The sequence below is a fragment of the Oncorhynchus kisutch genome, linkage group LG8, assembly GCF_002021735.2.
Source record: "Oncorhynchus kisutch isolate 150728-3 linkage group LG8, Okis_V2, whole genome shotgun sequence".
NCBI classification, from domain to species: domain Eukaryota; kingdom Metazoa; phylum Chordata; class Actinopteri; order Salmoniformes; family Salmonidae; genus Oncorhynchus; species Oncorhynchus kisutch.
Window position 1 is genome coordinate 37,189,399 of NC_034181.2, and position 68,521 is coordinate 37,257,919.

The 68,521-nt window shown below is 44.4% G+C and overlaps 1 protein-coding gene across 2 annotated transcripts; it reads right to left on the reverse strand.

Annotated features, from left to right (window-relative positions):
• Nucleotides 1–1,520: 1,520 nt before the first annotated feature.
• On the reverse strand, nt 1,521–50,400 carry LOC109895752 (neurogenic locus notch homolog protein 1). Of its 2 annotated transcripts, none has more exons than XM_031830258.1 (34): nt 50,150–50,400; nt 46,738–46,819; nt 32,179–32,441; nt 31,609–31,947; nt 24,469–24,591; nt 23,929–24,162; nt 23,501–23,656; nt 22,735–22,920; nt 22,427–22,540; nt 20,465–20,578; nt 20,102–20,335; nt 19,852–19,962; nt 18,911–19,103; nt 18,591–18,736; nt 18,331–18,444; nt 17,280–17,399; nt 16,996–17,148; nt 16,477–16,705; nt 15,980–16,181; nt 15,566–15,719; nt 15,208–15,392; nt 14,645–14,777; nt 12,841–13,098; nt 11,840–11,952; nt 11,103–11,674; nt 10,414–10,845; nt 9,983–10,131; nt 8,674–8,887; nt 8,206–8,296; nt 7,611–7,773; nt 5,981–6,279; nt 5,694–5,841; nt 5,325–5,422; nt 1,521–4,447 (listed from the first exon to the last, which is right to left on the reverse strand). In XM_031830258.1, the coding sequence occupies exons 1-34, from the start codon at nt 50,205–50,207 to the stop codon at nt 3,059–3,061; spliced, it is 7,569 nt and encodes a 2,522-aa protein (XP_031686118.1). In that variant the 5' UTR covers nt 50,208–50,400; the 3' UTR covers nt 1,521–3,058. The 2 variants fall into 2 exon arrangements, with proteins under 2 accessions (XP_031686118.1, XP_031686117.1); XM_031830257.1 differs by having other exon boundaries at nt 7,611–7,776.
• Between the last annotated feature and the right edge of the window lie 18,121 nt (nt 50,401–68,521).

A 68,521-nucleotide genomic window follows, 5' to 3' on the forward strand; every position in this document is an offset into this window, starting at 1 on the left:
TTCGGGGATGGGTAATGTAGTCTTGACTCTTGGTTGACAGTGTTCGGGGATGGGTAATGTAGTCTTGACTCTTGGTTGACAGTGTTCGGGGATGGGTAATGTAGTCTTGACTCTTGGTTGACAGTGTTCGGGGATGGGTAATGTAGTCTTGACTCTTGGTTGACAGTGTTCGGGGATGGGTAATGTATTGATGCTCGAGTGCCAAATCAACATTAATTTGTTTCTATTTGTTTTTGTTACTTTTTTTTAAATATTGATGAGTCTTATTTTTGTATATATTTTTCATATTTATATAGTTTATTTATTTTCGTGGTTCCAAATGTCTGAATAAAAATTATAGTTAGTGCAGAATGGTCCCAAATGTCTCCCTCGTTGCCAGTGTAGAGGAAGATGTGTCCATAGCTTCTCTTCCGGTACTCATCTAGAAGGACATAGCATGATAATAGTCAAAAGTGGGCATGCAGGTTGGACAGAATAAGATAGGCCAGTACAAAGTGTGCGAAATGTCAATTGATGGATGCTGATTGCTCACCTGTGAGTAGGTACCACTGCTCATAGGTGCCATTGCCCATGCTGTTGTAGTGGTCCAGTATTTGGGGAAAGTATTTATCTTTAAATTGGGGTTTTGGGTCAGTGCTGTGCTCAGGATTCTTGACCTAATAAGCATGAGATGTTCGGGGGAACAAACCCGATGTCTTACCTGAAAACGCCTGTACCTGAAAATGTCTGTTCCTGAAAACACCTGTACGTGAAAACGCCCCTTGCGTCTTGGAGTAGAGGGAGAGCAAAACAATAATGCTAATTAAACAGAGTTGGCATCTTGAAAGGCCTGTTGGTGAAAGCCTCAGCAAATAACTGTTTTTATGAAATGTTCATTGTCTGAATCATACAACATAGAGGTCAATTAACAAACCTGAACCCAGGCAACATATTGGACCCTATGCATAGTGGGAGTTGTAGTCCTTTCAATCGACTCAGGTGTGAAGTCCTAAAAGGAACTATCACAAGAGAGACACTACTAAATATTGCCCCACTAAGGTATCCCATTATGGCAGCTACAGCATCCGCCTCATGCGGGAATAAATTACTTTTCAATACCTGACTAATTTGTCCAGACACTGTCAATAGATATCAATGAGATGTGAATGTTGGTGGGAAAAAAAGTATAGTTTCTGAAGACAATGTGAAAATCTCCGTCAATGAATAAAAAACGTAATTCATTAGAGATTACTGTTGAGTGTGAAAACTCTACTAATGACATTAAGTATCAATTTGGAGAGGCACACACACTCTCGCTCACTGTCACTGTCACTGTCACTGTCACTTTCTCTGTATCAGTATTATCAATCGAGTTTGATTGTGCTTGCATGGTTGCTGAGTCCATATCGGTAAACTACAGCAGGCTGGGTTTAGTAGACCAACGTTTCTATATTGAGATGAACTGAAAGACTTGGTATCCTTTACAAGGATTTATTACCTCCAGTCAATTGATTTTCCGAACGCAAAGATCAAAGACGCAATGTCTTTTATCATACGATTTTTTAATATATTTTTTATTTTTTTAAAGTCAGTCAGAGGAAGAAAAATACGTTTTATGCAAATTACAACTTTGCAGGAAGGTAACATTTTATTGCAGATACTACAGCCTAGGATTTGAATGAATAAAATTGAGAACGTATACCATTCAGAGTGTCTCACAAATTATCAGGGAAGGACACACAATAGAAACAGGACACTTCAGTCTTCCTTTTTACATAGAGTAAAAATTCATCCAACATTCGTCCAAATAGTCATCTGTGAATTATTTTGTATCACAGAAACAGTCAATAAATAATCATTTCATAAGTCCTCAATATTTCTGTTATTCTTTATCTGTAAGGGCTTAGAATATCTATATTTATGTTGTTTGCATACATCTTTCAGACCTCTTTTCCTCAGTGATACTGAGTAAAATATATGCTCTGTATGTATATATATATTTTTAATTACTGTGGATCATTGTGAAACCTCTTATCCGAATGGCATGCTTAAGATTTTTGAAACAAAATCCTGCTTATAAGGGAAATGCATATTCATATTTACATTGAAACACCCTCAGGCTCAAACAGTTGGAATGCGATAGGTAAGTTCATTTGCAAATGATCCCTCAGAATAACATCTGAAACATTTTGACAACCCGGCCATTTGTTGAACAACTAAAAGTAACAAGGGACACAGACTTACAGAGACTCGAGCCCAGTCTATTAACTGGCCATCTCAAAGCTTGGGTTATGCTGTACATTACCCCACCCTACTCCCTAACCCCAACACATACACGCTCCACACACATACAAACAATCAAATCAAGAGGCTTAGCACCTAATTTAGCTGATTCTTGGTTTTGGTCAGATGACCTGTTTGAAATGTTAACATGGAAACCAGCTAATGTAGTATATATAATATTCATACATACAGCATCCCTGACCACAGATGGGAAAAATAAGCCTGACTTTTATGAATGTCGACAAATAAATGCAGTTCTTGAATTCGCTAGAGTATTTAACAAAACTCAAAACACATTGAAATAACACTGGATTTAAGAATGTGCTCTATAGAATGACTTAAATCACGGTTTGTTTTTACAAGATTATACCATATTTTTTTTTAAATTCAACTATAAACAAGATTTTGACGAAAGATAATATGAAAATTAAAAAGGCAAAATTTCTACAAAAATAAATACCCAGTGTACGTCGGAATAACTTGGTATACTGCAGACATAAGCACTACATAAAGAAAATAAGCAAAGCTACAGTATGCCTATAAGTTTTACTTTCCCCTGACTATGGCCTGACACCTTGGATCCAACATTTCTGTAAGCACATGAAAACAAAAGTATAAATAAGACAATAAATAAAAACAGAATGAATAAAACATAGGCAATTCTTACTGTTAGTATAAAAGCATTTAAAAAGATCCTTCGGTCAAATCAGTTCATAGCTCTGTCTTTTTGTTCTGTTTTCTCAAGAGTGCCTTTTTATACAAAAATATCAAAATCAGTCCATCTTGTCATAACTCTCTACTTGAACTGGTCACTGATATGTCCGATCTGAGACTGCATGCTGCTGGTTGGTGGACTCGAGATGCCCTCTGACCAGTCGGACATGTTAGAATGCGGGGAGGAGCTAGACCATTGGTCGGGAGACCCGGGGGAGGGGGTTAGAAAGGGGTGGTCCGGGACCTGTAGCTGGTGGTTCGGGGTGTTGTCCATGGGGCCGGAGTAGCTGTGCTGGGAGGGAGGGGTGAGGTACTGGGTGCTGGGCAGGTTCTGGCTCATGATCTGGGTCTCCTGGGGTAGGATGGTGTGGATAGGCATGGAGCCCTGGTTCCCTGTGCCCTGTTGGAGCTCTGAGCCACTCAGCTCGCTGCTGATGAAGTTCTGGCTGATGGAATGGCCACTAGTGCCAGTGTTAGAGTTCTGGTGCTGCAGCTGGATGCTCTGTTGCTGCTGCTGGAGCTGCTGCTGCAGGTTCTGTTGGTGCTGCATCTGCTGCTGCATCTGCTGCTGGGCCTGCTGCAGAAGGTGGGGCTGCGAGGCCAACCGGGTGTTCTGCAGGCCCTGGTAGCTCATCATCTGGGACAGGCTGGTGGTGGGGAGCCCATTGTGGAGAGAGGTCATCATGCCTTGCTGCCCGCCCCCCTGGTGCAGACCGCCCTGCCCACCAACAGGACCAACCCTCATGGGATTGAACTGGCTGGGCTGGCCCATGCTGGCGTGCATCCTGGAGAGCCAATCACACTGGCCATTCATGCCCCCTGTGCTGTTGGAGCCTGACACAGGAAGGTGGGTGAGACGGGGCGGGAGTGGGTCGAACTGCATGTGTGCCAGCTCCTGCTTGTTGGGCATGCCCATGTGGTTGACCCCCATGTGGGGGTCGGACATCCCCTGGAGGTGGTTGAGCGACATGGACGGGGACTGCTGGAAGGGGGACGTCATCATGGGAGGAGACGCCACGTCAGAGATATAACCGTGTGGAGACTCCAGGGAGTCCACCGGGGACAGAACAGCTGAGCTATCCAGCACACTCCCTCCCTTCCCATCCTGGGAGGCTTTCTTCTTGTTCTTCATGTCCTTGCCGTCCTTGCAGCCAATGCCCTTGGCGCTGGGCTTGCGGGCCTTCTTGCCCTGGACCTTCATGCTGCCCAGGTAGCCATTGGGGGAGCAGAGGGGGGGGGACAAGGTCGTGCCCATGGAGCCTCCATGGCCATGGCTGTGCACGGGTGCACTGCGGACAAGGTTGTACTCATCCATGAGACGGACAATGTCGTGGTGCATCCTCTCTTGCGCAATGTCTCGGGGCAGCCGGTCCATGTGATCAGTTATCTCGCGGTTACCAAAGTGCTCCAGCAGGACCTTGGCCGTCTCGTAGCTTCCTTCCCTGGCAGCAAGGAACAGCGGAGTCTCCTCCTGAGGAAGACACACAGTGAGAAACATGTTTACAGTGGGCCACAGACAGACAGCTCTCTCTCTTGCAAAATTGATTGTATCTCAGTAACCATGTTTATAGCCTTAATTTTTATGCGAGTAAAGTCACCATATTTTTAAGAAATCACGACAGCTGTGATGGAAGTTTCGGTACAATTTGATAAACGCTGACAGATAATTTATTTGTTCGTCATGGTGGGATGTTTTTGTGTCGTTAAAAGTAATTATGCGAGAAATGGAGGTGGAAACGCCATAATATCCATCATATAGAAGTAAACACGGAGTCACGGGATGATATGGTTTATGGTCCTCCCACTACGACCCGGGAAAGCCTGCAGTTTATTAGGCTACAGATGAAATAAGTTCAGATGAACTTCACAGGGTGGTGAACGTGCACGGTGATGAGCTTGATGCTCCTTTCCAATAAATATCGAGGATCTTATTTTAGTGACATGATTATTGATGCTTGACTGCCGTTTGACAAATACAAATATTCTCGCTCTAATCCATAATAATGTCGTCATGTAGACTAGCCTACCCACACTGCATCTGTGAGCTGTTGGCTAAGAGCGCATGTGTCAAAACCAGATGAGGCACACTTGCTATTTAACGCAACAGTTTTTGTGACAGAACTTATCGGTAGAGTTGAAAATGCGATGGAAACACACTGAACTTCCGATTTTTATTCGGTCGATGAAAAAGTACTGTACATTTGTGTGCACTACGTCATCACGCAATTGGATGGGAACCTAGCTACTGAGAATAACCTGCATGAATAAAGGTTCAATCAAAAACGCAACGTAGCTTATGGAGGCAGCTTCTTCTATGGTGTCTTATCAGGCAGGAAGAGATGCCTTACCTTGTTGTTCTGCATGTCCTTGTTGGCGCCGTTCTTCAGTAGTACGATAGCTGCTTCCACGTTGTTCACTGCTGCTGCCCAGTGCAGAGCAGATTTGCCTTTGTGAAAGAGAGCGGGAGAGACAAACGTTCAGTTCACATCAAGCCATGCCTGTCTAAACTGACCTAAAGAAACCTGACTATCATTTCTTTCCAAACCCCACATTATTTCAACATTTTGTAAAATAACATTTTTTTATTTTATTCTACCCATTTCTAATAACAAATGTAACGTTTGATGGATCGAAAGTGCTCCACTATAGATCTGGTTGAAAGAGTACGATGAGGCCAAGGAGCCGATAGAGACACAACAGTGACATAAGAGCCCTACCGAAGTCATCGATAGCGTTGACGTCAGCGTGGCAGTTGATGAGCTCCTCCACCATACCCTCCACTGCCAGGCGGGCTGCCAGGATCAGAGGGGTGGTGCCATCGTGCATGCGGGCATCCAGGTCTGTGGCACGATTCCTGATCAAAATCTACAGGAAGACACGAGCTGGTTAACCTTGCATGAGATTATCTATAGAGATACTAAGCAAGAAAGGTCACATTGCCAATCCAATACAGTAGATCTCTTTGCTACTCAAAACCACAAATGAGTCTGCATTTGACCCTAACCTGGAAGACGCCCTGAGCGTCGGCAGCCACAGCAGCATGTAGCGGGGTCTTGCCCATGTTGTCCTGGATGTTGGCATCTGCACTGGCCTCCAGCAGACGTTTGGCAGCGTCGGAGCGGGCGTAGCGGGCAGCGAGATGGAGGGCGGTCTCCCCCGTGCGGTCCGTCTGACTGTGGAGTTTGGCACCCTGGTAGATGAAATCATTGATCACGTTGGCAGAGGCGTCTTCCTCCTCCTCGCTGTTGCCGGTTTCCAGACCTCCACCACTGCAGGAGGCGATCATCAGGGGGGTGAAGCCATCTGGGCAGAGGGAGGGAGAGACCATACTTTAGGACCAGGGGAGTTGACTATACCTCAGCATTGGCAGTCAGTGCACTAGTGCAGGGTCAGCATGAGACAGAGCCCAGTTCCTGGTACAAACGGTAAGAGTCAGTACTTCAAAGCACAAGGAAGATCAAAACAAAGCAACAAACAAATCGAATGTGGATTTGATGCGTTTGCCTGTGTGTATCATCACCGCTCTTTTCGATAACGGATTCTGATCGAGCCCGACGTTGGGGAGCTTGGGGAAACGGGCCAGGCTATGTGAAACCCAGGCAGCTGGAAAACTGAGCATTATCATCTCTGAGGGGAGGCTCAGCCAGTCGACCTGGATGGGTTTCTCCTCTTCAAAAGAATAGCGAGCCCCAGATCTCACAGATTCAATTCGGGCTCATTGATCGGTTAGGGAGAGAAAACGTGTGTGTGCTGTGCTTTAGTTCCAGGAGCATGTTACTGTTGATTTTCTTAAAATACTCTTCAGGGGGCTTGACACTTAATAAAAGGGTGTTCTTGTATTTTGGCCCGTTATTGGTTTTATTAATAAAGCATATGAAGAAATAGGCCTATTAGTGGTCCGATGATGAATGTAAGCAGGAACGGAGTTTTCCCCTGGGCTCAGGGCTTCTAGCCGCATGCTTTGATCTGGATCCCCTTACCCCTGAGGACACAGGGCTTTAGCTACTCCTACACACACACACACACACACAATCTTGCCATTGCTCACTCAGTCAGAGTTGTAAATCAATCAACTAATAACTGAGGCAGAAAAATACCTTAAAATATGACCATAAGTTTAGTTTGACGTCTATACAAAGCAAGATGTTAAGGTAATATAATTCAATTGAATAGGAATACATATTTTGTGAGTAAAACAAATTATTAGAATGATCATATTTACTGTAAATACTTTTTTTCAATATTTGTTTCCACATTTCTCCTGACACTTCTGATGACATAATTATGAAGACCTCTCGTCTCTCCTTTTCTAACTCTACACCTGAAATGTGACCCCCCAAAAAATACTTGGTACATGACCTCTGCACCGTAAATATAAAATAGCGGGGGCAAAATACAACAATTCCATACAACAGTATTACTGAAGTCCTACACACCTGATACACACCGAATTAAATACATACGTTCTATATTCACCAAAAATAATACAATTTCATGAAATGTAATAATCAACTCAATCCTTGTCAGTAGACGTTGAGGTAAAAAACAAAAAAATCTCCCCAAAATCAGTCAAATTCACAGCTAAAATCTGTCTTCATTTCCCTTAACGATGAAACGAGTGGCTGTAAACACACCTGGTCCCCGTACGTTGACGTCCATGCAGTCGTTCTCGATCTCCCCCTGAGGTGGTGTGGGGGCGATGGAGGGGATTCGGAGATCAGCCGCGTCCAGGTGCTGCTGGGTCCACTGGCGGTGGTCCGTCTGGTCGTCCAGGTCCAGCATCGCCTGCTCCTCAAACTGCTGGAACCAGACCGAGGGGTGGACGGACAATCAATTAGCTCACACCGCATCCAAAGCCTTTCATCTCAAACCTAGTTGAAAACTGAGGTTTAATTAACCGACTAGTATATATTCAAATGCTGACATTCTGGACAATAAAACCAAAAACCAACACAAAGGAGACTCTACATTTTCAATATCTTAATATTAAATTAAAGCAAATTCAATTCAATAGCCTCTGTAAATGTATACATCTTGAAACTAAACTGGAATCAAGTGATATTTGAAGGCTATTATCAGTGATGAAGAAGAGAAAATCCCTGACTGAAGATATTTTCTTCATATATTTCTTTAGGTATTTCTTATGAAGTCCATGTTCTACTCTTATTCCTGTCTTTCCCTCCAACAGTAGGTCCCAATGCCAGTATGTGGTGTCCTTAGACTCCTTACCCTAAAGCGCTTGGCGTCTGAAGGCTCCTCTTCTCCCCATTCATTCTGGTTGTTGTCCATCAGTGATATGTCCAAGGAATTTTTCAGTGGCCTGTGGTCAGACAGAAATCCCATTGAAAATCCGGATGCAGCACGTGAGCTAGCCAACTATCCCAGCTGAGCCCTCTTCCTCAGTGGCAGTGCACCAACACCGAAACAAAAGCATTGATTGAGCCCCCCCATCCTGTCTCGTCCCACCACTATCGCCCAGACAAGTCAATTAATGCACCCGTTACCTAAACCTGCTGCAACATTATCATTAATGATCCGAACCGTTCCCCCCTCTTTCTAATCGCCAACTACACCCCTCAGCCCCAAAAACTCTCGTTACCGCTCCACACCCTGCTACGACAAAATCCATGAAAAAACAAACCTGTGACCCATGGTGGGAAAACAATGTGGTGCCGCATGGAAACCCGGGAAACTTACTTCAATCCCACCGAATCCTCCCCGACGGGCTCCCTCCTCTTCTTCTTGTTGGGCTCACTGGTCTTGAAGCCCTCCGGCAACCACAATTGGCCGTGCTCGCGACGACGCTTCCGTGAGGCGACCATCCCCACGCCTGCGAAGGCCAGGAGAGCCAGTCCGGCTAGGACCACGTAGATGGGATAGAGCTCCGACGGAAGCTGGGGGTCAACCTCACCTGGAGGGGAAAGGGACAACATGGTAAGGCGGACAGCAGCGGAGCCTGAGAACCCAGATAGGCAGGCAGGCACGCGTTGGGTTGGTCGCAGGACTGCTAGTCCAGCTCCTCTAGTCTAGTGAAACCCCCTCCTGGAGCCTGGTCCTAGTTGTCCATGGCCAGAGCTATAATGGGAAGGAGGAGCGCCGTTTGTAAAACAAGGCTGGTCCTATTCTGTAATCATCAGAATTGCTAACCACTTCTCATCAAATAGAGCTAGAGATAAAATAAAATATACAACAAAAAAAACACCTCCTCTCCCCTCTCAGCCCAGGGTGCCAGGAGACAACTCTACCATTTCTTCTTTAAGGGGAAAAAAAGGGAGGGATTAATGAACTTCAAATTACTGCACGCGCTTTAAGCTGTAAAGACGAAGGATTTATTAGGATTTTCAAGATAACAAAGACTCCCAACTTCTAGCACACTCCCGATCAATTTTTCCCCTTCGCTTTTTTCCACTAACGATTTTGAAATGATAAACTCTCCCAACCCAAACCCTTAGAGATGCATTAAGTCCTGGTATTACATTCAGCGAGGTGAAGGTTGCAGCAGCCTCACACTGTGGGATGAAGTGTGTGTGTGTGTGTGTGTGTGTGTGTGTGTGTGTGTGTGTGTGTGTGTGTGTGTGTGTGTGTGTGTGTGTGTGTGTGTGTGTGTGTGTGTGTGTGTGTGCGCTAGAATGGTATGTGGATGGGGTAGGGGCGTGGATGAGTTGATTTACGGCAATTAACCATTTTGGAGCCTGAAGCCATTGGATTTAAACACAGACGGCTGCATTGATTGTTTAGTACATGTGATTCAAAAGTACATTTGTTTCATTGTTGAATATCAAATACACAATCAAAGAACACCCCATCATCACAGTGTGGTGTTGGAGGGTTAAGACCTAGGGGAGAAAACCTTCACCGTGTGTGTGTGGTGTCTGTCTGTCTGTGTGTGTGTGTGTGTGTGGGGGGGGGGTGTATGAGTAAGGTGGCGTTAGGGGTACAGTCCCCGGCTGTTTCAGCAGTACTCTTGGCCTGGTGACTGTTAGAATGGAAGGAGATAGAAACTCACTGTGAACCGCCTCTATGATGTAGGGAACGTTGAGGTTCCCACTGGAGGCCAGGGCCCCTAGGAAGGCTGCTACGTCAGTGGCACTCTGGAAGCACTCCGTGGACTGCTGGACGCACTGGCGGTTGTCAATCTCCAGGTACACTATGGAGCTGTGGAGGACAGAGTCATGTGACACACGTTAGACCTGATCTATAAACCTCAGAGAGACGAAAGAACAGCTCAGTGGTTCCTGTTCAGGGAACTAGCAGCAGTTCTTCAAAAGACAGACACCAGTTTTCCAATGGATGATTATACAACACATCGCTACCAAATACGTGGAAGGGCAGTTCACACAGAAACTAGCTCGACTTCCACGTAAATGGGAGGTTCGCATGAAAATTCCATTGAAATCCAGATTTCAAATGACGATTGTTCCCGAACATTTGTCTCACCCTTTGATCTGCATTGGGTCCAGCTCCCTGCGTCTGCGGCTGCTTCCATTGGCTATAGTATACATGCTGTTCTTCATGGAGCTGAGAACGGTGTCAGGGATCTCTGTCCAGCCCACCGAGCGCTTCGTGTTGTGTTTCTTCAGCTCCTGCTCACTGCCGTAGTACGGGTAAATCATCGTCTGTCCCTTAGCGTCCTGCTGGAACACCACATTGGTGTGGATCACGCGGCTCAGCTCGCGCAGGAAGCCAAGCGAATTGTTCCGGAGCTGGTCGGGCATGATGTGGACCACGATGACCAGGCGGCCCACCGCCAGCTTCTCTGGCATGTTGTTGGCACAGTCCAGACCGTCCCACTCACACTCTGCATTGTTGCAGCCCTGGTCACAGTGGCCGTCTGCATAGTGGTCTTTACAGTACTGGTCGTACAGAGGACTGGAGGGACAAGAGGAAATAGTATTATTCAGTATGGCTTTTAATGGGATGTGTATTATAAAAAAAAAAAGCTCAGACTGTTGTTCAGGCCTTGAACTGCTACTCAGACTTGATGCATTATCTACAGCATTAGCTGAATCAGGTGAGTTATAGTAGGTCTGGAGCAGAACCCTGCATAGCCAGCAGGTCTCAAGGTGGATTGGCCTCCCCTTATCGAGTATTGTATTCAGCCCCTGGATGGCAAGCGTCTCACTCACTTGCACTGGCCCTCCAGGTTCTGACAGTCAAAGCCATCGTAGAGACAGCCAGCGTTGTTGCACTGCTCGTCACACTTCCCGTCGTTGAAGTAGCGCCAGCACTGCAGGGACGACGTGCAGTTCTTCCACGGGTCGTTGAAGTTGAGCGAGCAGTCGCCCCCATCCCAGCCACACGCGTGGTTGTTACACAACATATCACAGAACTTGTTCCCCTTCGTTTCCTCACACTGGGGGATCTCACAGCTCACCTCCACCTCCGGCGGGGGGGTGATGTCACGGCCGAACCCGCCCAGGAAGCTGTAGTCCAGGATGTGACATAGCAGGCCGTTGAAGTTGGTGGGGCAGACGCAGTGGTAGTACGGAGCCTCTGAGCTGTACTCACAGGTTCCCCCGTTGTAGCAAAGGTTGGTGTTACAAGGGTTGTCTGTGGGGTATTCACACTCTGGCCCCGTGAACGAGGAGGTACAGAGACACTTTGGGTTCTTGTGTCCGGAGACGCAGGTGCCACCGTTACGACAGTGAAGATTGCCACAGGAGTGGGCATCGTACTCACAGGTGGAGCCAGTGTAGCCCTGTAGAGGGGAAGGAGAGGAAACGTGTCAATGTAGTAATACTATTTATTAAATGCATTACAGCATGTTGAATGAATGAAAACGGTGCAACACATCTGCTGGATGTCTCTTATACGGTGTTTTTGGCAGAACTATGGCCGCAGCCGTGGTTGTGCGGGAACTTACAGGTGGACACTTGCAGATGAAGCCGTGAGGAGTGTTGCTGGCTACGGCACATGTCCCTCCGTTACGACAGGGTTTGCCCTTACAGCCGTCAAACACCGTGTCACAATGCTCTCCTGTAGGGTCACAGAGAGAGATGGTTACATCAAGGACATGAAACGTTCCTTTATCAATAAGCCAATCACAGGTTAACGTTTAATGCCATGGAGCAGGAGTCTCCGACCCTGTTCCTGGAGAGTTACCCTCCTGTAGGTTTTCACTCCAACCCTGTTCCTGGAGAGTTACCCTCCTGTAGGTTTTCACTCCAACCCTGTTCCTGGAGAGTTACCCTCCTGTAGGTTTTCACTCCAACCCTGTTCCTGGAGAGTTACCCTCCTGTAGGTTTTCACTCCAACCCTGTTACCCTCCTGTAGGTTTTCACTCCAACCCTGTTCCTGGAGAGTTACCCTCCTGTAGGTTTTCACTCCAACCCTGTTCCTGGAGAGTTACCCTCCTGTAGGTTTTCACTCCAACCCTGTTACCCTCCTGTAGGTTTTCACTCCAACCCTGTTCCTGGAGAGTTACCCTCCTGTAAGGTTTTCACTCCAACCCTGTTCCTGGAGAGTTACCCTCCTGTAGGTTTTCACTCCAACCCCAGGTGTAACTAAGGCAATTCAGCTTATCAACCAGTTAATTATTGGAATCAGGTCTGCTAGAGTAGGGTTGGAGCGAAAACCTACAGGAAGGTAGCTCTCCAGGAACAGCGTTAGAGAGTCCTGCCATATGGGGTAAATACTTATCATTTGGGACTATATACCACAGAAAAAATGATAAGGTCATTTTTGTTGTTGTTGACATTTCTCATGCAAGTCCAAGGTGATTCGTCTCGAAAAAGACTAGTCTTTGCTTTCCCATACTCAACCCCATGAAATAACTGTAATTAACATGACACTAAACCCAACCCTGCGCTGCAGTCACTCTCCAGCCTGGTCCATCACATTACCCTCCTGCACGTTAAATATTACCTGTATATCCAGTACGGCAATCGCAGCGGTAGTTGTTGGTGAGCTGGACGCAGTTGTGTGTCCCGCGGGGGTCACATGGGTTGGACAGGCACTCGTTGACGTCCCCCTCACAGCGCTCCCCTACGTAGCCGGCGGGACAGATACAGTGGTAACCTCCCACCCTGTCCACACACTTCCCCTTGTTGAAGCACTTGGGCTCGTTGGTGACTTGGTCTGTGAAGGGGTTGCAGTCGTCTATGTTGATCTCACAGTGAACGCCTGAGAGGTAGAGGTCAGGAGGGAGGGAGGGAGGAACAGTCAGCCTAAACACAACCTAAATCCTACGACCTGCAATGGTGCAATACACATTTTAATGTACAGTTTTGTGGTGTTTTCTCTTGTTTGCTCCCTATGTAACCACACTTTTTGGGGGGCAACATTCATTTCAACAGTACTTCAAACGACCAACAAGAAACACACCCTTTATGTCCAGGAGATAAATCAATCCTGCATTTGACGGGGAGGAGAGTTTCAGATATGTGCTGGACACTGTTAAGCCCTAATTAATGAAGTGTGGTGGATTGAGAGAGGTAGGTAGAGCGAGAGAGAGAGACAAAGAGTGGGAGGACGGAGAGGAACAGAGGAGACCAGAGGAGTGAGGGATAGAGAGTAAGAGAGAGTGGGAGTACGGAGAGGAACAGAGGAGGCCAGAGGAGTGAGGGATAGAGAGTAAGAGAGAGTGGGAGTACGGAGAGGAACAGAGGAGGCCAGAGGAGTGAGGGATAGAGAGTAAGAGAGAGTGGGAGTACGGAGAGGAACAGAGGAGACCAGAGGAGTGAGGGATAGAGAGTAAGAGAGAGTGGGAGTACGGAGAGGAACAGAGGAGGCCAGAGGAGTGAGGGATAGAGAGTAAAAGAGAGTGGGAGTACGGAGAGGAACAGAGGAGGCCAGAGGAGTGAGGGATAGAGAGTAAGAGAGAGTGGGAGTACGGAGAGGAACAGAGGAGGCCAGAGGAGTGAGGGATAGAGAGTAAGAGAGAGTGGGAGTACGGAGAGGAACAGAGGAGACCAGAGGAGTGAGGGATAGAGAGTAAGAGAGAGTGGGAGTACGGAGAGGAACAGAGGAGGCCAGAGGAGTGAGGGATAGAGAGTAAGAGAGAGTGGGAGTACGGAGAGGAACAGAGGAGGCCAGAGGAGTGAGGGATAGAGAGTAAGAGAGAGTGGGAGTACGGAGAGGAACAGAGGAGGCCAGAGGAGTGAGGGATAGAGAGTAAGAGAGAGTGGGAGTACGGAGAGGAACAGAGGAGACCAGAGGAGTGAGGGATAGAGAGTAAGAGAGAGTGGGAGTACGGAGAGGAACAGAGGAGGCCAGAGGAGTGAGGGATAGAGAGTAAGAGAGAGTGGGAGTACGGAGAGGAACAGAGGAGACCAGAGGAGTGAGGGATAGAGAGTAAGAGAGAGTGGGAGTACGGAGAGGAACAGAGGAGGCCAGAGGAGTGAGGGATAGAGAGTAAGAGAGAGTGGGAGTACGGAGAGGAACAGAGGAGACCAGAGGAGTGAGGGATAGAGAGTAAGAGAGAGTGGGAGTACGGAGAGGAACAGAGGAGACCAGAGGAGTGAGGGATACAGAGTAAGAGAGAGTGGGAGTACGGAGAGGAACAGAGGAGGCCAGAGGAGTGAGGGATAGAGAGTAAGAGAGAGTGGGAGGGTGGAGAAAAGCAGAGGAGAGGAGAGGGATAGAGAAAGAGGGAGAAGAGACCAGAGGAGAGGATGGAGGGAAGAAGGAGGGAGATGGTGTGTGTGGAGGTGGGTGGCGGGGCTCTGACCTTGGGTTCCCCTGGGACAGGAGCATTTGTAGGTATTGATCAGGTCAATGCAGGTGCCCCCGTTCTGGCACGGCTGGGAGAAACACTCATTGATCTCGTTGGAGCAATTCGTCCCGACGTATCCTGCCATGCACTGAGAGAGGAGAGAAAAAGCCAAACCAAACGACTGACATGAAACAGGGCCGTTTCTGTTTACCTGGCTGTTTTTTTGCCAGTTTTCCACACAGGTCAGCAAATTCTCCTTCCTCAGAGATCTCCACAAATGAGCAGTGTGTTGGTCTGTTAATAAACAGCCTTCACCCGTCTAGGTTTAATAGGGAGAATCACTTAGAAAGGACACCAACACAATTATTTACACGACCCAAAAACGTGACGATCATTTCAAAAAGTGAGAATGTCTGACAATGTTTCAGACCAGGAAACACTTTAAAATAAACATTTCTGGAGGCGTAGAATCCCTGTTCAGCCTAGGTATCGGTTCACATTAGGTCACATTTGTCATGCGTTTCACCCAGGGCCTGAGAAATAAGTGGAGAGTGCTGTGTTCCTCGTGAGCAGCCTACCTTGCAGGAGTACCCTCCTAGGAAGTCAGTGCAGGTGGCTCCGTTCTGACAGGGGTTGGGGGTGCACTCATCCACCTGCTCCTCACAGTAGCTGCCTGTGTAACCCGCCTGGCAGTGGCAGTAGTGGGTGTTCCCCGCGTCCAGACACTGGCCTGAGTTACGACACAGAGCAACTACCTCCACACCTGGAGGCGGGAGGGCAAGAGAGAGGGAGAACATGTAGCCAAGTGTTTATGTTACAGGTGTGAGATTGATACTAACACAACAACAACAAAAACACATCCAACCTCATACATGCAGGCGTTCACGCACACACAACACAACACACACACACCCTCCTTCACACTCCCAGTGTTACCTCTTTGTTTGGCAGCCACCTCGCAGGAGACGCTTGGCACATCGCAGTAGAGCCCTGTCCAGCCGGTCTGGCACTCACAGCTGTAAGTGGTGCCAGTCTGCCAACAGGTGCCCCCGTTCTTACAGGGAGACGAGTCACACCAGCGTACCAGATTCTGTGGAGAAACAGACACACCATAGACACAGATAGTCACTAGGTGAGTAGACAGGTGGAAGTGACTGGAAATGTACACGGTTGTTTCACAGCTACAAACATCATTATAGATGACGTTTGTAGTGCGCGTTAAACGTATTTATACCACCTTTGTTCAGCCAAGTATTTGATTCCTAAAAGCACATTTTATTTAACAATAGCAAAATGGTATATTGCCTACAGCCAGTATAAAGTCAAATTTTTACTGGGCCTACACTGTACCTGGCAGTTGAGTCCAATGTAGCCCTGGGGACAAGTACACTTGTAGGTGCCATAGCTGTCCTGGCAGGTGCCTCCGTTCAGGCAGGGCCTGGAGTCACACTCGTTGATGTCGTGTTGGCAGTAGCTGCCAGTGAAGCCAGGTGGACACAGGCAGGTGTAGGTGTTGATGCCGTCCAGACACGTCCCACCGTTGAAACAAGAGCTGGGGATAAAAGACCGTCAAAACATCAATCAAGCAATACCAGGCGTATCACGTGAAAGACGGATTGAATGTTTTTATTCGGCCAAATTAGTAAAGTGACTTAGTAAGTGTGAACTTCTTGGGCTATAACAGGATAGTCATTTAGTGTTATTACACTTTCCGCCACAGGGGGCAGAAGTGGACAGGAGAAAAAAAAGAGGTAGGTCAAAGCGATATTCATCGTTTGTGACAGAGACGCAACAGGCCATGTGACGAAGATAAGACAGAAAGAAATAGGAGTCCGAGCTCTCTTCACCTCTCAGTGCAGTCAGGTGTGTTGTTCTCACAGTGTATCCCACTGAAGCCAGAGGGACAGGTGCAGGTGTAGCTGTTGACACAGTCTGTACAGTTGGCTCCATTCTTACATGGGTTACTGTCGCACTCATTGATGTCCTCCTCACACTTAGTGCCACGGAAACCAGGCAGGCAGGTGCACACAAAGTTGTCCACTTCGTCCCGGCAGAAACCTCCATTGCTGCAGGGGTCTAAGGACGAGAGCAAGGAGGGTGAAAAGTTAGCTGATAGCTTAGCACACTGGCTGCGGCTCAATAGTCTCCATTAGCTTCCTTTCTTGTATTTTTTTTCTCCCCCCCCACTGATCACAAGGCAGATGTTATAGAGATATTTTAGAGGCCTATCTAGTTTTTTAACTTATCAGTCATAAATAATAGAGCCAAGGAGAGGGAACAACTTTAGAGTATTGAGACATGGCCACTGTCTCATATCCACCTGTTTTCATGAGGAAGTCATGAAGATGAGAGGAAAGGAGACTTACTGGGCTTGCAGTCGTCAATGTTGGTCTCGCAGTTGCGGCCAGCGTAGCCGGCCTTGCAGCCACAGCGGTAGTTGCCTTTGGTGTTCTCGCAGGTGGCCCCATTGAGACAGGGGTTCTTCACACACTCGTTAATGTCCACCTCACAGGTCTGGCCTATAGAGGGTAGGGACACACATACATCACTGAGATTTGCCCATTTTTTAAAATATATTTTGTCTATTTTCATATGTGTATATAAATGCATAAGAATGACACAATCTACTATTAAGATATTGCTCCCACACCTTGCCAGCCCTCTGGACACACACAGGAGAAGTTCTCGTAGTCCTCAGACTCCTGACACACACCTGCGTTCTTGCAGGGTTTGGTGCTGCAGGGTGCCAGCAGGGTCTCACAGTTATCACCTATCACACACACACACACACACACACACACACACACACACACACACACACACACACACACACACACACACACACACACACACACACACACACACACACACACACACACACACACACACAAACTTTTAGATAATGGACATTAACTATGCTCAATATTAAAATTCTCATATTATTATCATGTCTAATACTATTGTTTGTCGGAACCAGAGTATCATGACAAGAAGTAGTGGGTGTCTGGATAGACCGCCCTGCGTAGATAATGCTTTCATTGGAGATTTAAACACTTCATTCAGGAGGATATCAGGAGGCTTCTTGCCCACAGTGTAAAGCTCTGTGAGTGTTCGAGAGCAGAGCTGTTTGGGCCTGCGGAGACAATTCCCTTTCTGTTTTCACGGTACCCGGCGCGGACAGGAAGCAGGCTGACGTTTCCTGCTATTGTCAAGGCATTTGCTGTTCTGTGAGACAGGAAGTCTGCAAACAGGAAATGTGTCAAGCAGCCGGGTCGTTCGTTCCCAACCCCTATTATTTCAGGTCCCAACGCTGTGTGAATTTTTCCAAAAAGACGGGGAATAAATAACAAATGTGCCCAAAGGCAGTCCATCATTATCTGTTTTTTCAAATAATACAACAAGGGAGGAAAGGAAAGGACGTGAGGACTGCTGAAAAATATTGTGTTGTTATCAGGGACACTTGCGAAGTTGTCATGGCGGGCCAACGTCAACACACCAGACACTGGAGTCTTTTAGCCAAGAGGAAGGATTGCTGCTGAACTTTCATCGACAGCTTGGTCTTCCAGAGCATGTTTTTCCTGTATGTCCAATGCCGTAGAGAAGCAACAACGTAGCGCCCCACAGCAAGGGAATAGAAAACAGCACACTTAGGCAGACAGACACTCAGACAAATATTTCACAATAGACAAATATGTTCATACCGGTATAAGGAAGTAGGCAGTTGCACTTGTAGCCAGCGACATCATCGATGCAGGTCCCTTGGTTCAGACAGGGATTGGAGGCACATTCATTGATGTTCGTCTGACAACTTGGACCTGGAATCAAAAGGTCAAGAAGATATGTAGCACATGAGTTGGAGTTTGAGTCAGGGTCAAATAGATAAAAACAGTACAATGTATTGATGGTGGGAGTGCGATCTAGACGACCACACACACAAAGACACACACACACACTAACTCACCCGTGAAGCCCACTCTACATGAGCAGACGTATCCGCTGGTCATATCCTTGCAGGTGCCTCCGTTCATGCAGGGGTTGGACTCGCACTCGTTGTTGTTGATGTCACAGTTCTTGCCACTCCAGCCATTGTCACACAGACAGTTGTAACTAAGGATAAGATGGAAAAGCTCAGTTTTAGAGAAACATACTTTCACTTTGATACTGTATATTCATAGTTCCATACCATACATGTAGGGAAGATTTCTAGATGTAAATTAAACACAACTATGTAATTTCCTTCGGAGGAGAAGCCATGGAGACAGATGAAAGAGGCAGACTCACCCGTTGACCTTGTCTTGACAGTGGCCATGGATACAGGGGTTGCTAAGGCACTCGTTGACCTGGTAGAAGCAGGTGGTGTCATGGTAACCCTCCGGGCACAAACAGGTGAAGCTGTTGATGCCATCGATGCAGGTGCCACCATTGTGACACGGGTTGAGGTCACACTCATCAATGTTGATGTTGCACATGGTCCCTGTGAAGCAGAACCCACGGACGTTTACTTCTCCCACCCCTCGTATGGTAGCGTCTCAACTTTATACCACTAGGAACATTTATGGTTTACAAGCGCATGAAATTGGTTTAACAAAAATGATACAAATGAATAATGCTTTATGGTTAGACCGAACATAATATTCTTTTGTAGTCTTTGGAGTTTGGTTCGATTTTTATGAAGATATAATTTTGAAGTAAAACACAAGGCACAACCCATACTACACCAGACAATGGACCACACAATGGGCTCTATGTCCCCAAAGTAAATGCATCCATCTCGAGAAACATGGGGTTTTTAAGTCTGCTTTTGTCGGCCAATTGAAGCACCGCAGCCATTCAGCATAGACCAACTTCTCCCCCTTTTAAAAGATCAACTTTCAGGAATCTTTCAGGGGATCTTTTCTCCTGTGAAATCCCCGGTGGGTGTTGGTCCTTTCGGGGCCTGGCGAGAGAGGCCAGCTTGTGTGTCTAGGCAGCAGGTTGGGGACAGGGAGGGGCTGGAAAGTGACACCGCCACGGAAGGCCTCAAAAGGAGTGCGTTCGCTCACCATCTGTTACCCCTCCCTCTCTTCCACCCCTTCATGCTGCCCCCTACGCCCTTGTTGTCCTCCCCTCGCCTGAGGTCTGAATAGGAGACTAAAACACGCACGGCGGTAGGAGTACCCCCTTCAAGTCTCCACCTGGGTTGCCACAGTCGGACAAACTGGTCCCCTACAGTATCTACTCACCACTGTAGCCGGGCTCACAGGCACACTCGTAGCCGTTGATCTTGTCGAGGCATGTCCCGTAGTCACATGGCTTGCTCTTGCAGTCGTCCAGGTTGACTTCACAGTTTATACCTAAGGGGCAAAGAAATTTGCATCAACGTTTCTATAATTACATTTTCACAGATGAAAGTACATCTGGATGATTTTATTGTGAAGGTCAATTTTGAGTTAAGAGGAGAAGTATTTTAGTGTGTGTGTGTGTGTGTCTGACCTGTGGTGCCCTTGGGGCAGGTGCAGATATAAGAGTTCTCGCGGTCCTGGCAGATGCCTCCGTTCCGACAGGGCTGACTCAGACACTCATTAATGTTGGTCTCGCACAACCGGCCCATGTAACCAGGGCGACAGTAACAGGTGAAGGAGGCCAGGCCGTCTTTACAGGTACCATAGTGACAGGGGGCTGAGAAACACTCATTGATGTCAGTCTCACAGTGTTGCCCCGTGTAACCTGGTGGAAAGAGAAGAAGTTGGTCACTATCTCATTTCTCCCCATTTTATTCAGGATCCATCAAATATTCTATCAGTGTTAGTAAAATTTTTAAAATCTTTATTGTTGCTTTGTTGCTGCTTTGTATACCTTCAGTGCAATCACAGGTGTACTTGTTGGGGCCGTCCGTGCACTTGGCGCCATTCTTGCAAGGCGTGCTGGCGCACTCGTCAATGTCTATCTGGCAGAGATTCCCAGCAAAGCCTAGGAAAACAAGAAGGGGTGGGGGTGACTTTGTGTGCACGTACGTGTGTGTGTGTGTGGGGGGGGGGGGGGGGGGAGGGGTTGGAGTGATCTCACCAAGCCCAAACTATTCCCACTCTTGCCCTGGAACATACATTATTAGAAGCCCGCAACGACAGAGGTGGCTGCATATTAATCAACATCTCCACCGTACTACAAGCTTTCTGTTTTCTTTTATTTCTGCTCCTTTTCACCACTTCTCCCCCCCAAAAACTGCATCTGAGAAAGGGGGGTATAAAAAGAAGGGGCGAAAAACTTCCAAGGCCTCATGACCAGGGGTGAGAGACAAAGGGGGGACTGTCTGCTCAATGCAACGCGAAGCCGAGCCGGTTGCCTCTTTTGTCCCCCAAAACTTTTCCATCACAATGTGCATTCTCCCATCTTGCCCCTCTCCCCGCCCCCAAAAGGGCCAGCTTGACCTCTGAACTCAGCTATTCAAATCCATCGTCATTCAAAAAAATCAACCAGCAGGCTCCCATTTTTCTCTAGTTATTCTAATCTGTTTTAGTTTGTTTCTTCTTACAACTTCTCTTGCTGGAGCACATTTACATTCTAAGCGGAAAGAAGATGGATTCTGTTTGATAAAGAGATTAAGAGACCCCCCCCCCCCTATTGGAACACAGGGGGGTCTAAGCCAAGCAGCCAGCCAGACATCCCAGTGGTCACTATCCCAGATAGGAAGTGGCTACATGTCTAGCTGTTTTCTCTGCTCCCAGTGGATTTTCCCATTCACAACACAGAGTCCCTTTTGCTTTAGACTGTCCATGCTAATGTTACCTCACACACATCCCAGAGAGGAGATTTAGCACAGGCTCCTGGAATCAGACATTTCAAACCGCCCCAGTGGGGTTTCCATGGAGATGGTGTGTACAGAAATGAAAGGAAAGGACCCTACCCTACCCCAGCCTGGGCTTACACAGGAACAAATTTACATCTCAAGAAGGCAATTCCCCGCTCTCCCCCCCTTAGAGCATAACCGTCTATGTGTCTCAGTCCCCTCCAGTACCCCAACACCGCCTCCTACCCCTTCCACTTTCACCACTGTCTCATTCAGGCCTCTCTCCTGCCCTGTCCCATATACATGGGGGGGCTTTTCAGAAGCTAAGCTCTTGTGTTCTCTGCTGTACCTCCCTACAATTAATTCCTCAGCATCCTAACTGCACTTTCTCAACACAAGGAGCCTCCTGCCTTTCTCTCTGAACGGTCTTTGATCCGAACCGACTGAGAACTGCACTATTTTGTTCCAGAAATACTTCCAGCCCAGTAGCTCTGGTGAAAGAATGAAAACAAAAACGCATTTTAGAGGGTGAGAAACCTTCCTCTGTGTCGGTTGGCCTCGCGTTTATCCATCCGAGCATTCCTCTGCTCACAAAACCCTCAATGTCTCTTGTCACATAGTCTAACCCCACTGGAACCCCTGGAGAAATACCTCATCAAATTATCTCAATTCAAAACTTTACTACACACAAAACTGAAAGCTCACAACAGCTTCTCCAACTATACAGAAATTCAATACGTGGAAACACAACACTATTTCAGCTGCTATTCTTAGTCCTTCTTTCCTTAGTTCTCAATTAACGCTCTTGTAGCTAGCTACATCCAAACCAAGTTGAACTGCACACTCATCAGAGTTGAGAGTAAAAACTTGTTCAAAGTGTCAACTTCCTCATGGATTTTCCTCCTCGTCGGGAGCTGGCCTGGTAAAGCCTGCCTGAGGCAAGGATTAGAGTCTGCCTCCCGCGCCCGTCCTGTCCGGGGGAGGGGGGGTGATCGACCCCCCTCCTCCCGCTACGACGCACCGGGACTCACCTGTGGGGCACTGGCAGTGGAAGGTGTTGATCTTGTCGATACACTTCCCATTGTTTAGGCAGGGGTTGTTGGCGCACTCGTCCGTATTGATCTGGCAGAACAGTCCCTCGTAGCCTTTAACCAATTAGCAAGGGAAACAAGGCCTGGTTAGTTATGTGTATAGTAACATTGCCAAATTTCCTGACTTTACAGCTATTATGTTTAGAGTGTGGTCACCCTTTTGATTAAAAAGGTGTCTTTAAACTTGCTAGCAAGAAGAACTTATACTGATGTTGGTAATGAACTGTGTGTGTGTGTGTGTGTGTTACCTGGCATACAGATGCAGTGGAAGCCTCCTATCTGGTCGAGGCAGGTGGCTTCGTTCTGGCAGGGGTTGGAGAGGCACTCGTTGACGTCGTGTTCACAGCGAGCCCCAGAGAAGCCGAGCTGACACTTACACTGGAACGATCCCTTGGTATTCAGGCACTTCCCTCCGTGCTCACAGGGGTTACCACCTAGACACAGAGCGAGAGAGAGAGAGACATGGTACCTTAACAAACACATTGCAGGGCGTGCTCCTTCGTGCTGTTCTGTGGTGGTTGCTACCTGTCTGTGTCTCTGCCCTCTCTGGTGTTGAGCGATTCACATTTCCAGTTCAAACTAACCAAACCTATTCCTGTAGTGATCTAATGTGTGTTCAGATCAAATCGCATTTTATTGGTCACATACACATGGCTAGCAGATGTTAATGCGAGTGTAGCGAAATGCTTGTGCTTCTAGTTCCGATCGTTCATCAATATCTAACAAGTAACCTAACAGTTTCACAACAACTACCTAATACACACAAATGTAAATAGATGGTATAAGATACAGTATATACATATGAGATGAGTGATGTAAGATATACGTAAACATTATTAAAGTAGCATTTCTTTTTTAAAGTGACTACAGATCCATGTATTAACATGGCCAATGATTTGAGTCTGTGTGTAGGCAGCAGTCTCTCTGCGTTAGTGATGGCTATTTAACAGTCTGATGGCCTTGAGATAGAAGCTGTTTATGAAAAGCATCCGTCACTGGTCTGAGTCTACTTACCCAGCGAGCACTCGTCAACATCCTGGTCACAGGCGGCGCCAAAGTAGCCCAGGGGACAGGTGCAGATGGCCTTGCCGTTGACGGGGTTGGTGTCACAGTTGGAGCCTTTCTGACAGGGGTTACTGATACAGGCGTCATCCAGATGACACAGCAGACCTGGCACGGCACAAGAACAACAGGAGACGCTGATTGGTTTAGTCGTTGCAGTTATTTACTTCGTTAAAAGCTATTTATGTAGCTGTTGCTTTTCAACCATGTAGTAACTATCTGTGCTGTCGGCACTGGACGAGGAAACGCTACCTATTCAGTATCCCTAGTGACCACAAGAGATTTTGCATTAAGTAGTAGATATACAAGTGTCCAAAGCTCAGGGTCAGATAAATGGAAAATCTATGAGAAATGAAGAAGACCAAAGTCCATCGGCTCACCTGTGCGACCATGGGGACACTCGCAAAAGAAGGACGCCACACGGTCGTGGCAGACGGCCCCCTGATAGCAGGCCGCATTGGCGCAGTCGTCAATATTCTCTCCACAGTCATCGCCCGTCCACCCGTTGACACACACACACTGGTAGGCACCGTAGATGTTGTGGCACGTTCCACCGTTCTGGCACGCGTTGGGCATCAGTTGGCACTCATCAACGTCCTCTGTACAGAACTGGCCTACAGGGGAGAACATGGGGTAAGTTCACTTATCAACAAGCCACAGTGCACACACACAAGTCAAAAGAGTCAAAGAGAGACAAAGATGAGTACTAATCATAAGAGTCAAAAGAAAGTAGGCCTCCATTATAGAGATCGGAGTAGGGTAAAAGTTACACCATAATCACTGATGCAAGGTCAGATATGTTTTTATTAGCCCAATGGCCTTGGTTAGGATTGAGGGTTAGTAATCTGATCCTAGATCTGTATTTATGACAAACTCCTACCGTGAGTGTAGAAATTAGGGGGGGGGGTCTGTATAGTTACCTGTGAATTCAGGTTTGCATTGGCAGTTATAGGTGTTAACTCCGTCCACACAGGTTCCTCCATTCTGACACTCGTGTCTTGGACAGTCATCAATGTTGGTGTCACAGTTCTGACCTGAGAAGCCTAGAGAGCACAGGACATTATGTTAAATACACACATATTACACACTGTAGTTTTTAAATAAGTCCCATCTCAACAGGAGGGGTCATGTTACATTTCCTTGGCTTCAAGTTCCTTGGTGTCCTCATCACTAAGGACCTATCATGGTCCAAACACAGCAACACAGTCACGAAGAGGACACAACAACTCCTCTCATGAGGGTGAAAAGATTTGGCATGGGCCCTCAGATCCTCAAAAAGTTCTATAGGTGCACCATTGAGAGCATCTTGACTGGTTGCATCACCGCTCGGTACGGAAACTGCTCGGCATCCGACCGCAAGGCACTACAGAGGGTAGTATGTACAGCCCAGAACATCACTGGGGCCAGGAAAGCACTAAAAATGGTCAAATACTCCAGCTACCCAAGTCATAGACCGTTCTCTCTGCTACCGCACGGCAAGCGGTACCGGAGCACCAAGTCTGGGACCAAAGGGTTCTTTAACAGCTTCTACCCCCAAGCCATAAGACTGCTGAACAGTTAATCAAATGGCTACCCGGACTATTTAAATTGACCCCCTTATTTATTCTTATTTTTTGTTCGATGTACACTCACTGGACTCTTACCACACACACACACAAAGACACACACACACACGGACACACACACCAGGACACACGCATATTGACGCCATACACACACACACACACATTCCTTTGGAATTGCCTGGATTTCCGCATAAATTGGTCATAAAATTTGATGTGATCTTCATCTAAGTCACAACAATAGACAAACACAGTGTGCTTAAACTAATGACACACAAATTATTGTATTTTTCATGTCTATATTGAATACATCATTTACACATTCACAGTGTAGGTTGGAAAAAGTATGTGAACCCCTAGGCTAATGACTTCTCCAAAAGCTAATTGGAGTCAGGAGTCAGCTAACCTGGAGTTCAATCAATGAGACGAGATTGGAGATGTTGGTTAGAGCTGCCCTGCCCCATAAAAAACACTCACAAAATGTGAGTTTGCTATTCACAAGAAGCATTGCCTGATGTGAACCATGCCTCGAACAAAAGAGATCTCAGAAGACTTAAGATGAAGAATTGTTGACTTGCATAAAGCTGGAAAGGGTTACAAAAGTATCTCTAAAAGCTTTGATGTTCATCAGTCCACGGTAAGACAAACTGTCTATAAATGGAGAAAGTTCAGCGCTGTTGCTACTCTCCCTAGGAGTGGCCGTCCTGCAAAGATGACTGCAAGAGCACAGAGCAGAATGCTCAATGAGGTTAAGAAGAATCCCAGAGTGTCCGCTGAAGACTTACAGAAATCTCTGGAACATGCTAACATCTCTGTTGATGAGTCTACAAGACATAAAACACGAAACCAGAATGGTGTTGTCACGCCCTGGTCTTAGTATTTTGTGTTTTCTTTATTATTTTGGTCAGGTCAGGGTGTGACATGGGTTTATTATGTGGTGTGTTTAGTCTTGTTTTTTTTTTGTAGGTATTGGGATTGTGGTATAGTGGGGTTTTCTAGGAAAGTCTATGGTTGCCTGAAGTGGTTCTCAATCAGAGGCAGGTGTTTATCGTTGTCTCTGATTGGGAACCATATTTAGGCAGCCATATTCTTTGAGTGTTTCGTGGGTGATTGTTCCTGTCTCTGTGTTAGTTTGCACCAGATAGGCTGTTTCAGGTTTTTCCACGTTACGTTTGTTGTTTTGTATTGTTCGTGTTTATTCGTTTTATTAAACATGTATCAAAATTACCACGCTGCATTTTGGTCCGATCCTCACTACACCTCCTCTTCAGAGGAGGAGATAGAAGAAAACCGTGACAGGTGTTCATGGGAGGACAGCACGGAAGAAGCCACTACTGTCCAAAAAAAACATTGCTGCACATCTGAAGTTTGCAAAAGTGCACCTGGATATTCCACAGCGCTACTGTCAAACTATTCTGTGGACAGATGAAACTACAGTTGGGTTGTTTGGAAGGAACTCACAACACTACGTGTGGGGGGGTAAAAAGGCACAGCACACCAACATCAAAACCTCATCCCAACTGTAAACTATGGTGGAGGGAGGGAGCATCATGGTTTGGGGCTGCTTTGCTGCCTCAGGGCCTGGACAGCTTGCTATCATCAACGGAAAAATGTATTCCCAAGTTTATCAAGACATTTTGCAGGAGAATGTTAGGCTATCTGTCCGTCAACTGAAGCTCAACAGAAATTGGGTGATGCAACAGGACAACGACCCAAAACACAGAAGTAAATCAACAACAGAATGGCTTCAACAGAAGAAAATACGCCTTCTGGAGTGGCCTGACCTCAACCCGAATGAGATGCTGTGGCCTGACCTCAACCCGAATGAGATGCTGTGGCATGACCTCAATCCAAATGAGATGCTGTGGCATGACCTCAATCCGATTGGGATGCTGTGGCATGACCTCAAGAGAGCAGTTCACACCAGACATCCCAAGAATATTGCTGAACTGAACTGTTTTGTAAAGAGGAATAGTCCAAAATTCCTCCTGACCGTTGTGCAAGTCTGATCCGCAACTACAGAAAACATTTGGTTGAGGTTATTGCTGCCAAAGGAGGGTCAACCTGTTATTAAATCCAAGGGTTCACATACTTTTCCCACTCTGCACTGTGAATGTTTACACATTGTGTCAATAAAGACATGAAAATGTAGAATTGTCTGTGTGTTATTAGCAGGCTGTGTTTGTCTATTGTTGTGACCTAGATGAAGATCAGATCAAATGTGATGACCAATTTATGCAGAAATCCATGTCATTCCAAAGGGTTCACATACTTTTCCTTGCGACTGTATCTCAATTACCTCGACTAACCCATACCCCTGCACATTGACTCGGTACCGGTACCCCTGCACATTGACTCGGTACCGGTACCCCTTGTATATAGCCTCGTTATTGCTATTATATTGTATTATTATTTTTCCTTTAGTTCGTTTAGCAATTTTTTTCGGACTTAAAAAAAACCCACTGCATTGTTGGTTAAGGGTTAAGTATTTCATGGTAAGGTACCTGTTGTATTCGGTGCATGTGACAAATACAATTTGATTTGATATCAAGGAAGCGTATTGTATATCTGAGTATATTTGTCCCTTTGCATCCCTCTCTCACACAGCCCCGACAAAATTGCTTCGTTTCAAAATTTCCTGGTTGGTTCCTTTCAAAACAAGGGGAAACTCTTTTACAGTTGCAGCAGTCAACGGCCTCCTTTTTCAGAGGGGAATGAATGGCAGCGGTGGCAACCCTCCTTTGGTCTGTGTCAGTCAGAACAAACAGCCAGCCAGACCACAGCTTCCCTTCATATAACAGAAACCATGGTGCTCTGGCATTACACAACACACCACCACAGTATTGTCTGGCACCCTGGCTGCATAAGAAAAGAAGAGGGACATTTAGGAGGTTATGCTGCCAATTTCACGTAGGTAGAATCTGAGCAACATTGGATTGTTGACAATTCTAGTACTTCTCTTGATTCACAATTATTTCTCTTTGGCAGTGGCGTTTCGGTGAGAGCCATGTTTCACGGCCAAAACAGTGTTAGAGGCACAAGGAAAGTGGTGTGGTGCTTACTGGGAGCTCAGTGGAAGTCTAGCTCAGCCTGGCTTAGGAGCAGGACAGGGTGGAAGTGGTGACCTGTGGGGAGTAGGGAGAGGACGCCCAGTCGCGGTAACCCTGCCTACAGGACTAGCAGGCTCTGTTCTGAGGGTGTTATCATTCAGCCATTTCCTCACGATAAGGCCCAATGCTATCCTGCTCCCCTCTGTTCACACAACACACACATAATGCACTGTGGAGCCACTACACACAGCTCGCTAGGGCTGGGCGATATAACAAATCAATTTGAATATTTTTTTTCTGCGATATTCCGAATGCCTGTATCGCAACAAAATATGTTTTATGGCCATTTATGTCCACTTGCTCTCCTGTTGTCTTTTTGGTCTTGTCTCCTTCGCTCCTTCTGTACCGTGTGCAATGACTGTAGGCTGTGTGCACGCCTGCCACTCAACACAACAAAGATGATCCCTTCTTCCTCTCTGGCAAGCAGATTCAACTCGCTATTTGCATTTGAGGTTTGGTTCAACAGAATGGGACTTATGGACAGAAACACATCGAGACATGATTTTACTGTCATAAAGGAGACGTTAACCCTTCTAACGACACCTTTTTGTGTAGACCAGAGCAGACACTACTAAAACAGGATAAACAATGAACGTTGATTCTGGAAAATGGATCCTCAGTTTGTTGCGTGTGGCATTGCGGTACCACGTACCGCTAGCAGTATTTTAGCCAAGGACGGTTACACTAGCTGTCTAGTCTGCGTTTTATAAATGTGCAATAAGCCTAAAACACAATTACATAAGGAATTTGCAACCCATTCCTATTCTGAGAAATAAGGTAGGCCACTTGATTTCAGCAACAAAGTGGACAGGCTAGCATGCTGTTCAAACAGCTGGAGATGGACAGAAGGGTGTGTTCCTAACAATTCAACTGTTCTACCTTTGCCAATAGATCCAAGTTGGCTAAACTTGAAATATAAAGATTAGCTGGCTAGTCACTAGCATGTGGGCTTGTACTTGAGAGAGACCTGTGTTCATCTTCTATAATACCCATTATAAGAAGTTGGTCATTATTAGTGAATGTGCATTAAGCTTCTGGTTAAATTTGTAGCAAAAAGGGCATTTTCATAGACAGACTTGAAAGCCAGATCGGTGATTATAGCAAAAAAGACGGTTAAACTATTTTGATAAAATAATACTTGACCTTTAATTGTACAACAAAGCTTATTTAGAGAAAACATATATCGTGAATTGATGGTAAGTTTAAGAAGAAAATAAAGATATGATTTTTAGGCCATATCGCCCTACAGCTCTCTCACTCACACACACACACACACACACACACACACACACACACACACACACACACACACACACACACACACACACACACACACACACACACACACACACACACACACACACACACACACACACACACACACACACACACACACACAGAGAGAGAGGTGGTCAGGGTCCAAGGAAAGAGATAACCCACCAGCCACTAGACAACAGTACCGCTAGTTCATTTCCCAGCTGTTTTAGATGTTTGACTTAAGAGGATAGACTGGTGGACAAAACACTTAAGCAGCCCCTAAGTGGAAATGGATTCTACAACTTGAAAGTTCATACTGGGTCAAATCCTAACTTATAAATATAAAATATCACACATGGCCTGATGGTTAATCATTCTGGACACAATCTTCAGCTTAATGACTAAAACGTAATGTACAGGTGCCTTCAGAAAGTATCCTTGACTTATTCCAAATGTTGTTGTGTTACAACCTGAATTCTAAATGGATTAAATATATGTGTTTTCTCACCCATCTACACACAATACCCCATCATGACTATGTGAAAACATGTTGACAATTAAATACAGAAATATCTCATTTGCAGAAGTATTCACACCCCTGAGTCAATACTTTGTAGAAGCACCTTAGGCAGCGATTACAGCTGTGAGTCTTTCTGGGTGAGTCTTTCCACATCTGGATTGTGCAACATTTGCCCATTATTCTTTTCAACATCCTCAAGCTGTTGTTGATCATCTGTCAAATTGGTTGTTGATCATCGCTAGACAACTAGTTTCAGGTCTTTGCCATAGATTTTCAAGTAGATTTAAGTCGAGAAAGAAGAAACCCACACACTGCTCTTGCTACTATGACTGTTCTTTAATTATCTTTACGTATCGGCCTCAAGGCCTTCCTCAAGCTCTGACGAAGGCCTTGAGGTCGATACGTAAAGCTAATTAAAGAACAGTGATACTAGCAAGAGCAGCGTGTGATATCTTCTTTTTTCTCATCTTATTTAACTGTTACCATGCACCTGCAACAAAGATAGCTCAAATGTGCGAGTGCCTTTTGAATTTTGAAGTAAATTTAAGTCAAAACTGTAACTCGGCCACTCAGGAACATTCACTGTCTTCTTGGTAAGCAACTCCAGTGTAGATTTGGTCTTGTGTTTTAGGTTATTGTCCTGCTGAAAGGTGAATTCATCTCCAAGGATCTGGTGGAAAGCAGACTGAACCAGGTTTTCCTCTAGGATTTTGCCTGTACTTAGTTCCATTCCGTTTCTTTTTTATTCTGAAAAACTCCCCAGTCCTTAACTATTACAAGCAAACACATAACATGATGCAGCCACCACTATGCTTGGAAATATGGAGAGTGCTACTCAGTAATGTGTTGTATTGGATTTGCCCCAAACATAACCCTGTATTCAGAACAAAAAGTAAATTGTTTTGCCACATGTTTTGCAGCATTACTTTAGTGCCTTGTTGCAAACAGGGTGCTTGTCATTTAGGTTAGTACTGTGGAGTAACTACAATGTTGTCAATCCATCCTTAGTTTTCTCCTGTCACAGCCATTCAACTCTGTAACTGTTTTAAAGTCACCATTGGTGAAATCCCTAGGCGGTTTCCTTCCTCTCCGGCAACTGTGTTAGGAGGGACAACTGCATCTTTGTAGTGACTGGGTATATTGATACACCATCCAAAGTGTAATTAATAACTTCATCATGCTCAAAGTGATATTCAATGTCTGTTTTTTTATTTGTACCCATCTACCAATAGGTGCCCTTCTTTGTGAGGCATTGGAAAACCTCCCTGGTCTTTGTGGTTCAATCTATGTATGTGTGGGGTAGCCATTCAAAAATCATGTTAAATACTATTTTTGTACAAAGAGTGAGTCCATGCAACTTATTATGTGACTTGAACGTATTTAGGCTTGCCATAACAAAGGGATTGAATACTTATTGACTCAAAAAAACGTCAGCTTTTCATTTTTAATTCAACGTAAATCCACTTTGACAGTGACCAAAAATCTCAATTTAATCCATTTTAAATTCAGGCTGTAAAATAACATTTTGAAAAGGGGTATAAATACTTTCTGAAGTAAATGTAGGCTTGGGCCCATAGGGGATCAGATGGGACAACATTAACAGAGCAGTACCTGGCACACAGGAGCATTCGTAGGTGGTGTCTCCCTTCTGGACGCAGGTGGCCCCGTTGTGGCAGGGGGAGGGGTTGCACGGTAGGTAGCGGGTATCGCAGTGCTTGCCCGTATACTCCTGGGGACACTGGCAGCGGTAGGTTCCTACCTCGTTCACACACACGCCTCCATTCTTGCAGGGTGAGGGGTTTTGGGCACACTCATTGACGTCCTGCTTGCAGGTCTGGCCGTAGAAGAAGGGGGTGCAGGAGCAGATGTAGTGGGACTCGAAGGGGGTGCACTGCCCGCCGTTGGCACAGGGGTTAGAGGCACAGGGGTCTGCCTGCTGGCACTGCTTACCTGAAAGAGACAGACACACATCGTGTAAATGAAATCAGGATTTTGATCTTTATTTACATACGTAGCACCTTGTTTCTTTTCATGTGCTACAATTAGTTGTAACCAGGGTCAGTTTCAATATTTGAAAGAACATAAGACCGGTTAGTAATGTTATTTTTTACTACTAGACTGTGCAGCTTTCCCCTCCAGTATTCTGACTACAGTGTGAGTAGTAAATATGACCGTGTTTACCAGACCAGCCAGGAGGACATCTACACTTGTACTCTTTGAGGTTGACCAGGTCGCAAGTGCCACCGTTCCGGCAGGGTAAACTGAGGCAGGCATTGTCGATGGGCGTCAGACATAGGCGGTCCGTGAAGCCTGGCCGGCAGAAACACGTGAATTCCACTGAATTCCCACGGGGCACCATGCGACACGAGCCGCCATTTTTACATGAAGAGTAGGTGCAGGGGTCCTGATGCTGACACCTGTTCCCCACGTATCCATCCCGACATCTGGAAAGAGAGAGAGAGAGAGAGAGAGGCGGATTGAGTCAGAAAGATAATAATAAGCACTAAGTAAGGGTTGAGGAAAAGTTGTATTCAACAGGTGTGGACAGGCAACAAAAGCCATGGCACTGTATTTGTTTGTTTTTTAAATTAACGAGTCAAGCATGTGTGTGGCCAGTACAATGCAACCTGTCTTTGTCTTGTTTTAATAGACGGACGATATGGGAACACAGCAAGAGTGAACGCGAAACACCTACTAGTTGTCATCCACTCTTACTTTCACCTCTGATGTTTTCAGAGGTCAGTGCAAACAAGGAGAGGAAGCCACTGAGATGTTCCCACTGTGTGCTCATCAATATAGACCTTCAGCAGCCTGGGAAACAGGCTCAGCCTGACACTAACTAAGTAACTAACTAGTAACTAACTAGTCCCTGCTCTGAGGGCTCAGTCAGGATGTTCTCTCTGTCCTGCCCACTGTTTTAACTACACGGCAACGCAGCCATGAGAAACTATGCAGCTAAACAGCACATTTTCCTTGTCACTGTTGTCCTTTCAGACAACGTGTTTAAGGCCATAAAACCCTGACTGCAGGATATGGGGGGCAAGGGGGTGGGACAGGGGGCATCATCCACCCCTGTGATGTTTCTCACAGGTCCTCTTAGAGTCATAAAGTGGCCCCCAGCAAACGGTTCCCAGAGATAATGAGAGAAGTGAAATTCCACAGTGTGCCATCACAGCAGCAAGATTTGTGACCTGTTGCCACAAGAAAACGGGCAACCAGTGAAGAACAAACACCATTGTAAACACAACCAATATTTATGTTTATTTATTTCCCTTTTGTACGTACTATTTGCACACTGGTTACAACATTGTACATAACCATAATATAACATTTGAAATGTCTATTCTTTTCAAACTTTTGTGAGTGTAATGTTTACTGTTCCTTTCTGATTGTTTATTTGACTTTTTGTTTCTTATCTATTTAACTTGCTTTGGGAACGTAAACATATGTTTCCTACGCCAATGAAGCCCTTCGAATCGAAATTGAATTGAGAGGGAACGAGAGAAGGAGAGAGGAAGAGAGCGGGGGTCGGCGGGGATGGATTCGCACATTTACTATTACAATGACAGGGCTTGGAGAGTCCCCCGAGGCAACACAAGGTCAACTCCCAACAAAGAGCCACACACACACACACACACACACACACACACACACACACACACACACACACACACACACACACACACACACACACACACACACACACACACACACACACACACACACACACACACACACACACACACACACACACACACACACACAGAGAGGTGGTCAGGGTCCAAGGAAAGAGATAACCCACCACTCTATCTAGGGCCTCACTGCTACCAAATGCTCCCATTTGTCACCCAGGGGGTTTCTGTACTGTTTTCCACATGTTTGGATGGTGAGGGTTGTTGGTCATTGTGGATAGACTGACTCCATTCATCAACACTACACAACAACATTGAGCTGAACTCTGATGAGCTGACTGAATTCTTGTACATAATCCGGTCTCATTTTTGACAAAGGTAGCCCCATGGCCCACATCAACAGCTCTTAGCAAGAAATATGCTCCACTCCACTCCTTTTTTTCCCAGCGCTCATTCATTCAAAGGACAAGGCCGTGTCTATGCCCGTCTTTGAACTCAGAGCTAACATTATGGAGAGTTCAAAGCAGTGTTCCTCCACCTCAATGCCCTGTATTCTTCTACTGTATAGAGTCTTTCTCTCTCTCGCTCTCTGACAGCCAGAGACAAGGGATATAGAGAGATAGCAAACTCTAGAGCCACACAGACACTGTTGGGTATCAGTTATCCTCCTAGTGAAACGTTCGCTAATTCATTGTCAATTCCCCCAGGGCAAAACATAAAGAAACATTTAACACAAAAAACGACGTTTTAAGTGAGAAGTCGGGATTGGTCTGAAGCCCGAAAAATGAAGGAAATTCAAATGAAAGACAATACAGAGCCCCCAAAAAGCTGAGTCCTTTCCATTGGAGGCTGATGTTGTTTTCGCTCTCCAGTTGCAACTAGTATTGTATTCATTTACATCGTTAATAGTTGTTGATTATAGCTACTGTGTCTCATTCTGGGGGATTCCATAATGTAACAACGTCTCAGCAACCTTTAAACACCATTAAAAGTTCTGTCACTCCAAAATACTATCACATAGTTGTCTATAAGTCTATTACTATTGGCCCTAAGGGGGCTAACTAAATCACCTCCCCAAACATTCCCAGGGGGCCGTTGGTTGTGTGAGCAGGGCTGGGGGCCCGGGGCCAAGCAGAGGCCCCCTGTGGGGACAGACGTGTGTTTAGACAGGGTCTCTCTCTCACGGGATTAGGGTGGCCAGGGAAAGAAAACATCACATGCTAGGCTGGGCACTAGCTACACAAACATGAAGGGCCTGATGGCATGTCACGCTGCTTTAATGCTAGGCTAGGCTACCTCTGGTTTCCAATCACTGGGAAATACTAGAGAATCATCCATCTTGGGTTACAGGGAGCATGCTTGTCAGGATGTTTTATTCTAGAGAGATATAGAGAGCGAAGGAGGAGAAAAGGCCATTTACCAAAATCCCAACATTGCCATATGCTATTTGAGGACTATTCTAAATCTAAACATGATCAAATGTATTTTCCTGTGGTGAGAAGAACACATGCTCAGTTCATCCTTGTTCTCCAGAGTTTCACTACAAGCCCTTCAATTGTTCAGATAATTCGCTATCTTTTTTAAATTATGACAGAGATGTAGAAGCATTCTGCCAGCTAGGATTCATAGCAATGCAGTTCTGAAATAGTGGGGGTCTATAAGCCAACCCAGGTCTCCCAGAGAGGGACACAGAGCAGACATAGCGGGAGCCTGGTGCTGGGGTCGTGAGGCGGGGCATGCGTCACACTCTGAGCCATCGTTCCCAAAAGGCTGCAGCGACGGAGCAGGTGCGCATGTAAATGAGGGGACGGCAGCTGCTGCCTGGCCAGCGCCCCCCCCCCCCCCCCCCCCACCCTTCAGCAGTGGAGGGGGTAGGATGAGTGGCTCCATTGTTTCTCCTACCCATTCAGATCTAACCACAGGCAGGCCAGGCCGGGAGCCTCCAAGCTGAGAGTGTGCATTCAGCTGGTAAACCTTCTCCTCTCTGTTCCTTCTCTGTCCACAAACAAGTTTTTCCTCTCTCTCCATCAGACTCATCCCTGGCCTCTCTCTCTCTCTCTCTCTCTCCATCAGACTCATCCCTGGCCTCTCTCTCTCTCTCTCTCTCCATCGGGCTCATCCCTGGCCTCTCTCTCTCTCTCTCTCTCTCTCTCTCTCTCTCTCTCTCCATCGGGCTCATCCCTGGCCTCTCTCTCTCTCTCTCTCCATCGGGCTCATCCCTGGCCTCTCTCTCTCTCTCTCTCCATCAGACTCATCCCTGGCCTCTCTCTCTCCCTCTCTCTCTCTCCATCGGGCTCATCCCTGGCCTCTCTCTCTCTCTCTCTTTCTCTCTCTCCATCGGGCTCATCCCTGGCCTCTCTCTCTCTCTCTCTCTCTCCATCGGGCTCATCCCTGGCCTCTCTCTCTCTCTCCATCAGACTCATCCCTGGCCTCTCTCTCTCCCTCTCTCTCTCTCTCTCCATCAGACTCATCCCTGGCCTCTCTCTCTCTCTCTCTCTCTCTCTCTCCATCGGGCTCATCCCTGGCCTCTCTCTCTCTCCATCAGACTCATCCCTGGCCTCTCTCTCTCCCTCTCTCTCTCTCTCCATCGGGCTCATCCCTGGCCTCTCTCTCTCTCTCTCTTTCTCTCTCCATCAGGCTCATCCCTGGCCTCTCTCTCTCCATCAGACTCATCCCCGGCCTCTCTCTCTCTCTCCATCGGGCTCATCACTGGCCTCTCTCTCTCTCCATCAGGCTCATCCCTGGCCTCTCTCTCTCTCCATCGGGCTCATCCCTGGCCCCTCTCTCTCTCTCCATCAGACTCATCCCTGGCCTCTCTCTCTCTCTCCATCGGGCTCATCCCTGGCCTCTCTCTCTCTCTCTCTCCATCAGACTCATCCCTGGCCTCTCTCTCTCTCTCCATCGGGCTCATCCCTGGCCTCTCTCTCTCTCTCTCTCCATCAGACTCATCCCTGGCCCTCTCTCTCTCTCCATCGGGCTCATCCCTGGCCTCTCTCTCTCTCTCTCTCCATCGGGCTCATCCCTGGCCTCTCTCTCTCTCTCTCTCCATCGGGCTCATCCCTGGCCCTCTCTCTCTCTCCATCGGGCTCATCCCTGACCTCTCTCTCTCTCTCTCTCCATCGGGCTCATCCCTGGCCCTCTCTCTCTCTCCATCAGACTCATCCCTGGCCTCTCTCTCTCTCCATCAGACTCATCCCTGGCCTCTCTCTCTCTCTCTCCATCGGGCTCATCCCTGGCCCTCTCTCTCTCTCCATCGGGCTCATCCCTGGCCTCTCTCTCTCTCTTTTTGGTCCTTCAATCGGTCTTCTTTTCACTTCCTCCTTATGGAGCCTTCGTACGGCTGACCGTCCTTTTACTCCCCCCTCCTCAATATACCTTCTTTCGCTCTAGTTTACGCTAATTGTTTTCCCCCACTCTCTCTTTTCATGGCGTCCATAGGGTTGTCTGCTTTTGTAAGCTACCATATTAGGATTTATGACTCTCTCTCGACTGGGCCTTGGCTCCAAAAACCTCAAAGTCTGGGCCTGGGTGTTACTTTTCACTGGTCAACCCAAGCATACTTAAACGATGCAGAGAGAGACAAACAAAAGCTGTCTGAAAGCAAGGAAATTGAACTGGTTTTGGAGGAGGGGGTGGGATGGAGAGTTAGTGGGAAGCCAGTGAACAGAGGAGGTTGCTGGTTTGGAAGGAATGTTGGTGTTTACTCTAAACCCCCCCCCCCCCCCCTCTCCTGTCCCTATCCCTGAACCACAGTCCTCAATGGAGGCTCTTGGCAGCCTCACTTTACAGGGCTATGCAAAAACTCACACCAGCTTTTTAAACCAGGCCCAGACCTGCCTGTTCATCACAAACAGCCCAATGTCTCACACTGGGGCCTCAAAGACAAATACATAAAGCACCCACTCCTCTGCCTCGGTCCACGTGGCCCCGCTGCTCAAACACACTCTGGCCCTGGCGTTTGAACAGAGTCAACCTCAGCACGCGCTAGCCAAGAATGCTAACCGTTTGCTCTTTAACTTGGCGAGAGGTCGACGAATAGGCGAATAGCCGTTTTACAGGACACACACGGCTAACCGTCTTAAATGGCTCACACAGACTATAAAAGGGAAAAACAAAAAGACACACAACTACTCTTGTAATTTGAACCGTTCAAAACAAACAGTGAAAGGCAGCTGCTACAACAGACTCCTGGCCACGTCATCCAGAGAACGCTAATCTTGGCAGCAGGTAAACTATCTGCTAGAAAAGTTCAATAAAGAACAGCTGAAAAGAGGAGAAGAATCAGAAGCTGTTCAAATATCAGGTGTGCAGCAGGCCCGGAGTGATGTTGTATAACACAGGGGCACCTCTGTAATCAGGCTGATACTGTTGTTGTTATCCTGTGACTGTCGTCCCTCCCTGCCTGCCCCAGTAGCCTCCACTGTCCTGCTGAGATTGCTTTTCTTCCTGGCCACCAGTAGCCCGTGGCAAAGGGTCTGTGTGTGTGTGCTCGTGTGTGTGTTTGTGTGCGTCTGTGCTGCAGTGTGCAGCGGGCGGCTGAGGATCAGCCCAGGCGGAGAGCAGATGTTGTCATGACACCTGACCTCGGGAGCAGACACCACTCTGGGGGGTTTCTCCACTGTTGGGCCAATCTGCCATCTGTCACTCTCGGAGGTCACCATGCACAGAAAGGCACTGTGCTTTGAAGACACACCGGCACGCAGGCGTACACATGAACACACACACGCATATATAGACACACACACACACGCACAGAGACGTACAGGCTCCACTCTTCAATACCAGCCTACGACAGCCATGCAGCCTACCTATGTTCACCATTTACCTACAGTATTGTAGTGTAGTTTCTCTAAAAGGGTCAAACACACAGTGCTGACTAACTGTAATTAGCACAGTGGCCGTCCTATCGCATCTGACCACTGAACATCAGCCGTCATTTTCTACTCATTTCCTGACGATTCAGGGAATGTTGAATCGCAAAACTCAGCAGATGATTAACTGCAGACGGGGGATGTTTAGGTTGGTCTGTCTGCGCTATAAGACAAAAAGAACACTTGACTGTTCCAATGAAACGTTCACCACGACACCATGAACATTTTGAGAATTGAACCTGGCCTGGAGCTAATTCAGTTCTTTTTTTTTCACAGTCCATCTCTCTTTCACATGCCTCCTACCACCTCTCTCTAAACTGCCTCCAGCCTGGAGTCAAACTCTTCGAGGAACACTTTTTTCCCCTGCCTTGTGTTTCTCCACTCTCATTTCCTGGCTGTTTGGTGTCTGTGTCTCTGCTAAGTATCCTTTAGTCTGGCTGATCTGTCTGAAAGCACTCCCCCGGGGCTGTGGTGCTGTGCCTCAGCCCCCCCCCCTCTCTCTAATCGTAGCTTCCCAGCCCACATCTGGTAGTGTTCATTAGAGGCCTGTTTATTTGGCCCTATTACTGACAGAGCCCATGGGAAAGGAACCGCTCCCCCAGGGACACAACACAGAACAAGGGGCAGGAGGAGAGGCAGGGGATGCAGGCAGAGGCAGAAGGGAGATAGGAGGTGCAGGGGAGATATGGCGAGACAGGAACAGGGACAGAGGCTGCCTGGGGGATTTCTGACTCATGCTGCCTTCTCCTACTGACTGGTGGTGGTGTTGCTACTGCCTAGCCTGCTGCTTTACGAGACTGGGAACCTCTTAAGTGATTAAATGTGGCTGAAGGTGTGTGACACGGAAGCAGACCCTGACGGAGTAGTTACTGTACAGAGCTCAGTGTTGTGTTTGGTTGAGGTCTACCTATGAGAACATTTTATGAAGTTTAGGTGATTCAAACAGATGATATTGGCTTTAGTTTAGACCTCATTTCAGACCAATTTAAAAAGGTTTTTTAAAGGACCTCCTTATCACTCCATCCAGAAGAAAGCCATTAACTTATGTTTTGTGTTGTCTTTGTGAGGAGTATCCTGTGTGAATTTGTGTGTGTGAAAGTTCATAGAACACCTGCCGCTGTGAGGCAGTCTTCTGTTTGGAGTTGAATGCGAAAACCACAAGTAATCATGGGTATTATGGAGTGTGCTGCCTTGTGGGTAATGCAAGTCCCTTTTAGTTGTTCAGTTATGATCCACAGACAGACAGGTGGTCGGGCACAAATTCATCAACTGAGGAAATGCTCCTCTATTGTTGTTTTCTCTCCTGCCTCGCTGCACACACACAGATGGCCTCGCTGCACACACACAGATGGCCTCGCTGCACACACACAGATGGCCTCGCTGCACACACACAGATGGCCTCGCTGCACACACACAGATGGCCTCGCTGCACACACACAGATGGCCTCGCTGCACACACACAGATGGCCTCGCTGCACACACACAGATGGCCTCGCTGTCAGTCATATTAGCCGGTGATCAAAATGTATGTGAATGCACCCCTCAGACTCAAATATCTCTAATCCACAGCGTTGAAGTTCCCCAACGTCAAGTCGCTTCAATCCGTCAGAACAGAACAGTCAGCGGCTCAGTTCAGCCCCTCCTTTGCTCCACTGAGGTTTGTGCCAAAGGGAAGCCGACCCGGGCCCGGCGGCCCATGAAAGCCCAGGGCCCTGTGTGATGATATGATCACAGCACCTTTTCTTCCCCCGGTACTTCGAGGCTGTTTCCTGCGTCTGAATGAAAGGATGGGAGTGGGGGGGAGGAGTGGTGGACTAAAATGCAGGGATTCATCTGCCTCGTAGCAAACAGAGGTTGCATTGAAGCATCACTGGCCAGGACAAGGGCTGGCTTTCATTCATGAGTTTCAAGTTCTTTTGGTGTCCACATCACCAACAAACTATCATGGTCCAAACACACCAAGACAGTTGTGAAGAGGGCACGACAACACCTTTTCCCCCTCAGAAGACTGAAAAGATTTTGCATGGATCCCCTGATCCCCAAAAAGTTCTACAGCTGCCCCCATCAAGAGCATTCTGGCCGGTTGCATCACCGCCTGGTATGGCAACTGCTCGGTATCTGACCATAAGGCGCTACAGAGAGTAGTGTGTGCGGCCCAGTACACCACTGGGGCCAAGCTTCCTGCCATCCAGGACCTCTATAATAAGCGGTGTCGAAGGAAGGCCCAAAAAACTGTCAAAGACTCCATACTGTTCTCTCTGTGACTGCACGGCAAGCGGTATCGTAGCGCCAAGTCTAGGACCAAAAGGCTCCTTAACAGCTTCTACCCCCAAGCCATAAGACTGCTGAACAATGAATCAAATGGCCAGCCGGATTACCGACTACCGGTCACTACCACACCACACATGCCAGGGAATGAATGGGCCTGCCTCTTATTTCACTTCAGTCAGAGAGTTTTAACACACACGTAGCTAGGCCATCTAGCTAGCTATCCAAAGGGGAATTCGTTAAAGCCTGGACAAACACTTGAGAGAATGATTATCCGAGGTTATATCAGTTCCAGCTCTTTGAATACAGTGCCTGCAGATTAGAACCTGTCATGGAAACCTTCGTCTCAGGTGCTAACTGGGCTATTTATGTCTTTCTGAAGGAGGGGAGACTGGCTGTTACTGCAGAAGACGTATTTCTAAAGGCAAGCAGGCTCGCAGACAGGCAGCACAGGGGACATCTATGCTAAGGTGTGACTCCCCAAATACTGCGGCCTCAACTCAGCATGCATCATCACATCAAAGACTTCTCATCAGGCAAAATGTATGCACTACATAGGGAATAGGGCCCCATTTTGGACACAACCTGAGTACAGGACAGGTTGATGAGTGACAGACAGACAGCAATATTGCTCAAAATACCCTGGCTCAGTCTCATCCATACCACATCACTTCCAAATCTCCCTTCTCCAGTGGGGGACTAAGCCCTCCTCTGAAGCACAAGAGGTCACGTGACTCACTGTATCAATTGCCGGTCCAAAAAAATACAGATATTTTGAGGAGGCTCTTCTGTTTTCCTGCCGACTGAGGCACAGTATGTGAAGCCCTCTCCAGACAGTGCATCTCTCATCTCCCTGGCTGAGGATCTGAAGCTAAGCCCCTTGATTCTAGCCATCCTAGAGTGTGGATCATATCTCTCTCTCTTGGGTTCTTATTGGCCCTACACTGCACTGCTTTCTGTTACTGTCATGTCAGCTTACTAGATGAGAGGCCTCCTTCAGATAAACTACCCTGGCCTGCCCTGATCCCAGTAGCTCTCAATCACCAGTCCAGATATGAGGGAGGACCTCAGTATTCATGGCTTGGAATGTAAAGTAGGCAACCTACAGTACTACACTGGACAAAAATATAACCGTAACATGCAACCATTTCAACGATTTTACTGAGTTACAGTTCATATAAGGAAATCTGTCAATTGAAATAAATGAATTAGGCCCTAATCTATGGATTTCACATGACTGGGAATACAGATATGCATCTGTTGGTCACAGATACCTTTAAAAAAAGGTAGAAGCGTGGATCAGAAAACCAGTCAGTATCTGGTGTGAAGACCATTTGCCTCATGCAGCGCGACACATGTCCTTCACATAGAGTTGATCAGGCTGTTGATTGTGCCCATGTGGAATGTTGTCCCACACCTGTGTAATGATCATGTTGGTCAATCAGCTTCTTGATATGCCACAACTGTCAGGTAGATGGATGATCTTGTCAAATGAGAAATGCTCACTAACAGAGTTGTATATGTGCACAAAAGTTCCAGAGAAATAAGCTTGTTAAGCTTGTTTTTATTTCAGCTCATGAAACATGGGTCCAACACTTCACATGTTGTGTTTATAGTTTTGTTCAGTGGAAATAAAACTGAAGCATTGGATGGCACTTTACCTGGGAATACCACTTGTCTTGACTTCAGAGCGGCATTGTTTTAATTGAGGTGAAGGACGGCCGTGATCCTGTCAGGAATGGGAACATGGCTGTGGAAATACACTTTCTGAATGCTCAGGGAAGGAATTTCATGGAGACCATCAAAACATATAACGTAGCCTATATTATTCAGACAGGCTGCCACACAGACCGACGCCACCAGACCTCACCAACCTGCTCTCTTCCGCTCTCTGTCTCTCTCTCTCTCTCTCTCAATCTAAAGGGCTTTATTGGCAAGGGAAACCGATTTTTACATTGCCAAAGCAAGTTAAATAGATATTAAACAAAAGTGAAATCATCCAAAACTAAACAGTAAACATTACACACAAAAGTTCCAAAGGAATAGAGACATTTCAAATGTCTTAATATGGCTATATACAGTGCTGTAACAATGTGCAAATACTTCAAGTACAAAAGGGAAAATAAACATAAATATGGGCTGTATTTACAGTGTTGTTTGTTCTTCACTCGTTGCCCTTTTCTTGTTGCAACAGGTCACAAATCTTGCTGCTGTGATTGCACACTGTGTTATTTCACCCAATAGATATGGGAGTTTATCAAAATTGGATGTGTTCTAGAATATTTTGTGGGTCTGGGTAATCTAAAGTAAACATGTGTCTCTAATATGGTCATACACTTGGTAGGAGGTTAGGAAGTGCAGCTCAATTTCCACTAGAGGTCGACCGATTCATCGGAATGGCCGATTAATTAGGGCCAATTTCAAGTTTTCATAACAATCGGAAATCTGTATTTTTGGACACCGATTTGGCCCCCCAAAAATATCTATATTTTTTACACCTTTATTTAACTAGGCAAGTCAGTTAAGAACACATACTTATTTTCAATGGCGGCCTAGGAACAGTGGGTTAACTGCCTTGTTCAGGGGCAGAACGACAGATTTTTATCTTGTCAGCTCGGGGATTCAATCTTGCAACCTTACGGTTAACTAGTCCAACACTCTAACCACCTGTCTTACATTGCACTCCACGAGGAGCCTGCCTATTACGCGAAGGCAGTAAGAAGCCAAGGTAAGTTGCTAGCTAGCATTAAACTTATCTTATAAAAAACTCAATCAATCATAATCACTAGTTAACTACACATGGTTACATATAAACGATGCGGTGCGCATTCGCGAAAAAGGACTGTCGTTGCTCCAACGTGTACCTAACCATAAACATCAATGCCTTTCTTAAAATCAATACACAAGTATATATTTTTTTACCTGCAAATTTAGCTAAAATAAATCCAGGTTAGCAGGCAATATTAACCAGGTGAAATTGTGTCACTTCTCTTGCGTTCATTGCAAGCAGAGTCAGGGTATATGCAACAGTTTGGGCCGCCTGGCTCGTTGCGAACTAATTTGCCAGAATTTTACGTAATTATGACATAACATTGAAGGTTGTGCAATGTAACAGGAATATTTAGACTTAGGGATGCCACCCGTTAGATAAAATACAGAACGGTTCCGTATTTCACTGAAAGAATAAACGTTTTGTTTTTGAGATGATAGTTTCCAGATTCGACCATATTAATGACCAAAGGTTCGTATTTCTGTGTGTTATTATGTTCTAATTAAGTCTATGATTTGATAGAGCAGTCTGACTGAGCGATGGTATGCACCAGCAGGCTCGTAAGCATTCATTCAAACAGCACTTTAGTGCGTTTTGCCAGCAGCTCTTTGCAATGCTTCAAGCATTGTGCTGTTTATGACTTCAAGCCTATCAACTCTCAAGTTTAGGCTGGTGTAACCGATTTGAAATGGCTAGCTAGTTAGCGGGGTGCGCATTAATAGCGTTTCAAATGTCACTCACTCTGAGACTTGGAGTAGTTGTTTCCCTTGCTCTGCATGGGTAACGCTGCTTTGAGGGTGGCTGTTGTCGATGTGTTCCTGGTTCGAGCCCAGGTAGGAGCGAGGAGAGGGACGGAAGCTATAGTGTTACACTGGCAATACTAAGGTGCCTATAAGAACATCCAATAGTCAAAGGTATATGAAATACAAATCGTATAGAGAGAAATAGTCTTATAATTCCTATTTCTATTCCTAACTACAACCTAAAACTTCTTACCTGGGAATATTGAAGACTCATGTTAAAAGGAACCACCAGCTTTCATAAGTTCTCATGTTCTGAGCAAGGAACTTAAACGTTAGCTTTCTTACATGGCACACATTGCACTTCTCCGACACTTCTCCGACACTTTGTTTTTGCATTATTTAAACCAAATTGAACATGTTTCATTATTTATTTGAGGCTAAATTCATTTTATTCATGCATTATATTAAGTAAGTGTTCATTCAGTATTGTTGTAATAGTCATTATTACAAATAAATAAATAAAATAAATCAGCCGATTAATCGGTATCGGCGTTGAAAAATCATAATCGGTCGACATCTAGTTTCCACCTCATTTTGTGGCGGTGTGCACATAGCCTGTCTTCTCTTGAGAGTTAGGTCTGCCTCTCTCAGTAGCAATGCTCACTGAGTCTGTATCTCTCTCATCAAACCTCCAATATGAGGCCTTGGGTCTACTGTATCTTATGGGTTCATGGGTCTTCATTAGACCTAATTTATAACCTGAAAAGACTGAAGGGATCATGCCAATTAACCCACCTGGATGTGGTCAGTCCTCCAGGCATTAACTTATGTTGTCAACAATTCAGTAGGACCTGCCACACAATTCTTTGATTTTTAAAAGACAAAGCAAGCCAGTTTAGCCTACATGGTGAGAAACGCTTGAACATTCAGTGGAAGATTGTGAAACTAGCAGCGTTGTTGACATTAAGCCACGGTATTCGAATTGGATTCATCTGATAGGGTGCACTTAGCTTGCTCTGCTGAATGTTCCCATTTTAGTCATCATTTTTCACATCACAGCACTGTTTAAAGTTTGTCCAAACATACTGTATACCCATAAACAAACATTTCCAGCATTGAACACTAGAGAAGACACAACACAACCTCTGACCTCTGCCTGTACATTCCAGACACATTGTGGGATTGTTAACTCTCGTTACCGTGGGATAATACAAAAAATGAAGGCATAGTAAAAGACACACAAAAGGAAGGCGTAGTAAAAAAAAAAAAAGATATCAGCTCTCTCCAAAAAATGTGGTGCTCCAGTCTACCAGGCCACTAATCACAATCTCCATGTTTAATTAGGAGAGTCTGAGGACAGTGGCAGGCACAATGATGGCTTTGTGGCCCAAAAAGGGGGGGCGAAACACTGCCAGACACAATTAAGATGTGGCCCAGAGCCAAAATGGCTGCCTGGGCCTGCAGGAGCCAAGAGCCCGACCTGCCCTGATTGAACCTCTGCGCTAGTCCAGTTTCATCCCACTCCACTACAGCTCAGTAAGGCAACACTGGCACTCAAGTAACAGGCTGGAAACAGAGCCAATGTTCAGGTAGCCTTTGTGCAACAGGGGTAAGAGGGGTCAGGGGACAATAGACGTTCTACATGTCGTTGATGTAGAAGAGCTACTGAACGCTTTGTATTGACCTGCTCATTTCACTTTAAAAATGGAGAACAACAACAACCTCAGATATGCATTACAACTTGTTTACTAATTTACAGTCTCTTTATGTATCTGTTCACAATTATGAAACCATCCAGTCTAATTACCCTCTACATCCATCTGTCCTTCAGATGAAAATCTCTCAAGAGAGAGAAAGCCCATTCAACAATCAACAGGGGGACAAAACCCTTGAGCAGGGGGAGCGGGGGGAAGGACAGGGGCTGCAGCCAGAACTCACTGGGAAGCATCACCCAGATTAGTCACACAGAATTCATCTGACTGGAGAACAATGGCCGCCGAGCTTCTGGCAAAGCCCAGCTGTCGCTCCGTGAAAGAAAAGAGAAACAAGATTTAGGACTAAGAGTGAGTGTCTCCAACAGAGACTTCTGCTGGAGAGAGGGGAGAGGGAGCCTGCATTCAGTAGCAGTGGGCTGGGCTGAGCAGGCTGCGAGACACACAGACACAGCGACCCCCCCCCCCCCGGTGCAGTCCTCTTCAAAACCCACACATCTCATTCATTCGCTGGCCCAGGCCTAGGTTGTAATTGTCTTCCAAGAATAGGCATGTGCTACTCTCTTAGATGACTGAAAATGCCTTCAGAGGCCCAAGCTAGGCCTCAACTCAACATCATCAAATGAAACAACTTCATGTTCTTGGATATGTCATTTACTAAATGCTCTCTGGAATGTATAATATGTATTTGATGCAGGAGTTTGCTGTGCATATTTACCTCATGTAAAGGGATTTGAAACTTACTTGCACTCTCCATTTCCATCAGCCGTGGCCTCACACCTCCCCAGGTTCAAACACGACTCGGTGGACATAGAGCATCTTAGGCCTGCAAACAGAACGAGTCAATACAACTCACACACAACCTCTTAATTATTTTCACAATTGAAGAGGAGATTTTGATAAATCAGTCATCAATGGATGGTTTTTGGAAAAGCAACAAGACGGGAACAAAATAACATCCAAATGCTTGAGCATTAAACAGCAGAAATATCCTTCATGATGACGATTGTAAGGACTAGGTGTGACTACTGCCACCTTGAAGTGCAGTTTGTGGTGAATGGGACTTGACACACTGGTAGGCGCATTCTTCCTTTTGCAGCTGTCCCAAAGAATGTACAATATTTGGGGAGTAACATAGCGCTGCAAAATGATTCTGTGTAACTCGACTCAAACCTGCCTCAATGGTTAAGGCTTGAATTGTCATATTCCTAGGCTGAACAGTGAACTTTCTTGCAAACGCAGAGCGAATGGCGCAAGCCGCATCTGAGAGCACAACGGTTAGTGTTATCCAGGATCCTATGATGACAATACAATGTCCTGCCTGGCTATCTGTAAATACAAAATTCATGTGAAGGTGCAATATGCAGAAATCGCTCCACCATTTCCTGGTAGCAAAAATTCTAATTGTTTGCCTAATTTCAGTTTATGTGACAAGACAAGAATTTATAGTGTAGAAAATCATTGTACCATCTAAAGCGCTGTGAAATATATTTTCAATAACCAAAAATATTTTATTTTGTAAGCATAGAATAGAACTGTAAGCATAGAATAGATCTACTGCTTCTTAGACTTGATTTCAATGAGAATGACAGATCTATAACCACAAAGTCACATATCCTCCTGAGATCCATAATTTGTGTCCTCCAGTGGATATCAGATCTTGGTCCGTACCTGAGGCCATACAAGCCACTTTATTGAGTCCTGTTGTCCCCTTGAGAGGACGTCCTTGCCAACTTTATCTTCCTGGTTCTAAAAAGTACTGTCTGCTTCACATTTTATGGATATGTAAAAAGTATGTGTAATTATAAATTATAATTTTTGTGAGTTTGATATTTAAATTGTTTCTAGTAAGTGAACATCTCAGGAATAATTCAGTGAGTAGTCAGGACTGTGTCACGTTAAATAATAGTCAAATAAGAGCAGGACATGTCCTCTGTAGTGGACACCTGGATACCGCAACTATGTTTTTCACCTACTGTACCCATTGACTGTAATGTAAATGTTATCATATTTACGTCCTAATGACCACGAAAGAGGACAATTTTGCACTTCAAATAACTGATAAACAACATTTAAAAATAATAATAATCTTGGTAACATGTTTTCGTTCTTCACCCCAAACACTTATTTACATGTATATACAGTACCAGTCAAAATTTTGGACACACCTACTTATTCATGGGTTTTTCTTTATTAAGACATCAAAACCATGAAATAACACATAGGGAATCATGTTGTATCTCAAAATATATTTTAGATTCTTCAAAGTTGCCGCCCATTGCCTTGATGACAGCTTTGCACGCTCTTGGTATTCTCTCAACCAGCCAAGAGTGTGCAAAGCTGTCATCAAAGCAAAGGGTGGCTACTTTGAAGAATCTCAAATATAAAATATATTTTGATTTGTTTAACACTTTTTTTGGTTACTACTTGATTCCATATGTGTTATTTCATAGTTTAGTGTTGATGTCTTCACTATTATTCTACAATGTAGAAAATAGTAAATATGAAGAAAAACCCTTGAATGAGTAGTTGTGTCCAAACTTTTGACTGGTACTGTATATATATATATATATATATATCAGTACCATACAGTTGAAGTCGGAAGTTTACATACACTTAGGTTGGAGTCATTAAAACTCGTTTTTCAACCAATCCACAAATTTCTTGTTAACAAACTATAGATTTTGCAAGTCGGTTGAGACATCTATTTTGTGCATGACACAAGTCATTTTTCCAACAATTGTTTACAGACAGATTATTTCACTTATAATTCACTGTATCACAATTCCAGTGGGTCAGAAGTTTACATACACTAAGTTGACTGTGCTTTTAAACAGAGATTAATGTATTTGGTGCAGAGATTAATGTATTTGGTGCAGAGATTAATTAATTTGGTGCGAAACGTGCAGATCAATCTCAGAACAATAGCAAAGGACCTTGTGAAGATGCTGGAGGAAACAGGTAGAAAAGTATCTATATCCACAGTAAAATGAGTTCTATATCGACATAACCTGAAAGGCTGTTCAGCAAGGAAGAAGCCACTGCTCCAAAACTGCCATAAAAAAAGACAGACTACGGTTTGCAACTGCACATGGGGACAAATATCGTACTTTTTGGAGAAATGTCCTGTTTGGCCATAATGAACATTGTTATGTTTGGAGGAAAAAGGGGGAAGTTTGCAAGTCGAAGAACACCATCCCAACTGTGAAGCACGGGAGTGGCAGCATCATGTTGTGGGGGTGCTTTGCTGCAGGAGGGACTAGTGCACTTCACAAAATAGATGGCTTCGTGAGGCAGGAAAATTGTGTGGATATATTGAAGCAACATCTCAAGATGTTAAAGCTTGGTCACAAAGGGGTCTTCCAAATGGACAATGACCCCAAGCATACTTCCAAAGTTGTGGCAAAATGGCTTAAGGACAACAAAGTCAAGGTATTGGAGTGGCCATCACAAAGCCCTGACCTCAATCCTATAGAAAATGTGTGGGCAGAAGGCTACCCGAAACGTTTGACCCAAGTTAAACAATTTAAAGTCAATGCTACCAAATACGAATTGAGTGTATGTAATCATTTTCTCTACTATTATTCTGACATTTCACATTCCTAAAATGAAGTGGTGATCCTAACTGACCTAAAACAGGCATTTATTACTAGGATTAAACTGAGTTTAAATGTTTTTGGCTAAGGTGTATGTAAACTTCCGACTTCAGCTGTGATATATATATATATATATATATATATATATATATATATATATATATATATATATATATATATATAAATTAGTGCACAGTAAATGCTGATATATATATAAATAATCGGGTCTCATGAGCATATTGCAAAGAAAGAAAACTGATGCTGGAATATATTCTTAACTGTCACATTTTAAAACGCAATTTTAAGTAATGCCCTCAAAAATAAGATGCCTTTGAAGTTCGAATGCAACAAGTGCAACATTCTGACATCGTTCTACAATCAATGTCACTTCTTCCCATTTGTTCTTCCCTGCACATCAGTATTTACTGTGCACTAATACGATTTTATGAGTGAACTCATGGAAAACATCTACGTAATAAATGTACAATTTCACTTATTTTATGAATTTTTATCCACTGTGTATCGAACAAAACACGGTTGACTATTGTTATTGCACTTACCTCGTGTTAGAGCAATAAGCGACAACAGGAAAGTTAGTTTCACAAAGAAATGATGCATTCCTTCTTTTCTGATTTAAAATTGATGTATAATTCCAATTGGAGTTATCATAGATCCTGTTAATTTTCCTCTTCGACAGTTTAAAAAAACGTCCAATTCATCATTTCATAGATCCAAAAAAGTAAACGTTTGCGGCGTGTCTCTAAACTTCGTACATGCGATGTTTTCACTCCAGCTTCGGAGTTGTAAATGACTCAATTCCCGTAACCACATATAGGGGCGTTATGGTTCCGCGCCACTAGGTCTACTTCGCCCACGACAGCTATTCATTATTTTATTTAATCTATAAATGTTCTGAGGAGCACTGGGAAAATACGCACACCCTGTAAAGCTATAAAAGTAGCACCTTTAAATATATATATATATATATCCCAGGCGTTTCCTGTTGGTAGATTTAGCAATCACTGACAAAACAGATACTTTAAAGCGACAGTATGTAGAATTTCCAGTAAATCTAGGCTAATTTCTATTAATAAAAACTTAAATATAACAGAATGAATCCTCAATTAAACCAGGTTGAACAGTTAACCCTTAGTTTGGAAGAATATGTAGTTTGTGTTATGTATGTCTTATGTCATAACCAATTTATAACCAAATTGAGGACATATTCCTACATTGTTTATATTTTTGTTGGTGGCCCACACTTTGATTGTATGCTCATTTTACAGTGCGGCTTTCACATCACTAATATACAAATGTAGATGCGATCTTATCTTTCAGCAGCCCAAGTGAAGGTGTTCTCTGGTTACTATCATTTTCACATACTCAACATACAGACAAAATCATTCTGTTTTGCTCTCAAAGTTGTGGGAAAAGTGTTTGTTTTTCACAGAGGTATGCATGATTAAAATATGTTATCTAGCATGTGAGCCATGATAACAGATCTAATCCTCCATAGCTGGCAAGTAAACGCTGACAGTAGGCCTGAAACAGATACATACATTCTGGTTGTGCTTAATCAGCAAACACAGAGCAGGTCAGATTTCAAATTTATTCCATCCAATGTCACGTTGACGCAAAGTATTATCTATATATTTTTTAAATGCTTTGTTATGGATATGGGCTTTGCAATGCCTAAATATCATGGGTAAAAATCAAGAAGGCCCTTAATGAGAATGTTTTAGTCTTTTTATGGTGACTTTGGTTTCATAGGCTTGTATGTGTATCCTAAATGGGTTGGATCACAATCAGATCGTCAGTACAAATGTCAACTTCCATTCCCAAACGACATTCATTCATTTCAAAATGTTGCATTAATTCATTTGGAACTAATCATAACCAAAAAGAAGGGGAAATATTTGCAACTGGTGTTTTTTTTTATGCCTGCAGGGCTTAATTTGTTCAGTGGGGAATCCATATGTCTGTATGACATTTAAAGGAGCTGCATACGCAACAGGACCTCCAGGTAGAACATCAACCTGGAGTGTGGCATGAGGAAGACTGAAGCCAACTTTGCGGCCCTGGGGCCTGAGAATGGAGAGAAGGGTTGGAAGTGGAGAGAATGGAGAGAATGGTAAAGGAGTAGTGAAGGGTTGTGGGAGAATATGATGGAGAGAAGGTAAAGTGGTTGAGGAGGTGGCGATGGTGACAAAAAAACAGCAATAACAACCTGTTTTTCTAACTTTTACAGGAAAACATAGATAAAAGCAATGGAAATGATATAATCGGTTATGGCTTTATCTCCAATGTGTCACATTCCACGGCTGAGTTTTAACAGAATTTGTGTTGCCTTCCTTCTCATTGTGTTGACCTGGGCCATTTCAATGGCCTCCAGTCCAGTGGCTATTACAGATGCAGGACCATAATATTCCACTTAGAAAATGGTTTTATCCAAAGCAATTTACAGTTCAGCGAGTACACATATTTTTTATTTAAAGTTGAAATACGTAAATGGGGAAACAGTGCCACGGTTTGTTTTGTTGATGAAACCGAGGAGAGGAGTGACCGACAGCATAAAAAACCAAAACAAATCTCAGTACATATTCTGCTTTTCTATCGCATGTGTAATGATATCCGCGGGGGGAACGAAACACTGTTTGTTGTTTGAAGTAGCTTCTTTGTTGTTATAACATCCCAAACAGACATGACATTTACACCAAGTATGGATTCCATCTTGAAGTATATGTGATCCCTACGGGGATTGAAACCACTACCTTGAGCTTTCTAGAGCCACTCTCTTGCCAACTATCAACTCAAGCCACTGAAAACAGGCTACTGTACAGTACAGTGTAGAATCTCACTATTTTGATCACTCCCTGGAAATTAATTGTGTTTTTCTACCTGTTTGTGCCTGTCCTGTCTTGACTTGCCTAGTTAAATAAAGGTTAAATAAAAAAATATATGAAAGTTGGCTTTGTTAGCACTCCAAGTTGAGTTTATCACTGTTGGGAGAGGCACTAGTTTCAGTTTGTTTTAGGTTGAGATTGACTATTTCTGAGTTAATCTCAGAGCAATCACTGCTTGACTAAACATTGACATGGTTTATCTAAACATATCTAAACAACGTGGTCTCAGGGCAAATAGTTTATTCTGTAATTAAATCTGTGGCACTAGGTTACATTATGAATGGAAGCGGTCATACATAGAATATTATCCAAACTATAGAATGTATAGTATCATACGTTTTACCTGGTCGTACAATAGCATATGAATTGGATGACGAAATGTGTCATACGTCTTGGTAGCCAGCAGAAACAACACTTTAGGCTTAGTGTCTTGCTTAGCAGTCATTCAATCTTCTCAGTGTAACAGTTGGGATAATGGGACAATTCGGAGTACAAAGCACTTCTCATCCCTGGATTGAGGTATGTTTTCAGAGCCTTATCTCGCGGCGGCTCTGTGGTGACTTACTTTAAGCAAACATCCTCTCCGACCCAGTAGTACAGCTTTAAGCAAGACTAAGGTGTCGGATCTGCTGGGTAACATCTTGGAGGACGTATATTATTCTACAAATTTCTCTGAGACCAGATTGCTTGTTGCACCATAACAACAAAGGAGAATTATGGGGAGAATTTACGTTGGCGGATAATTTACATAGAAAGTTAGAAGAAGTAAAACGACAAAGGGCAGGTGAATTCACGTAGCAGGTTAGGTGAATTCACCCGACCTGACTCGAACATGCAAACTTTGGATTGCCAGACAATCATGGATTACACCCACCATCCGTATTACACCCACCCATCCTCACCGACCAATCTCCTTACTCTTGTTTCTGTCAAAAGAAACTAGATCATTAGTAGGTATCATACATCCTGGAGGTTCTGAGAAATACACTACATGACCAAAGGTGGACACCATCTTGTCGAACATCTCATTCCAAAATCATGGGCATTAATTTGGGGTTGGTTCCCCCTTTGCTATTTTAACAGCCTCCGATCTCAACAAACCATTTCTGTATGGACCTCTCTTTGTGCTTTGGGATCATGAGTGGTGCAGCAGTCTAAAGCACTGCATCGCAGTGCTAGAGGCATCACTAAAGACTCAGGTTCAATCCTGGGCTGTATCACAAAAAACAGGGTTGGTAGTCCCATAGGGCAATGCACAATTGGCCTAGCGTCGTTAGGGGAGGGTTTGGCCGACAATACTGACTTACCTGGTTAAATAAAAAATACATGTGCACAGGGGCATTGTCATTCCCCAAACTGTTGCCACAAAGCACAGAATTGTTTAGAATATCATTGTACGCTGTAGCGTTAAGATTTCCCTTCAATGGAGTTAAGGAATGGGACCACCGAGTGCTGTAGTACGCAACGTGTAAAAATTGTCTGTCTGAGGTTGCAACACTAACTATCGAGTTCCAAACTGCAATTTGAAGCAACATCAGCACAAGAAGCACACAAGCCTAATATCCCCATACACAGTGCCAAGTGACGGCTGGAGTGGTGTAAAGCTCACTGCCATTGGAATGAGATGTTCGACGAGCAGGTGTCCACATACTTTTAGACATGTAGTGTATGTACGATGTACAATACCAGTCAAAAGTTTGGACACACCTACTCCTTCAAGGGTTTTTCTATATTTTTACTATATTCTACATTGTAGAATAATAGTGAAGGCATCAAAACTATGAAATAACACATTAATTCATTTATTTTTTGAAATTGAACGTTTAAAGAGGAGCTGGTTTGGAGAGACCTATGTTGCCATCTACTGTAGTAACAACAGATCCTGATAAATAAGAATACACCATTTTCCCATTTATCTCAGCACATGGACCAAGAAGGCCATTTTCGAATGTTGAATTGTACTGTAACTTACATGGTGAAAAATACACATTGATTCCATTGTATATCCCACCAGGGTTGTTTTTAGATTGACTTCAAGCTTTATGAGCTCAAATCCAGACAGGAGCCATTATTGTACAAAAAGATGTTCATATGATAACGAAGATATTCAAAACCTTGCAGAGTGCCTATCCAACTGACAATCTCTTAGAAAAAATAAACTGTTGGAACCAAGACTTAAAAGAACTCAAATGTACGCTTACTCCAGTATTAGAATTGATTATACAAGAGACAAAATTCACAAAGTCTACAGCACAATTGCAGTCTTGTCTTAAGTGTAAAACTAATAATGACTCAATAATCCATGCTTTCTTTTTTTATAAAAGATCAAATAAATGTTTGTATTTTTTATTATTTGTTTCCCTCCATTATAAAAGCTTCAAGTCTTTCTCTCTCTCTCTCATTACGTGTTACTTAGATGAATGCGTCTTTTCCTAAAACCAGAGTGCCATCCATCCCAATTCAACAATCCTAAACTGGTCCAATATGATCCATGTCTCTAGATCTACTGTTGTTGAGATGAAGTGTGCAGTAAGTCCAACCCACCCAGACCATACGGCACTTTGAGCTGCAGAGAAACATACAGTGATTGTTTCTGCCTATTGAAAACCAAAACCATCTCTCCTCACCCCTCCACATGCCCATGGAAGAAGTGGTCAGAAGTGAGTTTTTGGGCCTGAATGCCAAAACATTCAGGAGATGAAGGTGCTTAAAGTTGACCCTTTTTGCATACACCACCATACCATGAGACATCCATGTCTTCATCCCTGGGAAATATAAACGGTTGAGTTTGATATCATCTAAAAGCTTACAAAGTGTTTTCAAACTATTTGATTATTTATTGAAAAAAAATCTAAAAAGAACCTTTAACGTCGATGATCGAAAAAACTAGTAAACTCTTAATATATTTTCATATTCACATATGTTGTGTCAATTTCACACGTCATTTTGTATTGTGCCCACGATCTGTTGAGACACAACATGCTCTGGATTTTCAATCATAAAAATAGAATTCATAGAATGGACCTACCCCAGCTGGCACATTTGGTTCCTTGGAAGTGCAGTACCTGTATTTGGTTCTGTGAATGAAGCCATTTTCCTGACCTTAAACATTCTGAGATTGGAAGTGAAAATTTTGCCTTGTACAATTTTTGGTTGCAGTGAGGTTCTGAGAACGTTTTAATATGGTTCCCTGAATGCTCTCCTGGGAGGTTATATATTGATGTTCCGAGAACGGAAAATGTAGGTAATTTGAAGGTTTTTTAATGACTCCCCTAAAACTTTCACTGAAAGTTTCAATAAGATTTTTCATAACACTTCTAGCTTATTTAAATGTAATTCCCATTTTAGAACATTTATCAGCCAGAACATGACACCCACCCTGTGTTCAAGAACGTGTTGTGTCTTATCCGACGGCGGGCACAATACTAAAAACCTTAGAGGACGCAAAATACAATCTATGCTATAGCATATACGAATATGAAACAAATTGGAGTTTTAAGATAATTGACGATAAAACGTTTTTTTTAAAAACTTTTTCCCATGAATGATCAAATAGTTTGACAACCCTGTTTGTAAGCTTTTAAATGATAAATCTCAACCCATTATATTTTCCAGTGATGAAGACATGGACGTCTCATGTCCTCATTTCTTGTTATCTTTTAAAATGTCGGTTAATGTGTATATTGTTGTTGTATTGCTAGATATTGCTGCACCGTTGGAGCTAGAAACATAAGCATTTCGCTGCACCTGTGATAACATCTATATAACTGTGTACATGACCAATAAACAAAACAAAAATATATATTATTGTATAGTGGGGTATGCAATATGGGTCAACTTTGAGAACCTGTATCTCTTGAATGTTTTGGCATGCAGGTCCAAAAAGTAATTTTCTGAGAATTTCTACAATTAACAAAGGTTTTGTTCAAATCAATAGGGTTGCTGTCAAAACGTGATTGAAATCAAATGCATTTACCCGTACGATTTACTGTACATGTCATTGGTTCCAGTGTTGACTCATGGCACTCCACTGGATTATATAGCAATGTGGTGAAGTGTGAACAACAGAGCAACTAGCAAAGTTTGCCGAAGTGTGAAAAACAAACAACTTTCTCTCCTGCTCTCTCCTCTCCTCATCTTCGTCCATCACACACACACACACACACACACACACACACACACACACACACACACACACACACACACACACACACACACACACACACACACACACACAAACACACACACACACACACACACACACACACACACACACACACACACACACACACACACACACACACACACACACACACACACACACACACACACACACACACACACACACACACACACACACACACACACACACACACACACACACACACACACACACACACACACACACACACACACACACACACACAGGTGTGAGTATTCATTTTACACTATTTGTTGAAACACCTTCTGTGTAGCAATGCTTGTGCAAGGAACACAAGCATTTCTCTACACCCGCAATAAGATCTTCTAAATATGTTCATACAACCAATACAGTTTGATTTGATGTGATGTGTCACATTTCCCATTGACAGTAAAATGACTCTAAAAGGCAACTGATTTATCGAATCCTTTGAACGATCAACTGATCAGTTTCCTCTTGGGACCATGGGCGCTGATATCCACACCAGTCGTGTTCTGTCAACTTCTCTCACCTGTTTGTCTCTTGAGTTGCCCTGTCACACCAAGAGGAAACGTTTAGGCTGTGGGGGCAGGGAGGGCCAGGAGACTCTGTCACCTCGGTTACACCACACAAAGTGCAAAACCTTCCAACCCAAACACCCAACTCCCCACAGAACACCTCAAAGGGCTCCAAGGGATCCAAAATGAGGCTGTTTCAGGAGTTGTTTGGTTTGGCGGTTCCCACCTAATGACAGCCCTACCAACTTTTTGTCCTGCTTCTTGTCTTGGGGACAAGCCTGGCAATTACCATGTTGAGTGCACACCAACCTCCTGTAAAAGATAGTTTGTTGGTGATGTGGACACCAAGGAACTTGAAACTCTCAACCCGCTTCTCTGCAGCCCCGTCAATGTTAATGGGGGCCTGTTCGGCCCTCCTTTTCCTGTAGTCCACGATCAGCTCCTTTGTCTCACATTGAGGGAGAGGTTGTTGTCCTGGCACCATACTGCCATTTCTCTGACCTCCTCCCTATAGGCCGCCTCATCTTTGTCAGTGATCAGGCCTACCACTGTCGTGTCGTCAGCAAACTTAATGATGGTGTTGGAGTCGTGTTTGACCACGCAGTCGTGGGTGAACAGGGAATACAGGAGGGGAGTAAGTTCACACCCCTGAGGGGCCCCAGTGTTAAGGAGCAGCGTGGCAGATGTGTTGTTGCCTAGGGCAGTGTGGATTGCGATTGAGATTGCGTCATCTGTGGATCCTAATCAATGTAACATATGACATGACTTTTATACCACCTCCAGGGACCTGAGCTTCTAAATCATCCAACCTGAGAAAATCTGATCATCTTGCTTATAATAAAACAGGGAGTTACAGACTATGGACAGTGAAATCAGAATAAAACAGGGAGTTACAGGCTATGGACAGTGAAATCAGAATAAAACAGGGAGTTACAGGCCATGGACAGTGAAATCAGAATAAAACAGGGAGTTACAGGCCATGGACAGTGAAATGAGAATAAGGGAGATAATCAACATGATTACTATCACATTGATTTATTTGGGAGTTATATCAGCACATATAGGATAGTGGACCCTACGTGGTCTTGTCAAGGGGTGTGAAGCATCAAAAGTCATATGGAATCAGGTGATAAAGTGTGGTATTTACAGGTGCAGAAAGTAAGCTCAAACTTTGGAATACGGAACTATTGAATATAAGAAGTGGCCAATTCACTGAACCTAGCTGCTTCTAAGGCAGATTGCCTTCAAACTAGGCAGAGCAGCAATAACTTTAACAGTGTCAATAATTCATCACACAGCTGAGGACAACCTGGGACAATATGTCACTCCTGCCTAAGCTCTCCTGGAATGAACAACCTGAACAGGTTAAATGCCCAACCCCTAACACTGGGATAATCCAAAATGCACCTTCCCAGTAAACAATTCTAGGGAGAGAAAACGTTTTTGTAATTTTACCTGTAATGTTTCCCTGATGTTTGAGTGTACAGTTTTCCTTTAGTTATAGGAACATGACATGTATGTCAGCAAAAACCTGCTAAGAACCTATTTAGCATGTTTTGGCGTTCGAGTCAGGAGAACATTCCTTCAATGTCAAACAGAACGAACCCAGAACGTGGTTACCATGTTCTCAGAATAGCCCATATTAGTGTTCTAGACATGTTTCATGTGGCATTGCAAGAACATGAACGTGTCGAATGACGTTTAAAACACAGGAAGATGTGTCATGGTCCCCTGGAGGTTTTTTCAATTAGCGAAGGTACATAAAAAGGCTGTCCTCCATGTGGATAAAACAAATGCCTTGTTTGCTAAGTTATATAACTGTATTGTACATTGCTCTTTGTTACTTTTTTTGTTTTTAATATCTCCATTAGCACAGTATACGTTATCCCAACTGTGTACAACAAATCCCATTGTTAGGGCAGAGACATTCTTTTTATAATTTTTTTATAATTATATATTTTTTTCTATTGTGTTATTGACTGTACGATTGTTTATTCCATGTGTAACTCTGTGTTGTTGTTTGTGTCGCACTGCTTTGCTTTATCTTGGCCAGGTCGCAGTTGTAAATGAGAACTTGTTCTCAACTAGCTTACCTGGTTAAATAAAGGTTAAATAAAATATATAGATATTCTTTTAAGTGTCCATCCCATCTAATACCTCCCACACCGAGACAATACTACAAGCAGTCTTCAACTGGGGATATTTAGCCTACCCGAAAACAGGAAAAAATACACCATTGTATTGCAGTCTCATTATTTGTGTATCAACCATAGATTAATGTATCCTACCCCTCTAGTATTGTTCTTATGAATGGCTGCAGGATATGATTTACAAACAGTATTGTTGGATTACAGGTTATACTGTCAAATGGGAGGAAATGCTGGCCTGGGTCCTTGGCTGCTGCTCTCCTGGGGAGATTGTGTTGGGAGGGGGCGACAATAAGAAGTGTGATTTTGGGTTGAATATACCAACTGATTGAGTATACCAACTGCTGATATTAGGCAATGGTTCACAAACGTGTTTGGCACCACGATCCATCTAAAGCCTTTTGAGCTGTCTGGTGACTAGCCAGTATTTCTAAACAATTTATATTTAGCCAACCCAGTCCGGATCGACTGCCAGCCACTGAACAAGACACTTAAAGTGGTTAAAGTGGTGGCTAAAATCTCCAACACCTAATCACAACTAATTAGGTTAATATCGGGTTAAAATGTCATGAGATGTGTAAACACACATTTATCACTTTTATGTTGGCCACTGCAGCCACTTCCCAGTATTGTGTCCTTGGTGCTCCAGCTACTGTAGGGGGGGGGGGGACACAATGTATGAACAGGCTCACCAAGGGTTAATAGTAGTACCTACCTCAGTGCTGTGGAACCGTGGGAGTTCAGACTCCTATAGCTGCTCTGGTTCTGTTTTGGGCTGCGCAATCACATAAAGGAAGTTAGTGGGAGCCAGTCACATGGGACAGCTTCCTTCTTTTGTTTACTGGAAGATTGTATCAACCTTTGTGGCTCCTGGATGCTGTCCTGTCACACCATGCCTGCTGCCCCATATTATGCCCCTGCATTTCTCTGTCCATCGTCACCCTCTGTCCCTCTCCCGTCACCCTCTGTCCCTCTCCCTAAGCTCTCATAAGACTCCTCTCCCTTCACACTGCATTCTTGGTCCCAGCACTTCTCCATGTCAAAGCTAATGAATTTATATTTTCAGTTGCTCATGTCTGAAATACAAGCTTGGTTGAGGTTGAGGTTAATGTTGCTATATGGTTGTTTCATCATGAACAATATGAACATGTAGAGTGTGGTATCCAAAGGGAGTCACTGCTAAGTGAGAAAGCTGATTTCTCTTTCATCCGAGAAATGTGTCATAGAGTAAGGACACTAATAAGCAGAAGAGTGCCTCTCCCACTGACCATGGTTCCCAGGAAGTGAGAACACCATTCCCTTTGTTACCTCAATTAAGTGATAATGCTCGAGAAGCCGGTGTTTGGAGGATATATTGGCACGGGTGTTGTTAGGTCCCTGACGAAGTCGAAGGCCAGCAAACTGTGCCAATATATCATCCAAACACCGGCTTCGAGGATATTATCACTTTTATACAATGGGTTACCAATAAAATAGAATGGGTTACCAACATATTCAAATAATTGTCATTAAAAACGTTATTTTGTTTAATTTATTCACACTATTTCATCCTTCCACAAGATATAGTCCCGGCACAAGTCTAGGGTTGCTTCCCAAGCCGGCTGGTCGTTCTATCCGTTCGGTTGCCAGAGACGCGACCCAGACGTTCAGTCTTTTTGTGCTGAATCTGTGGACACGACCCAGTTGTTCGTTCTAAATGTTCCATTTCCGTATTGGCTGGCAATGTTTTTATCCCTTGGTTGCTAGTTAGCCAACTACGGCTAATTTACAGTCACATCAAACAGTGCAGCCAGAATAACAACAGTAGTGGCATTTGCATTTGTTTAAGCTGTTTTCTAGTGACATAAATCTGGTTACATCCGTAACAATGAACTAATGAGGCGTGATTTCGCCTTGCATAGAAAATGTGCTCTCTCATTAGGACACTGTTCTTCAGCCAACAACACAGCTAACACAATCACTTCAAACTGAAGCAGGAAAGACTGCATTCAAGCTGCACTTCGTTTAGTTTTACATTTTTTCAATTGACATTTCTTTGTATATATCCATAAAAATGATGCCAGTTGATCAACACTACCTCCCTGTCTGTTTCATCCCGACTCCCGACATGTTCATTACTATGGGACAGCTGGAGATCGAATTTGAATATTGAAACAATGTTGCAAATGTCGGAGAGACAGACAGCAGGGTTTATACAAATCTCCGCTGTTGAAAACGAAATGTTAGTCGAAAAGAAATCTGAGATAATGTCCAGATACTTTTTATTGTGGAGATTAACTTCATAAATTGCCTGGCTGGGCTGATAAGACAGTGGATTGCACAGTCAGATGGAACAGAGTAAAAAGGCATTTTAAAGTCATATATTTAGCCGGTGGTAACTTGTGGTATAGACACGGGTTGGAAAGCAGATTTAACCAATCAGCATTCAGGATTAGAACCATCCGTTGTATAACAGTCAATAATTACTGGGATTTTATTCTCACAGTGCTCACCTCACGATACCAGCGTTTTACCTGTGTGTTCTTTCAACTGCCGGGGTGGCAGGGTAGCCTAGTGGTTAGCATCACAAACTAGTGGTTAGAGCGTAGGACTAGTAACCAAAAGGTTGCAAGTTCAAATCCCTGAGCTGACAAAGTACAAATCTGTCGTTCTGCCCCTGAACAGGCAGTTAACCCACTGCTCCTAGGCCATCATTGAAAATAAGAATTTGTTCTTGCCTAGTTAAATAAAGGTTAAAAAAAATAATGTAAATTACAGCATCAAAATATGACAAGTTAAAACAACAAAAATGTGTTCAAGTCATTTTGCCGACTGTCTCTATGAAATCAGATTATATCAAATGTTTTTCAGATTCAGGTTTATTTCATTTTCATTGCACATACTGTATAAAATAAATCTGCTGAGGAAGGATTCTGTATTTGCTGAAGAAGTGTTCTCAAGGTTTTGACTTTCCCTGTGTTGGTCGGATGCGCTCTGTCCGAGACTCTAAATCCCCTCCCTTGAGCCCTAGATAACAGATATATTTCATAGGGTAAATGTTGGCTTCCCAACATCCCATTAAAGCCACTGTGTGAGGTGCAGCCAGGAAAAATTGGCGAATTTATTGAGTTTGGGAAATATGTGGCCTTTTCTTCACAAGGATATCCCCTAGGACATGGTTTCTCCCCAGTACTTTATCCATCTTTCCTTTTCTATCTAGTTCTCTCTTTCACTCCCTCTCTCACCATCTCTCTTTCCATCTCTCTTTCTCTCACTTATCCTTTACTTCCCTGCTTGCTGAGCCTTGCTCCCCCAGTCTCTATCAAGCATATATATATACACAGTTGAAATCGGAAGTTTACATACACATTGGCCAATTCCTGACATTGAATCCTAGTAAAAAGTCCATGTCTTAGGTCAGTAAGGATCACCACTTTATTTTAAGAATGTGAAATGCCAGAATAATAGTAGAGAGAATGATTTATTTCAGCTTTTATTTCTTTCATCACATTCCCAGTGGGTCAGAAGGTTACATACACTCAATTAGTACTTGCTAGCATTGCATTTAAATTGTTTAACTTGGGTCAAACGTTTCGGGAATCTTTCCACAAGCTTCCCACAATAAGTTGGGTGAATTTTGGCCCATTCCTCCTGACAGAGCTGATGTAACTGAGTCAGGTTTGTAGGCCTCCTTGCTCGCACACGCTTTTCCAATTCTGCCCACATATTTTATATAGGATTGAGGTCAGGGCTTTGTGATGGCCACTCCAATACCTTGACTTTGTTATCCTTAAGCCATTTTGCCACAACTTTGGAAGTATGCTTGGGGTCATTGTCCATTTAGAAGACCCATTTGCGACCAAGCTTTAACATTCTGACTGATGTCTTGAGATGTTGCTTCAATATATCCACATAATTTTCCTCCCTCATCGTGCCATCTATTTTGTGAATTGCACCAGTCCCTCCTGCAGCAAACCACCCCCACAACAGGATGCTGCCACCACCGTGCTTCACGGTTGGGATGGTGTTCTTCGGCTTGCAAGCCTCCCCCTTTTTTCCTCCAAAAACATAACGATGGTCATTATGGCCGAACCGTTCTATTTTTGTTTCATCAGAACAGAGGACATTTCTCCAAAAAGTATGATGTTTGTCCCCATGTGCAGTTGCAAACCGTAGTTTGGCTTTTTTTTATGGCGGTTTTGGAGCAGTGGCTTCTTCCTTGCTGAGCTGCTTTTCAGGTTATGTCGATATAGGACTTATTTTACTATGGATATAAATACTTTTGTACCTGTTTCCTCCAGCATCTTCACAAGGTCCTTTGCTGTTGTTCTGAGATTGATTTGCAATTTTCTCACCAAAGTATGTTAATCTCTAGGAGACAGAACGCGTCTCCTTCCTGAGTGGTATGACGGCGGCGTGGTCCCATGGTGTTTATAGTTGCGTACTATTGTCTGTACAAACAAACGTGGTACCTTCAGGTGTTTGAAAATTGCTCCCAAGGATGAACCAGACTTGTGGAGGTCTACATTTGTTTTCTGAGGTCTTGGCTGATTTCCCTATGATGTCAAGCAAAGAGGCACTGCACTTGAAGGTAGGCCTTGAAATACATCCACTGGTACACCTCCAATACACTCAAATGATGTCAGTTAACCTATCAGAAGCTTTTAAAGCCATGACATCATTTTATGGAATTTTCAAGCTGTTTAAAGGCACAGTCAATTTAGTGCATGTAAACTTCTGACCCACTGAAATTACAGTGAATTTTAAGTGACATAATGTGTCTGTAAACAACACTACACACACTAAGTTGACTGTGCCTTTAAAAAGCTTGGAAAAATCCAGATCATGATGTCATGTTTGGCCAAATGCACCAAAAGCGTTGTCTTGGCTGTTTGCTTAGGGCCGTTTTACTGTTGGAAGGGGAACCTCCGCCCCAGTCTGAGGTCCTGAGTGCTCTGAAGCAGGTGTTCATCAAGGATCTCGCTGTACTTGGCTTCATTCATCTTTCCCTCGATCCTGACTAGTCTCCCAGTCCCTGCCGCTGAAAAACATCCCCACAGCATGATGCTGCCACCACCATGCCTCACCGTAGGGATGCTGCCAGGTTTCCTCCAGACGAGACCCTTGGCATTCAGGCCAAAGAGTTCAATATTGGTTTCATTAGACGAGATAATCTAATTTTTTTTGTCCTTTAGGTGCCTTTTGGCAAACTCCAAGTGCTGTCCTCCCTTTTACTGAGGAGTGGCTTCCGTCTGTCCACTCTACCATAAAGGCCTGATTGGTTGAGTGCTGCAGAGATGTTTGTCCTTCTGAAAGGTTCTCCCATCTCCACAGAGGAACTCTGGAGCTCTGTCAGAGTGACCATTGGGTCCTTGGTCACCTCCCTGACCAATGTCCTTCTCCCCCGATTGCTCAGTTTGGCCGGTCGGCCAGCTATAGGAAGAGTCTTGGTGGTTCCAAACTTCTTCCATTTTAGAAGGATGGAGGCCACTGTGTTCTTGGGGACCTTCAACGCTGCAGAAGTGCTTTGTTACCCTTCCCCGATCTGTTACTCGACACGATCCTGTCTCGGAGCTCTACGGATTATTCCTTCGACCTCATGGCTTGGTTTTTGCTCTGACATGCACTGTCAACTGTGGGACCTTATATAGACAAGTGTGTGCCTTTCCAAATCATGTCCAATCATTTGAATTTACCACAGGTGGACTCCAATCCAGTTGTAGAAACATCTCAAGGATGATAAATGAAAACAGAATGCACCTGAGTCTCATAGCAAAGGATCTGAATACTTATGTAAATAAGGTATTTCTAAAAACCTGTTTTCGCCTTGTCATTATGGGGTGTTGTGTGTAAATTGCTCAGGACATTTTGGTATTTAATTCATTTTAGAATAAGGCTGTAACGTAACAGCATGTGGAAAAAGTCAAGGGGTCTGAATACTTTTAAAAGGCACTGCATATTATCGCCTGTCCTCTGCTGTAGGTCTACAGTATCAGGCAGAAATGTTATGTTCCACACCCATTTCTTGGGCCATGAGTCAAGAGGTCCTCCCAGATTTTTTTTTTACTACTTTTACTTCCCATAAAATGTAAAAATAGATTGAGCTCACATCCATCTCAAAATATGTACTTTCTCAACACTAAATGATACTTTGCACTGGTGACACTAGAGGAACTTTCTCTCAAACATAACTCATCTCCCTGAAGATTATCCAAAGATCTCCCATAAGGCTACCCAAATTGGAAAACGAGTGCACCATTTTCACATTATGGTCCCTGAGGTGTTGTTTACCAGCCAATGAGCCAAGAGAACTGGTGGTCCAGGAAACGGCTCAACAAAAGGCTTCCAGTGGTATGGGAGTATCTGTCTGCCCATGCAGCTCAGTATTCTGTGTCATGATGAGGTAATTCACCAAATTGACAATATTCTGACTTATTGCATCACCTCCTCCAGGCCAATCCGAATTCCAGTTAGGAGAGTCACCTTTTCCTAGAAACACTCCTCTATTCATTCTTTTCACTTTAGTGGCTTACTAAAATCCTCCCTTTATGGGTATATGGCCGTGCATAGCGCAATCAAACATTTATCTTATCATTACTTCAGGATAAAATCCGGCATATATTTTCAACATCAACTTCTGCAATTTTTATACTAGAAGATGAGAGATCCTGAGTTTGATATTCCTTCATAGGGTATGCTGATGTAGTCACGATTAGAGTGTTGTGAGAGGCTAAGGATCACTGATCAGCAGGACAGACTGGCTCCATGCCCCATGGAATTCTGGGTAAATATCTGCGGACCAGTCATGGGAATGAAATACATGTCAAGTCTCAGAGCGGGGACAGTAGCACTGGCACCAACACAGCAAGGCCACAACTGTGCCTCTGTGTGTGAGTGAGGGACTTTCCTTCTTTCTCTCTTTCTTTCATTCAGCCTTTTCCTTCTCTCTCAATATTTGCAGCAAAACAATCTACTTAAGACTGATGGACTCTGGTTGTTTAAGCAAAATATAGTGTTACATCAAGTGTTTTTTTTTACAAGACTGAATAGTCGTGTATGCCTCAATTGTGTGTGTGTGTGTGTGTGTATGTGTGTGATCTAATGTTTGTTTGGGGAGAGGGAAGGAAGGGTGAGGAAGATTATTACTATGAGCGCTGTGTAATGTCGGTATGTGAGCACTGAGTACTATGGTAGTAGATTGTGACACTGGTTTAGAAAGAGACTTGGAGATCAGTGTTGTGCTAGCTGGACAATGGACCACCAGAGGGTTTTTACTACACATTGAAGACAGCATGTACATATCTTCCTTTCTTCCATAGCCAGGTTCCTTCACTTCTTGTGCTAAAAGTCCCTGTTATCATGTGGTCCTATTCTGCAGCTCACATAGAGAGCCCGCCCAGATCAACAATATCCATATTTGACCTTACAAATGATTTTTCTTTACTGTCCTCTCTCTCTCTCCTTCCCCTCTCTCTCTAAACTTCCGTTAGGCAAAATGTTCCATATAATATGGTACCATCAACACTAAATCACCTTCAACTTCCTCCTCTCACTAACTTCAGAATTTCTTCGATGTGTCCTGAATGCCTAACATGTGAAAACCAAAACAGTTATTTAAGGCAAGTTTCAGCTCAAGCCCTCATGTTTTTTTCACAGGGTTTTCAGATATTCACCCCCTACTCTCTCCAAACAATGCCACATTTAAGAGTCGGCACATTTCAGACCTATTTTGTTTGTGTCTGGCACAAACTATTGTCCTATTCATGATATGACTACTTCTACATAGTGGGAAATCAAATCAAAATCAAATCAAATCAAATGTATTTATATAGCCCTTCGTACATCAGCTGATATCTCAAAGTGCTGTACAGAAACCCAGCCTAAAACCCCAAACAGCAAGCAATGCAGGTGTAGAAGCACGGAAACACACAGAGTAACAGGGAGGGAATAATTCTGCAACGACATCTGTGAGAAAGAAGGAGAAACAAAAGGTTGATTACACCTTGGGCATTACACCGTGATCACACACAAATGGGACGATTGTAAAATATAATCAACAGCCTGATAAAGTGCACATCGGACAAGTGAAGTCTAAAGAGGCAATCAGCAGTTGAAACGGTAACAAAGCTTCTCTCCGCCATGGTTTCGCAAAGAAGCTGAGGGATGGGGCTGGAGAAATGTAACCACTCTCAAATCATAGACAGAGCTAAGGACTGACCATGCATGATATCAAAATGACAGTTTCAACCATGTTTTGAGGCTATGTTTATATTTGGGGTTATTATGACAGTTGAACTCAGCTCATGAGGCATTTATATGTTATATTGTATTCCAGAATCAATGGGTGCATATCATTAATTTATTAATTTAAAGTCCAAAAATACATAGTAGCTACTGTATTTCCCCTTTAAGTGCAGTGCAGTTCTTCAGTACTTTATTTCAACTTGCTTTGGATGATAAAAAGTCCCTGTTATCATGAGGTCCTATTCTGCAGCTCACATAGAGAGACCGTCCGGGATCAACAATATCTCTGATTTATTGCATGCATTCGCAACAGCCTTGCATGAGTTTACTAGTTCTTTATGTTGCCTATGAATGCATAATAAAAGCAGTATTCTAAGGATTTTGCTTTATGTGCGATGAACACTTTTTTTTACGATATCTGACGAAGATCTCAAATATGTCTCCCTGGTGTATGGGGGTTCTTTCGTCTCTTCCTCAAAACTCAAACCTGGCACATTGCCATTTTAAAGGTCCAATGCAGCTATTTCATCTCAATGTCAAATCATTTCTGGGGAACAATTAAGTACCTTACTGTGATAAATGAACAAAGATAGCTTCTTAGCAAAGAGCAATTTCTCAAGCAAGAATTTTGCTATAACTGTCTGGGAGTGGTCTGATTGGGGAGAGGGAAACTGAAAACTAGCTGTTATTGGCAGAGAGGTTTGGAACTCTCTTTCTTAATGCTCTTTAACTAATTTACCCCATCGTGATGTCACCATGGAAGGCCAAAACTTCCATGATGCACCCCGACCCAAAAGGCAGTGAGATTCTAAGCACATATGGCTTTCTTTAGCCAACTTCAGCAGTGCTCTGAGGATGCTCCACCCTTTCTGATCTTTTGGTGTGTTCAATGGTACTGTACTGTGAGTATTTAACTGATGCACTATGTAGCAGCCTCCCTGGGGTGGAGATGATCTTTGAC

Excerpts from the sequence above, each read along its gene's own strand:
- LOC109895752 (XM_031830257.1), bottom strand. The coding sequence starts at position 50,207 with ATGCATCATTTCTTTGTGAAACTAACTTTCCTGTTGTCGCTTATTGCT. Across the intron at positions 22,541-22,734 it reads CCACTGCATCTGTATGCCAG|GCTACGAGGGACTGTTCTGC; the intron begins GTAACACACACA and ends AATTGGTTAAAG. Across the intron at positions 18,737-18,910 it reads TGTCAAGACAAGGTCAACGG|TTACAACTGTCTGTGTGACA; the intron begins GTGAGTCTGCCT and ends TCTTATCCTTAG.